Here is a 72,089-nt window from a genome sequence, read left to right as displayed (position 1 = left end):
TTAAATTATAAAGTTTATACATGGTTCCTCTATTCAAACATGCATTAGCAGGAAGGAATAGAGTCAAGAAAATCTCCAGTCTTTCCGAAGGACTTATCTCCATTAAAGATATGTAAATTAATATAGGGGCATTCTTCTTTTTACAAAATTTATGAAATTATAAGGATTATTGCTCAATTTACAAAATTTGAGCTTTTCTTTTGTATGTTTCTCTTTGTGGTTTCCTTTTTAGTAGTTGCGCTTTTGTTTCTTTGACTCTGTATTTGATTGTTTCTCTTTTTGCTTGCATACACTTTCCTCTTGACTAAGATCATTGTTAGAAGTAATCAATAAAAATATTATAATATTTATCTAAATTTAAGTTATACATCTTAACATGACAAGTGAATCTTCCAATTGGTAAATGAAATTTAGTCTAAATGCATCGAGGGGTTAAATTTTTTTATTTACTTCAAAGAGAACATTTCCTGTATGTTACCATTGTGATGACTAAGTATTTTATCTTGACCTTACCCTCATAATCACATTGTAATATCTACATTATATTTAATAAACCCATTCTAATAATGTATAGATCATAAAATATCATCACCAATTAGTTCTCTTAATTGAAGATTCTCGTGATTAATTTTATAGATAATTTCTATACTTAAGAAATGCATTCAGTCTAATAGATACAATTTTAGATTTAATTTTGGAAGGTAATATACTTAGTGTTGTTCACCCTATTAATAGCTTACTCCATCATACATGACAACCTCCCTTTTTATCAATTACATTATATCCTGCCTAAAACTATGGTATCATTTATAATAACACCCTTCGTTGATAGCAACTATTCAGTTGTATATTATCATTGATGTTAGACAAATGGTATACTCTAACCGAGCACTTCCAATTGTAACCAAGCTCAATAGACTCTAGTATCAACTAAGCAAAAGTTCAGAAGAAGCCAAGTTTAGTGATCAAGTGCAAACTAAGCTAGGTCGGTTACCAAAAGGGATTCATGTGTAAACCAATTTGGGTCAGTTATCAAAGGGGTTTAGTCTAAAATAAGTCAAGTCAATTAACAAGGAACTCAATGGTAACTAAGTGACCCAATTTCAATATTAGCTAACCTACAACAAAATAATTTTGTTTATTATTTGGTTTATGCAAGCCTACTTAGTGGATGTTATTTATTTATTTGTAAGGGTATTCAAGTTGAATTGATATTGGATTTCATATATATGAAAGGTCAAGTTGTGGATTGAATATGGAAGTTGTGGAAGTGATTAAGATGTGAATAAAGAAGGATATCTGATTAAGGGCAGAACATCCAAGGAGCTGCAAAGAATATTCTGATTAGGAAGGATCCAGAGGATAAAACCATAACAATGATATGAATTTGCAAGTTAGTTGCTTCATCAAATTAGGTCAATCATTGTTACTCTCTAACAATTATAGTAGTGAAGAAAACTCTTAATAGAGTTGACTTAACAATCATTTTGTACTAAATCCTCTAACAAGGTAACATTTCTAGATTGAAGTGTCTTAGGACCTCTAACAAGGCCACTCCTAACAAGGTGATTCAAATCCTTTAATAGGGTCACACCTAAAAATGTGTTTTGTAACCTTTAATAGGGTTGGCTCCTAATAAGGCTCACTTTAGAAGAGTGAAAAGTTATAACTAGTTGCATTGGTGGTTTTCCCAAATTGGGTTTCCACATTAAATCATGGTGTCTTTTGTGTTCATGTTATTTGCTTATTGCTTTATCTTTCTACAACTAAGTTACTAAAGGTTAATACACATTAATATCTCAATATTGCTTTGTTAACCAAGTTACAGTGAATGTATAGTTCTAAATGAGTTGTGCAAAGATTTGAGTTAATAAGAATTTTTTTTGACATCTAAGGGATTTGAAATTGTTTTAGTGGTAACTGATTCACCCCTCCCCTCTTAGTTACTCCTCTTATATTTCCAACATATCATTATAATGAATTGAATGGATTTAATGTTTTACAATATTTTAGCCATTGATAGATTATCCAAGCATTGAACTGATCCTTCAAGTTCGTATCCCTCTTTAAAGTGGTGATTTGAATAGTACTATTGAGTTTTAATACATGTGTTTATAAGACCCATTGATTTGTATGACAATATTATAATTATAATTTTGATCTTTTGGTTGAGGTTTTAAGTTTATATGATCTTGTTTAGTCTTAAATAAAAGAGACTAAAATCATATTAAAATTTCCAATTGATTGCTCACCTCCATTGTTATTAGATAGATATTTAATCTCCTCTTAGTTTATATCAGTTGAGACCCTAAGTTAGGATTCAAACTAAAGTGGACCAGAATAATGTTATTAATGTTAAAAGAGAAATGAAGAAGATGGATTAAAAGGCACGGAGTCTAAGATGCAAAACAAAAGCTAAAGGACCAAAAACTAGAAAGGGGGCACCCATACTTTGAGTAAAACTAAAGAGAAGAGAAAATATGTTAGAGAAGCAGGAAATCTACAAAAAGGAAAGAAACTAGGAGATAGGATGATTAAGGGAGAAAGACACCAAAAATCAAGACAAAAAAAAAAAAGCTAACCACTTGTCTCTGAGAACCTTAATAAGGGGTCAATACAAGACAAATAAATAACTAAACACATAAAAAAATACCATGCTAAGGAAATCCAAATGTGGAATTTGGACTATTTTTATTTTTAATTTAGTTAACATATATTATCATACCAAGAGCTCTAAAACTAAGTATTATTCTATGATTATGAGTTTAGGATTGGATGACCTAATTATTCTCTAGGAGAGAATCCTCACCATGTGTTCCTTTGTTGTCTAATGAATCCACTTCTTTTTTTCCTTCTTGATATATACATTTAACACTAATTTCTTCAAATTTATCAACTAACTTTAACACGTTTTCAAGTTTGGAATTTCATAACCAATTAGGAGTGTTTCTTTTCCTTATGGAATTTAGAATAATTTGTGAATCCCCTTCAATGACTAACTTTCTAATGTCCAATTCCAAGCTAAGGTTTAGACCTTCGATTAAGGCCTCTAAATCCACTAGATTATTAGATAGCGCTCCTATGGGCTTGGCTTGTTTAATAATCTAAGAACCTTTGTCAGAATGTATAATACATCCTAATCCAATAAGACCTATATTTCCTCTTGAAGCCCCATCAAAATTAAGTTTGTCCATCCTACTAGAGGGGGTTTGATGGGGAGTTTCCCAAGATATCCCTAATCACTAAGGTTTCTCTTAAGCCCTTCCACTAGGATTTCTTCAAGACCACTTCTTTGTTCCCTAAGGGTCCTCTAGACTTCCTTATCCTTTAGGAAATCTTTACTATCTCCTCTCCATGGGAAAGCTCTCTCCCAATTCAAAGGTCTCAACTCTAGATAATCAGGACACAATGCATTCCAAACCTCCAAAGTACAACTTGGCTTATCCCATGGATAGATGGGTGTTAGAATGTATCAATCCTTCATTCTTGCAAATTTCTAGCTATTATAGCCCTTGGCTTCAATATGAACTCTTAAATCCCTACAAAATAGGCCTAGTAGACCTAATAGCAATTAGGCCTCCAAAACTATTATTTTTCCTTTAGTTTGAAAACTCCCTTAATTAAACCCAAAAAATCATCATTCTTGATAGCTTTTTGGTCATTCTTACACATTTTCTTACACAACAACTTAGAGGATTTGGATATGGATTTCATGAGTTTGACAAAACACCATCAATACAATGCTTCAAATTCCTTCTAATAGCCCTCTAGAGCACATCCCAACTCCTTTTTCATGCTCTCCAATCCATCCATACTCACAATCACTTAAAGCTATGATGCTTCTTGCACCTTGTCAAGACTCTATTGTCTCGCTTAGGGCAAGAAGTCAAAAATAGCCAACCAACTCTTCTGGCCCTCAAATTACATATTTACAATGTACATTGATCACCATCCCATATCCCAATAGGTTGTGATGGCCCCAAAATGAGGTTTTATGGGAGGATCAAGTTTTCCATGTTCAGTCAGAACTTGACCAGTGAACTGGTTCTTTCTAAAAGATTTACAAAACTAATAAAAAATAAAAACTTCAACTCCTAAGATAATTTATAGAATGAGTAGACACTCAAATATAACTAAAAAACATGCATATATACCAAGATCAATCCATTAAACACAATTTTCTTATGCTACAAATGGACTATGACAAAAAAAATTGTAAACAAAACCAAACACTTGGTATTAAAAATTATCCAAAACACCAACCAAACCCTAAAATAGGTCATGGATTATCTTATATACACCTCCTCCTCATGATCCAATAGTTGTGGCAGTTCCATAATCACTCGAGCTCATGAATGCAAATAGTGCAAGAAAATGTCATTGACAATTTCAACAACTTTTTGCAATTATCAATTTCACTTGTCCAGTTGTCTTTCTAACTTTTCCTCATCCCTATACTAGGGATATGGAATAAATTACACCTTCTTCCAAACATTCCTTCTTCAATTTGGGTTTCAAGACCAAGTTCATCCCTTAATTGCACTTAGAGCAACTTTTTGGCAATTTTGAACAATTGCGCATTCTAGGCTAACAAAGTACAAGTTATCACCTTGTTGGATATTCCTATCACCTACTCATGCTCTAAGGATCTTAAGTGTCCCATTATTCACTAGTGGCTTGGTTGGGGCCACTACAAGCCAAAATTGACTAGGCTAGGGTTTTTCAATGCCTTACCTAGGTGCTCCTGCACCAGGGTTCCTATTAGTAGTTTGCCCTGACTTGTTTATTAGCTTTTGAGTAGACCATAGGTGGATTAATAAGATTAAACCATTTTTTTTGTATTTATGCATCCCATTAGAGAAATGACCTTCTTCCTTATGATATTTTTTGAGGTTATTATATTCCACCTCTATAATGCATGCTTCCACTTTACTGAGAAATGAGGATTAATGCAAACTTTTGTTAGTGAAAATTCTTCTATTTCTCTCCTTCCATATTTCTCATAGAAGTATGGATTTAGATATTTTCCATTAATTACTATAAAATCTAGAATACCCATGTTTGGGCCAACTATTTAGAAAATTCCTTAAGTTGTCAGGAAATGTTGTTAGCTAGTTAAGCTTCTAACATAACCATTGCCAACATTTTCTATCAAAGGAGTATTGTTGGAATGAAAAATTCTCAGCCATATATGATTTATTTTCACATAAATAATTTTTTTAAGGCCCCTCAAAACCCATCTTGGTCAACCTATCAGTTGTTAGGATTCTCTTTTGCAAAGCTTCCCAAAGAAAGATACCAGCCTTGGGAAGACACGTCTCATCCCAACAGAGATTGATGGGAATGTCTAAGTTTTCCCATTGATTAGAGTTAATTATCATTGCATATCCTCTTTTTAAATTTTATTTACCACTCTTTGAGGCACCCTAAATTAATTTATCCCTCCTATCTTTGTGATTAACTTTTTTAGAATTTGTCCAAAAAATTGCTTTTCCTTAGTTGATAGATTTATCTCTTCAATAGATTTCCACTTCCAACTTCCATGTTGATCATCATTAGTTATATTTTTTTAATAACTTACATGTTGTCCCCATAGATTTGTTAAAGTGCTTTTAATATTAGCTGGTAGGTTAAGGCTATTGGGTGGTGGAATCCCATGCCACGAATCTTCCCAGAATAGAGAATCCTTATCTTGACCAAAGTCCCAAGAAAGATTATTGGATATAAGGTGATAATAGTGCATCATGAAATTCTATGTTCTTGATCCTTTAAGAGAATTTCTAGTTGTAAAAATAAATAAATGATCTAAGCTATTCAAATGTTTGTGAAATAAAAAATTTGCCCAATTGCTTTCATGTTCTTGATACATTCTCCAAATTAGTCTTACTCTCGTCTTCAAATTTTATGTTAAATGAATATAATTATTAAACTATAATTAAAAATAATAATAATTAAGTATATTATACTCAAATATAAATTATTTTTGGGATTAAACAACATCACTATAAAGTTAATTTTACTATTTAAACTCTAAGTTTTACACTACTAATACTTTATTTAAATATAATAATAATAAAAATTGATGGAGGTTTCAAACTTTTTGGGGACTAGATACAAGCCCACTCGTGCCTAAAACCTCTTCGGCTTAGAGCCAAGGACTGAGGGGCATCCACGTCATTAAAATCACCTAGGGCACAATCCCAACCTCATCCCTTATGATGTCAAAGCCTTGCACTCAATAAGACTTGATCCTTGGTGGGCTCTTTCTGATCCATTCAAATTCACTAGTAGATGAAGGGCCCATTGACTTATAATAATAACTTAAAATCATATACCAGTATATAATTTTAAAACGTGTATATTTATAGTTTTCTTTTATATTTTAGATGTGCGATGACTACATAGTTCTTAAATACATGCATAAGTACATTGAATGGTTTATTTTTAATGCGATTTAAAATATAATAATATTATATTTTAGTCTCAAAATTTTTTATTTATAGATACTAATTGTTATATTTTATGTTGTTCTAGTTTAAGTCCAGACATGTAGATTTGATTCATTGTTCACACATCTAAAATTTCAAAAAAATTATAATCAAAATTTTATGTTTTTTTTTATTAGATGAAAATAGGTTTTAAATGGGCCTTGAAACCCTTTACATTTTAATGCAAGAGATATTAAACATTAGAGTTCATAGATAAAAACATCGACAAACATGGCAAGGACAAAAGCCGACCATACACTAGGACAACACAGAGACAACCAACAAGACCAAAAAACTAATAGAACAAAATAAAAGACACAATAGAACACCAGATTAGACACTTCAGCGGCTTCACTACCTCAAGTTTCAACTTCTTTGTTTCCCCTACAACCTTCTTTAGCTCTTTAACTTCATTTGATTGGGAGGGATTCCTTTTTCCTAATATGTGCTTTGGTCCTCTTACTAGGCCTAACCTACAAGGTTGTGGGGGAATCCTTCTCATCAACAACATACATGATAGGCTTATCCAAGGAGGATTTATCCATCTTATTCAGAAGAATCTTGATGTGTTCATTTGAAGCTTTTAGAAACTTGAAGCTTTGGTCAGCAATGCTCTTTAGGATAGCTTCAAGTTTTGTCAATCCTTCCTTCTAAGGCCAACATTCTATCCTCCAAAGCTTTAATATCCACATTGACCAACTCCACCTTAGTATCTCCACTCGTGTTCCCATTAGTAACCTCATCAGCAAAATGCTTAACAATACTAGTCACATTCTACATCTCAACTTTACTCTTCAAGGCCTTGATTTTTAGATGGACCTCCTTAAGTTCATGGAAAAACCATTTAATGACCTTGTACTGATCTAGGATCCCATGCCTTATGGAAAAAAGGACATAAGGTCTTCTCTCCCCACTAGCATCACTGAGAATTAACATAGAGGGGTTAATCACTTGATCCAAATTCACATCCCCCATCTCCTTACCCTTGACCACTCTATTAATTTTCTGAATTAGGACCCTAATCCTCAATTCCTCCAAACTCACTGTCCTCCTATGCTCTGTCTCCTAAACATAACTCTCTTTAAAATCTTCCTCTTTGAGAAAAGTGTTATTAGTAGTAGGGTGATTATGGCCAAGAGGGGATGAAGCTTGCTCAAATTTATTGTTGCCTTTCAAAATTTCCTAAGCGGGATGCATCTTTTTCTTCTTGCCCTATGTCTTAGGTTCCTCCCTATCTGTATCCATCTCATCACCATCCTAATTATACTCTTCATCTGTTGACACATACCCCTTAGTAATTCTTCATTTCTTCCTCATAATCCTAGTAGGGTTTTTTTTAGGTGTTTTAGTTTTTCCTTTATGCTTAACACTTTTCTCCTCTTCATCTCCCATCTCTGAAACCTCACTCAACTCCATGTTAGAATAATCCTCACCATCAAAGGAAACAAAGTCTTCCATTTCGTCATGAGAATCAAGGGAACCATTGATATGCAAACCAAAAAAGTTAGTCTTAATGTGTTCATAAATCAAAACCATTAGGTCATCTTGTAAAGGGGCATTAGTAACTGCTTGAAAATGGATACCCCGAATGCTAGCATTAAGAGAGGTGAACAAATAGAATGGGATATTTCACCCTATTGTCTCAAAAAGGATTCAAAAGAAAAAAATGATAGGACCAGACTCCTGAAAATTGTCCATCCAACATAATGTACTACATTATCGCCCTCAACACTACTCTCCAAATTTTCTTAATAAAAGTTGGAGAGTAGCAGGCTTTACCCATTTTCACTAGAGGATTTTTCTCCACATCATTTTTGGGGAAGAGGTTAATAGTCACCTCAACAACTTTCCTATCTCTATAAAAAAATTCCCCACCATCGAAATCCATGTGACCTGCAAAATGAGTTCCTTATCGATGATAATTTCTTGCCCTAAAAAACCAATGACCCCTTATTCCACTATTTTAGGAAAAGTTTAGTGACCATAGGATTGCCACCATGAAGTATTTCTATGAATGCAATAACATCACCCTTCTTCAAGATCTCCCATACCCTCTTGCGCTCTTTCCATTTCTCATAGGAAATAAGCTCTTTGTGATGTCTTTTCCCTCCCATTATGCAACTCCAAGCCTTCAAAGTCTTCTTCAACTTAATGATTGAGCAACCCCAAATCTCAAAGAAAGAAACACTATAGAAAAGAGGGTTAATATCTTTGATAAATATATCTATCTCTTTCCTAAACACCCACAAAATGTGTAGATGAGAAGGGAAATAATTGTTCCAACTGGCCTCAAGCATCCAATCTTGTCTTGTAATCATCAACTTAGCACCCCTAAGTATTGAGGTATTCATTTCACAAAACTCTTTCTTTTTCATTAATCTTGTCATAATAAATATGTAACATCACTTTTACTGGAAAAATGGCCTCCCCTTGCCACCTCATTTGTTGATTAGATCTAGTTTCCACATTAGCTAACAAGTCAAGCACCGTGTTAGCTTCTCTAAAAGTATGGGACACATAATTTTTCGGTAGTATTAAGGATGTCCTTATCTTTACATGTAATATTAGTAATAGTACATAATGGGCTAGGTAATCCATTTAGACATCTCATTATATCATTTGAATTGCCCTCAGTCCAGATTTTCTAGTACCCATCTACTTAGCTAATTAGATAGCTTTAAGGGGGGTCATAACTTATGCATGGTGGTTGCTTATGCATGGTGGTTGATATGATTTCCCAAGAGGAGATTTTTTTAAAATTGTTCCTTCCCTCCATTTTCATTTGTAGTTGTGAGCCAATTGAAGTGTGAATAATTCTAAATTATAGTTTATCATAGAGAGTAGCTTTTTCAAAATGGTTTTTCTAATACTTCAAAAAGAATCTATTAGACACCTTTAGAATTAAATTCTAAAAGGAAAAAAAATTATCAAGATAACATCACCATCATCTCAAGAGGATATTGTACATGTGCCTCCTAGTTTAGTTTAGTTTAGTTCAACACTATCAAAACAATCTACTAAGAAGAAAATGATGCAAGAACATTACTCTTTTTTCAAGTTTTGGTTTACTTTTGTTCAATTTTGGTGTGGTGTGGTTGTCTATTTGTGTTGAAAAAATAGTTTTAAGTTGACTGTGGATTTCTTTCCAACTTTATGTTTCAAGTTTTTGTTGGATATAAAGTTCATGTCAGTTATAGAACAAAAAGATTCAAAAAATTGTACACAGTACACACTTCATGTCACCACAGTGGTGAGAAGACATATAGATTGTTGGAAGATTATCAATTTCTACTATTTTTTCTTCATTGGTAGAAGTTAAATGATTTTCCTAGTGATCTCCTTAGTGGGTACAAGGGAAGCTTTTTAGATTTATGAAGGGGAAGTTTGGTTTTTTGATTGAGTAGAAACTAAACATTGTTCGAAGGAAATAGTTGTCAAGAATAAAAGGACATGCAATATGACAAGAAATATAAAAATTAATGTGTTAAGTAGTTTTGTTTTTGTAAGTCTATGATTTGGAGTCAATGAAAATCTGATTCCTAAGCAATAATCAAAACATTGTGCAATTTCAATAAATGTATCTTTGAAGATTCATCTACAATTAAAATTCTATTAAACTTTTGAGCTATCATAAACATATCTCTAGTGTTCTTTTCTTTTCTCTATGTATTTTTGTTACATTGTTGTCAAGAAGGTTTCCTTATAGTGGTATTGTGTCATCATATTTGTATCAAAGCATGTCTTTAAAAAGTGTTACTCTTGCATTTTGAGTGTTTTTACTTAATATTTATTTGTTTTTTTTTGTGATTATAATAAATATCACCATATAGTGACATTGGTAAACAAATTTGTCACTATAAGTACTTATGCACAAATGACCCTGTTCACCTTGTGGGTAGTGACAAATATTCCAACACTTGGAAAGACTACAATCAATCGCTAACAAAATACAATATTCCTTTGTATTTGAGAGGGGTAACTCCCTCGTATGATGGGTGCATTTATATTTTTAGTGTACTTCTCACTTGAAAGTATGAAAGGATAAAACATAAAAGTAAATAATATGAACAACATAGACCCAAATGATAGACATATAATATCAAATGGGATCTTGCAAAGGGTAACTAATCACAAAGGGGATATATGTATGAGATGAAATGATTAGAAAAGAAGAATCACATACCCTGACATACAAAAGGATATAATTTTCTAAAATATTTAGATTAAAATACTAGGAAATGAGTGCACTTTTTAACATTCATTACATAGATAAGAGAAACTATCATATTTCATCAATACAAAAAGAGATCATTGATTTGACATATGGAAAACCAACAATAAAAACTCATGAACACATTTCAAACATATGACTAAATGCATTCTTGATTATTTCTTTGAAGATATACAAATTTAAACACATTGTATACATATACCATCTTAAAATGGAAGCACCCATCATCAAAGACCTTTTAGCTCCAATCCTTTAGTGACCTTACAAACCATGGAAGGATTCATGCTCAATCAAGTCTTTCTCCTATGCAGTCCCACTTCTTGCATTTTCATCTAGGCAATTTTTAAGACCTCAAGATTAGCTCCCTATGGGACAACTTTGAACAGAGTGACCTAGGTCAACCTATTCCTAGGGGACTTTAGGTCTCGGGACCCATTTAGTTTTGGGGTTGCAAATCAAAAATCAGGTGACCCAGTCAGTTTGCTTTATTTTCACACTTGAAACCTTAGATAAAAGGAAGCCTAGGCACCTCATTTTCACATCACCAGACATCACAAGTCATCCATTAGAAATCAAGAGACATCCAAGCAATTCCAGACATTCAAGCAAACAAATTTTTATCAAGCATTCAAGGCATTCAAGATTCAAGGATCCTTTGTGAGCATTTCCTCTTTAAGATCTAACATTTTACTGGCCATCAAGGAAGTAGATCTACATTGAAGAATTCATCATATTCTTCATTAATGCATATTTATATCCATGGCTCTATGACTTTGTTTTGGTATATCTATTACATTTGTGAGATTTCTTACATTCTTTTATTTCAAATTCAACATTGACAATACATAAGCATTAAAGGATTCTTATTGACAAGGGTTTTCTTCAAGGTAAAAATTCACACTTGTCTTGCTTTCCTTTCACGTTTTAGATTTTAATGTCAAGGTTGATTCCTCAATCTAGGGCTAGGCCAAGGCAAGCCCTCATCCAACCAAACCAATAACAACTGTGTGTAGGAACAAGATATCCAAATCGTGGTTGCAAATATGAAAACTACTCACTAAAACATTTCCAAAGAAGTTAGATCAAATTTTATATTATGTCTTGGGAAAATGTTCATCTTCTAGTAAAGTGTCCAAATACTTTACCACCAAGTTGATCCGTTCCTAGAGGTCTAAGAAACACATCATTTTCTGGGTTTTCTATTGTGATAAAAAAAAATTATACTTGAAAGTTCAACTGTAAGTTCAAATCTCCAATTTATAGAGTGAAAAGGTATATTCCCTTACACATTTTAAGGTAAGCACTTTATCAGTTATTTTACCTTTTACTCTAGATCTCTATTCATATCTCAATTGGGTTGATTGCATATATTTAGCACCTAGATCTATCTTACACTTCTCATAAAATTAATTAGTTTGATTCACATTTACATTATATATCTTTAATAAATTTACATTTCTTGAAAGAGGACTTTATTGCATACTTCCTTACTATAATTTGGGTTAAGTATTGGTAAGCCTTCACCCATTTGGATTTTTTAAAATCTAAATTGAGTTATATTGAGAATTATTCTCGGAAGCCTCTCTTTTCTCTTACATTTAATGTTAGTGAAAAGTGGGAGCACTATATTTACACATCTCACATGTAGTTCCATTTTTCACCACTAAACCATACATAACGTAAATCTAAAATCTTTTAGAAATTTCTCTAACATTTTCCCTTCATAAGAGTTTATCAATTTTCACCACTAAAAAATACATAATGTAAATCCAAAATCCTTTAGAAATTTCTCCAACATTTTCCATTTTAAGATACCAGGAAATGAGTGCACTTTTTGACACCCATTACATAGATGAGAGAAACTATTAGATTCCATCAATACACAAAGAGATCACCAATTTTACATACAAAAAACCAACAATAAAAACTCATGAACACATTTTAGACATACGACTAAATTCCTTCTTGATTATTTCTTTGAAGATATACAAATTCAAAGACATTGTGTACACATACCATCTTAAAATGGAAGCACCCATCATTTAAGACCTTTTAGCTCTAGTCCCTTAGTGACCTTAAGGATCATGGATGGATTTATGCTCAATCAACTCTTTACCATATTATGTCCCACTTCTTCCATTTTTATCTACATAATTTTTGAGACTTTAAGGTTAGCTTCCTATGGGCCAACCTTGAATAGAGCAACTTAGGTCAACCTATTCCTTGGGGATTTTAGGTCCTTGAACTAGTTTAGTCTCAAGGTTGCAAATTGGAAATTGGGTGAACTAATTGACTTGATTTTTTTTTATGTCCAAAAACTAATATAAAAAGAAGCCTAAGCACCTCATTTTTACATGACAAGACATCTATTAGCAATTAAGAGACATCCAAAAAATTTCAAGCATTCAAGAAAGTAGATTTATATCAATCATTAAAGGCATTCAAGATTAAAAGATCCATGGTGAGCATTTCCTCTTTGAGATCTAACATTTTATTAGCCATCAAGGGAGGAGATTTACATTGAAGCATTCATCATCTTCTTTATTAATGCACATTTACATCCATGACTCCATGATATAGTTTTAATATGATGTAGTGCAAGGCATGAGAATCCCCAAAGAAGATTTCGTAGCCCCCAGCAAATAACCACACAATGAAATATAAATAATAACATATAGATTTAGATCCAAAAAAACATCAGTTCTCATAATAGAATCATAAGATTTTCATCCAACATGCCCAAATGTAAGGCCTTTCGAGTTATGGCCAAATACAAAGCAATTACAATAATAGTTCTGCAAGACCTCGCAAGATCCAACTCCTAGCTAGTCCAAATCCACATTATCGTGGAAAACCCCAAGAGGAATCTAAACTTGTGCTCGCAAGACACCAAGCAACCTTCTTGTTTCCCAAGCCCATACTTAGCTAATAACTTTGCTAAACTTTCCCCCTCTAAGCTACTCCATCTTCTCTATGTTGAATTGAATCATGAATACTGACTCAAGACATCACAAGACCCTCTACTTATACTAAACTAAGACACAAGTCAACCTAGTAAATTACATTAAATAAACACTCACATTAAATGCACATTCAAGCCACAAGTCGACCTGAAAGATTAAATTTATAATACTTAGGACAAGCCCCATGTTTACAATGCATAACTAACTCATAAGAACAAATAAGAGTATGCACTCTTAGACATAGATTCATGTACCATCCAACTATCCAAATCCAAGAGTGCATAAGCCATCTCCGTCATATCGAAGCTTGTGAATACAATCTCCAAAGCCTATCTAGGAAATCAAGAACACACTACCAACAACCACCAAAATGACTCTAACTTCAACACGATCACTCCAATCATTATGCATACTTAGGACAAGGTTCCCCAATATGCCTTGAACACATCCCCAACTGTATGAACCTTACATCCACAAATTTGAGCTCAATTCTCCTGCATACAAGATCACTAACTACCCTAGGATGCTCCTACATCATGGTAGATCTATTTCATTTGTGGAGATTTCTTATATTCCTTCATTTCAAATTCAACATTGACAACACACAAGCATTACAAGATCCTTATTGACAAGTGTTTTCTTCAAGTAAGGTAAAAATTTACATTTTTCTTACTTTTCTTTTATGTTTTAGATTTCAATTTCAAGGTTGATGCCTCAATCTAGGGCTCGACCAAGGCAAGCCCTCATTCAATCAAAACAAGAACGACTATGTTTAGGAGCAAGATATGCAAATTGTGGTTGCAAATATGAAAACTACTTGTTAAGACATTTCCAAAGAAGTTAGGTCAACTTTTCTATTATGCCTCAAGAAAAAGTCCATCTTCTCATAAAGTGTCCAAATACTTTACCACTAAGTTGACCCGCTCTTGGCAGTTAGAGGAAAACATCATTTTCTAGGTTTTCTATCGTGATCGTGAATTTGTAGTTGGAAGTTTACTTACATGTTCAAAATTATAGAGTTGAAGGTATATTCCCTTACACATTTCATGGTAAGCACTTTATCAATTATTCCACCTTTTAGTCTAGATCTATTTCCATATCTCAATTGGGATGATTGCATATATTTAGCACCTATATCTATCTTACACTTCTCATAAAATCAATTAGTCTAATTCCCATTTACATTGCATGAAATATGGCTTTCTTGCATACTTCCTTGCTATAATTTGGATTAAGTATTGGTAACCATTCATGCATTTGGTTTCTACTAATCTAACTTGGGTTATATTGAGAGTTGTGTTCAGAAGCCTCTCTTTTCTTTTTTTTATAATGTTAGTGAAAGGTGAAGCCCTATATTTACACACCTCATAGGTAGTTCCATTTTCACCACTAAAAAATATATAATTTAAATCTAAAATCCTTTAGAAATTTCTCCAACATTTTCCCTTCATAGGAGTCTCCCCAACCCCCTTCTTATATTACATTGACCTTGTATATAGGCTTCATAATATAACTACCTTCAACCCAAGATTAATAACTAACTCACTTTCATACATTTTGGAGAGGTTAATTAACCTCAAGATTTTGTTGAAATTATAGGTGGGAAAATTTACTTCTAAGAGGGGCGAGGGGCGTAAATTAGAAGTAACTAACTTTAACCTTTTTAGCTGAGATTATTCACATGCATCTACCATATCTAATTAACATAAAAGTAAAGACATCCATGAAAATAGATAACACAAGATTTGGTCACCCAGATTGTTTCTGCTCCCCCTTTCACACATCTCCTTCTTGTTTTTGTATCCTTTTGGCTTTATTTCCTTATCTCTCCTCAAAATTGTATTATCTCCCCCTTTGGGTATATCTCCCCTTTGGGTATTGTTTATTATCTCCATCAAAAATGTATTTCTCCCCCATATCTACATAATTTATTATCTTCCCAATTTATTACATCTTATTATCTCCCCCTTTTTGACACTTATGTCAAAGGGTCTTATAAATGAATGGAATATTTAGCCAAAAAGGTTTTATTTACCTCCATGATAATCTTCAGAGAAGCATCTGAATTGTCTAAGGAAATTTCTAGTGCTTTAAGCTAGATGGTTGTCTCTACTGCAAGATGTATCAGGCCTTCTAATGTAGAAAGATCTGGATCTTTCTTCAAAACATTTTTTGCATAGGCCATTTCTTTATGCAATACTTCCATGTGTGGGGTGATTACAGACTATATCTGTATCAATTTGGCCTTGATGTTAGCCTCTTCTATTGTGAGTACAACTAATTCCTTCTAAGTGTGAAGCATTGTGGCAAAATGCTTCTCACTTTGAGTTGGATTCTTTGGTAATTATGTGCTTGATATCTTAAGGTTCCTCTCCAAGCTCAATATTCTTTGCTAGTCTCTTGTGTGAAATATGAAGAGTCACACAGTTTGGAGTATAATAAGAATATGTTCTCAAGTACTGCTTTCACCTTGTCAACTTACTTTGCCAGTTCTACTTGTGGCAGTGCTATTTCACCAAATATTTTCTCATTGACCTTCATTTGAAATTTCTTCTCAGACCATTCTAGTAATTTGACATTGGTATCAAGGTCTTCATTTTGTACCTAGTCCACTATGTTGGATAGTTGCTCCATGATGAGCTTTGTTTCATCAGGTACTGGCAAGCTGAATGCATCAAGAAAGATGTCTTTGATTTCTATAAATGCTTGCTTTTGTCTATGCTCATTTATGAGTATCTCATACTTCTTCTTCTTCTCTAATGCCTCTTGCACTTCATTAATCTGTGCTAAGTTCATTGTTTTGTAGTCATAAATTGGTACGAATGTCTCTTCATCAAGTGCAGGATCTCCATAATAAAGTACCCTTGCTACCTTGGTAGAGCTCGAGCCTGGTGTTGATATTTGCAGTGGTACTACATCAGTACTCGGCTGCTTAGTAGGAGTCCCTGTAGTAGGAAATTTGACTAATGTTTGTATTGCCTCTTGTTCTCTCTCCTTAGGGGTCTTCTCTTCTTCCTTGTCCTCTTTAGTTCTGCCTTGATCAATTATAGTGATAAGAGGAGGTGCAACTTGACTTTGTGCTGTAGGATCAGTGGTATCTTTCTATCTTGTTTTCTCCTTTGTTTGCTCCTCGACAGTTACTGTGACTGTAGTGTCAACCTAAACAAATGCATCTTGTGCTTGTTGCTCTTGTAGTTGATCACTTGTAGATGTTGGAGTTTGTGAAGGTGGTTCTTGTGTATTCACCTTCTCCTTGGTAATCTCAGCTACTACTTTCTGAAGTTCCTCTACACTTACCAGAACTGGATTAGTGCACAATTGTGCTTGCAGAGTATTTTGGTGAAGGATCTTTTTGAGATCCTCTACAACCAATGGGTTAATGTTTTGACCTAAGGTGTTAGGAACATCCTTCACAATTATAGTTTATGCAGGTGTAGGTGTTGCATGTGGAGGACTAGATGGTGGCAATTGTGTGTCTTGGACACTCTGTTCTTGTTGCTACTCCTCAGTTGTTGCCATGTCACCACTCTGTGTTTCCTTCTCCACTGCTACTTCTTCCTTTTCTTTCTCTCCTTCTTCCTCTTTTTCATTTTCCTCTTCCTTTTCATCATTATTTCTTCCCTCAAAGGGATCTTCTTATCCTTCCTTTATTGTAGTTAGCCCATAAATCAATTTCCACATTTGTGTGGACTTCTTTACAACATCCTCAATCTTATTTCGTAGAATGCTAAAGGCTCTGTATTTGGGTGCAAATTTGCTCCCATGTTTCTTGCTAGCCTTGCTTATTTGACTTTTAGTTAGGTCAGGCATTACATGAGCCAATGTTGACTCTCTTATTTCTTTCTCCATGTTTAGGCAATAATGCCATTTATTTTCAACAATGGAGTATAGCTCCTTAGGCATAGTATTGTCTAGTTCAAGTGGAGTAGTCTTGAACTTGGCCATCATAGTGTAGATTGACTCTTCCACTATGTCCTACTCCTCTCTACTTAGCTGATTAAAATTAATATCTTTTAGCCTTGACAGATCTGCATTATCCCTAATATTCTCACAAATATTTTCTAAGTTTAATTTGGTGGAGTGTCTTACCACTCTGAATTGCTCATTATCATATTATGTCCTCTCCTCATCTGATTCTGGAGGTGCAACATATTTTCTTCTCTTTTTCTCTATTGGCCCTCCCTACTCAATAGCTTTCTACTTCTCTTGTTCCTTTACCATTTTTGTTGTTGTCCTTGTATATGCCCTTGTGGTAGGTTTGGCCGGGCTTGGCTTGGTCATTTTCTTCTTGCCTTTTGGCTATGTAGCAGGTTGACTTTGTGCTTTCCTCTTCTTCAGCTTTACCTTTGGTGCTTCCTGCTCAACACCTTCTTCTTCCTTAGCATCCTCACCCATGCCTTGGGTTAATGCTAGTGGCCCCTATCCTTGTTCTTTTTCATCATCATCTGCCTCTTCATCTTCTTCTACCTCCTTTACCTCTATTGTGCCGTCTCCAAATTTGACCTTTAGCTTATTCACTAGTTTGTCCTTTTTCTTCAATGTAGAAGCTGTCTTTAACTCCATGTCTACTTTTGATCTCACCACATCATAAGTGCCAAAATGTGGTGCACTCTTATCTACTTCTTTTGCTAGCAATGCTATTATGGCTACAGATGCCTCATCAATGTTTATCTCATATCCAAGAGGTCTAAGCCATTTGACTCTTGCTATGACTGCTTGAATGTAAGTATAATCAATGTCAACAAGAAAACAAACGTCATTTACATGTTGTTCAACTAATGAAACTGGAATCCTCAGTCTCTATCTCATGGATTTCATGAAATCTTCAAAATAACTAGTCATGAGTGTCTCAAAATTGGCTCCCATTTGTTCAATATACTCATTTACCTGGGATACAATGGACCTATTTGTTTTCCAACTAACTTTTCCAAAAGATGGAAACTCATTCTGTACATAGAAAAATATACAAATCAAAATTGCACCAAATTTACATTGTGCTCCCTTAGTTCTCCTTATAGCTCCTAAGTTCTCATTGATTTTCTACAGTTGCAATTCTGCTAGGTCATATGTATGATCCTTTTTGACTAATTTGTAGCCAACATCTACTACAATGCATGGTACATTGTTGGATCTGCTAGATTGGTAAAACTTGTGGGAAATGACTCTAACAACAAAGTCAACAAGAGGATCCTGGATGGTATCTATGATCATGCCTCACTCATTCTATTTTGATCTTGTATTTTTCTCAATGGCTTCTTTGGAGTCACTTCTTAGGGTTTTGGGCCGATCTAGGGTTAGATACCCTTTTACCCTATGTACAATCCTCTTTGATATCTTTATTGGGCCATTTTCTAACCATAAACTTCCATCATGAATCCTGCTCAACACTATTCTGATCCATTCAGTCTTAAAGACAGTGGGGAATTCTAGGGCACGAGTTAAACCCTTCCTTTCAACGATTTGGAACTCTTCCTTCAAAACTCCATTTACACACAACCTATCATAAGCTTCTCTAATCTCCATATCTCCAATGGCTCATGTCTTGCAGTTATAACATCTCCTAACATCTTGCACCATTACTACCATAGGAGGAATTACAGATAGGGCTCTAGCTAGGTCATTTTTGTATGCAACTTCAGGGATAGGCTGAAAATCTAGTTGCTTAACTTCATTTGATACTAATTGGACTTCAAACAACTCTTTCTCTTGAAGTTTCCTAGAACTGGAGGCCATTTCTTCTATCTAGGGTTTAAACACGAAGAAAATTTGAAATTGTGTAACTTGACACTATTATAAATACCTTGGAATCAATGAAACTATGCTGAATTTGCATAGAAATTTGCTCAAATGTTGGATTCTTTGCTTGGAAATCATTCTGCACTCTTCTTTGTCTTTGCTCTTTTGTTCGCGATGAGGAAAAATGATTCAAAATGCGATCATATACCCTTATTTCATAGCATTTAATGCTTAGTGCATTTATAATTGTCTACTCAGCTTCTTAAGCATTTCTGCATTACTTGGCTTCCATTGTCTTTCAACACTCAGCATACATTGGAGTTTCCCTACTCGAATTCAATTGAAATTTCCCTTCACTCGGCTTCTACTACCAAATCCGCTACAATTAACCATTCGACTTCTACTAACTTTGGCAATCAACTCAGCATGTATTGGTATTTTGAAGGCAACTCGGCAACACTTATGAAATCTTGAAATTTTAACTTTGCACCTCTATTCATGTTGATCTCTCCTTTTCAGTACTTACTTGTCTTGGAAGTGATGTATGATAAAGCTTTGTATATCAGTCCCACATACCTTCTTTTGCTTAGTTAGATGAAGTGTGACCACTTGACCTTTTGGGTGAAGTGATCCCTTCATTAGATGTGTTGCTTCCATCTTTCTTTTTCCATGTCTTATTAATTTCTCCTGTAATGTGTTCAACATCTACCTTTCCTTTTCCTTTGTTGAACTCTGAGTTGGGTGCCTTTGACCTTGTTGGGCAATTTTTGCTGATATGACCAATCTTCAAACAACTGAAACACGTGGTTTGGCTAAGCCATTTACTGTAGTTTCCACTGAAATGTGTTCTTATACAATTTTCAGGGATGTGTCCATATTCCTGACAATAGTGACAACTATACTTGGTGTTGTAGTCCCAATTATAGTGATGTCCATGATTATTTCCCCTTGCTAGTTGATTAGGTGTCCACATAGGCTTTGATCTGCATTCAAAAACTCTATGTCCATACTTCTTGCAATTGTAGCAGTGACCTTCAAATCGTGCTATTCTGATGGTTCTAGTCCTACAGTCATGTGCTTGATGCCCTTGTTTGTTGCACTCGTGATAGTGACCCATATTTTTAGGTTTGTCATTTTGATGGATGTTCTTGCTCCTACACACATTTGAGGTATGTCCTGTTTTACCACAAAAATGACAAGTGGGTTTAGTGTTACATTTGTTACTTCTTTCTTTTGCAGTCTTGGATGACTCTCCTTTTTCAGTGCTGTTGTATCCTAGTCCTGAAGTATCATTGCTAGCTCTTGGTGATTTCAATAACTGTTCAAAGTACTTGATGGCCTCATTAGGTTTGTTGAAGCTCTCTACAATTTCCTTCTCTCTTTTCAGGTCATTTTGCAGTTGTTCATTTTGCATCTTCAGTGTGGAGATCTCAATATTCTTGACATTTAGTTCATGATGTGCATTCATCATCTGACTTAGGGTGTCTAGCTGCATGTTGGAAATTATTGCAAGCTCAATTGACTTTTCTTCCAACCTTTTAGCAAAGTTTCTCTTGTCATCTTCTAGCATAGCCTTATCTTCAATGGCTCTTTTCTTCTGTTCAGTCACTTCACAAAGCATCATGGCTTGAGATTCTTGTTCAATCTTCAGAGTTCTGATCTCTTCTGCTTGGGCTCTATTCTTCTCCATCAAGTCTGCTATTGTTGCATCAAACTCCTTGGAATCTCCATTTGCAAACAATTTTGAGGTGTCAATCTCTTTGTATTGTGCATCATTCTTAGCTATGACAATCTCTCTTCTTCTCTTTAAGGATTTTCTCAATTCTTCCTTGGCTTCTTCTAGAGTATGTAGAGCGAGTTGTATATCAATCACCTGGTTTTCTATGACCTTCCCAAGTTTGTAGGCTTCCATTTCTAGATCTTTTCTCCAAGCTGTAAGGCTCCTCCTTGTGAGAACTTGGCTCTAATACCAATTGTTGAAATTACAGGTGGGAAGATTTACGTCTGAGAGTGGGGGGTGGGGGGGTGAATAAGAAGTAACTAACTTTAACCTTTTTAGCCGAGATTATGCACATGCATCTACCATATCTAATTAACATAAAAGTAAAGACATGCATGAAAATAGACAACACAAGATTTGGTCACCTAGAAACCCTCCAAAATGAGAAGGTAAAACTGGGGTGGAGATGACACCCACAAATTATCATTGCAACAATATGTAATTATTTAAGGTTACAAAGTTTGACCACTTCCAATGGTCTACCCTGTAAAAGGCTTGCCTTGTTAAAGGCTTTATACCCTGTTAAAAGTGACCTGGTTAAAGGATTTACAAACACTCACTTGGAATGTTACCCTATTAAAGGATTTATCACCTTGTTAAGGGTTTACAACATGGCTATTAAACCAACCTATCTCCATAGGATTTTCATTCCTAATACAATGGCTATAAAGTATTAGAATGTGTTGACCTAATGACTTACAATCTTTAATTGCTAATTCCATATCCTTGTTCTGCTCAATCTGATTTGATCCTTCCTGATCTGATAACTCTCTGCTCATATTGCTGATACTTTGTTCTGAACAACTTGATTCTGCATTGCAACTCTTCCTCTAAGTCTTTAGACCCCTCTGAACTTCGCTAGCATTCTCCCATAAACTCTCTCACACACATGAATTATGGGGTATTGGTCTCCTTTTAAAGGCTTCAAAGACTTAGGGTTAGGTATGAATCTATGAATGATATTCATCCTTCTTTTCCTGCTCACATCTTTACACTTTTCCTATTGGTTGCATGCTTTCTCCATTTTTCTGGTTGGCTGCATGCTGATTACATAGGGAATGTAAAAGATTCGATCTTATCTTTTAGATCCTTCAAGATTTATCTTGAGTCGGCTCAAAAATGGTTTACATCTAAGTTTCTAAAGGCACAAACTCATATGCTGATTCTATGTTACTCGACACTTACTGATTGCTAATGCTCAGCACATATAGGATTTCTGTCTTGCTCGGCTCCTATAGTAAATCTGTCTCGCTCGACATCTATACTTTGCTTGGCACCTATAGTGACTTGGCATCTACAGTGACTTGGCACTTGAAACTTGCTCAGCACTTGAAGTTTACTCGGCACCTGTTGAATCTCTGGCTCGACACATACTGTAGCTCGACATCTATATCATACTCAACATCATCTTAGAAATTGGTTAAGTGTGTTGACACTCAATTGTCAAAACCAATCTGAGACCAACAGATTTTGCTCCAAAAGAGTTGGTTAATTAACCTTCATAAAATTAACCTATAGTGACCAAAGTCATTATTTACAAAATATAACTTAAAACATATACATTTTGAGATGAAAGACCAATAGCTGACTTCATTGAGATAACTTTCTATCATATTTTCTACTTCATTTCTGGTGCTTGTACCCATGCCACTATCTACCTTGATTCTTCACATAAAGAAATATTCATTCACCAATAACTTGACATCATGTCCACATTCTCTCATCTTGCATCTGCGTTTGCTAAGTGGATCAAGTTCTTCTATGATTATAATCATCCCTTGAATAATGGAAAGGCTTGTACGATGGTATGGTAAGGATCAAGTTCTTCTATGATTATAATCATCCCTTGAATAATGGAAAGGCTTGTATGATGGTATGGTAAAATCTTACATTCATGTCTTTGATATCATTGATTAGATTGAATTATTTGTCACCCATCAAGTACTAAATGTTGAAATAAGCATACCCATCTGCCCTCTTTAGCGCCTCTCACTTTCCTCATTACACTTACCATTTTTCCATTTAGTACATTGTAATTGTATTTCTTTATAATAATATGCTATGAAATGTTGCGAAGAACTACTAGTGAACTTGATCATTGCAAAGAGCTAGAAAACTTGATGTATGCAAAACAATTTTAAGATGATCAAATCCTCGATATATATTTTCCCATTGTGACATGTTACATTTGATGCAAATGACCAAGATATCACCCATTTTTCAATAGAATTCTCATTGCATTTGTAGTCTTCAATCATCTATCCCGTGACCATGATAAATAATATCACCTTAGATTAGTAACCAAGCATGATGAATGAGAAGTTTATTCTATTACCCATACAGTCATCTATTAAGTACATACTCTTTGTTCAAGCCAAAGAGAAATTACGAGGATTATCTTGATCATTTCTTAGCTTCTTCATGTGAAACCATTTTATTTGTAGATTCATCAAGGTATTCATTCTCTTGCATATCATTTTTGATGGAAACTTCTTACCAAGAACTCCAAGTAATTCATATTTATATATGATTTAGAGACATTGAGAAAACATACTTATATACCCATATATATATATATATATATATATATATATATATATATTGCTTGATATTTAAATAGAAAACTAGAAGATTAACCATGGATCCTTAATGATTAAATACATAAGAAAAATTTACTTTAAAGTAATAATTGATTTGTTTTTCCTTTCAAAATATTATAAAAAATATATCTCGCCAAGAGATGCTTTTAGAACCACCGAAGAACGCTAAATCTAAAATTTAAGGATTCTGGTGTACTTTACTTGACATTCTTATCTTACATGAACGTGACGATCACATATAATATTAAATGTTATAATTTGTAATTGAGTAATTCAATTTGATATATGCTTAAAAAAATTAATGAAAAAATTCAATTTTATATAGGTACCCATTATACTAAGATAATCCACAAAATTGTGATTAGTCACTTTTTCAAATTTAATTAATTTTAGACCTTTTTCAAATTTAATGGCATAGTCAGGTTGAGAGCCGCGGATTCGTTTCTAGTTGCAGATCTTTAACGTCCATGAAATTTGAAACCTGTTTTGTGACGGAAATCAGATTATTAATTTTCGTGTTTAGAGAATTGATCTCCATTTGCTTGTTTGTGACGGGATTTATTTTGCATTTTCTCCATCTTGAGCCATAGCAGATCTCGGATGCCCATGAGAGTAGGATTTCTAGGGTTAGGACACAATGGAAAAGGTAGGAAGGCAGTTTTCGGGGCAGGACTGGGAGCTGATGATCGATGATTTCCAATCCGGATCTCAGCATAAATGGTTGTCTCAATACCCAGGCCTTGCAATTCTTGAACTTGCACTCTACACAGTGGTGAAGAAAGATTATAATTTTCCCTTAAAATCCGAACTTATTACATTTGTCGAAGAGAATGCCGATGTTCTTATTGCGGATGCTGATGCAGATGAGGGTTTGGGCAGCGTAGTTGAGGCTCTCAAGGCTATTGTTCAGGCTCCCGCTGATGGCGTTATGGTCACTTATGCTCTGAAAGAGCAAATGATGGTAGCAGCTACCTCAGTAATGATTGTTGCAGATAGCCTTCATAGAGCTATGCATCATCTTGAGGCACTGGTTGAGCTTTTGGTTGGTGTAATAAACAGGTAAATATGGTTAAAAATAAGTTTCTCTATTGATAATTATAAGGTAAATTATGTAATTTAAACGATGTAGAAAATGAAACACATTTCTTAAAACTTGACTAGTATAAGAAGTTATCAGGTGCAATTAAACTGTTGATCACAGTTATACTTATATCACAAAGCATTAAGTAAATACAACCATACAACAATAGGAGAATTAGTAAAACGACCGGCTCATGGAAGCAATATCTTTCCTTTAAAGGCAGCCAAGTTATACCAAGCACAATTACGAAGATATGCAGCCATAACATGCCATGCGAAATCTTGAGTCAAAACAATCAATAAAAACCTAGGAGCAGTAAATTTAAAATTAAAATTACGCGGAAGCAATCTTCTAGGCATGCAAACATAAGATAGATTCTAGCAACTATTTTGACCTCCAGGACATTAAACCTTATCTCTGTCCGATTTTGTATTCCTTTGTGCTTGGCACGATTCGTGTGAGGGTGAGAACTGCATTTGACATGGAATGGGACCTGTAAACTTACTTGGATGGGTTCTATGGACAGTTGTCGTCTTTACATTGTTAGAAGTCATTTCACTGCAATTGTCAATTTTGCTCGGTACAGTTTGGGTGAGCCAACGAGCTACAATTAACATGGTGTAGGGAAGTGGGGATTACATTTTGAAGGCCTGTTAGGCAACACATGAACTAATCCTATGTTGTAACTTACATGTTGTATAGGAAGGAACCCCTCAAATATAGTAAGGGGCTAATATGATTGATAGATTCTAGGCATGCCAACATAAGATAGATTCTAGCAACTATTTTGACCTCAGGGACATTAAAACTTATCTCTGTTCGATTTTGTATTCCTTTGTGCTTGGCACAATTTCTGTGAGAGTGAGAACTGCTTTTGACATGGAATGGGACCTTTAAACTTACTTTGATGGGTTCTATGGACAATTTTAGTCTTTACATCATTAGAAGTCATTTCACTGCAATTGTTGTTTTTGCTTGGTACAGTTTGGGTGAACCAACGAGCTACAATTAATTTGGTGTAGGGAAGTGGGGATTACATTTGAAGGCCTGTTAGGCAACACATGAACTAATCCTATGTTGCAACTTACATGTTGTATAGGAAGGAGCCCCTCAAATATAGTAAGGGGCTAATATGTTGATATTATAGATTGATGATATACATAATATGAATAAATTGTCACTCCATGGTAAAAAATAATAATGCCTTCCTTGCCCTCCCACTCATCATATAGATAAATCTGCTACATGCCCAGAGGTGTTATGGGCCACCTTATTCCTGTCAAGATTTGAGGCTGGTTCATGTTCTTATGAGTTTACTACAACATCATTACACCAAAAACCACAAGATGCATTTTAAAGATAAAACATAGCATTTTCATTTTTTGCTTGTATGTGTTTGAACATAGTTCAATAATTTACCTGTCCATTCATAACAGAAAAGTAAAGTCTCTGATCCTTATCATGGAGAGTTGAAACATGTTACATGGACCATCATACTTCAGACTTTTATGCTATACAATTCCTTATACAAGTTGCAATGCTCTAACAGTTTTCTTGTTGCTTAGAGTTGAGCAATAAGACTAAGTTGCCTCAGTGAATTGTGGGGGTGAAATTGCTTGCCTTCTTAGTATGGTGTGGGGTTGAACATGGCTCATATATCTTTTTAATATATACCATTTCTTGTACTCCATAGCCTCGTGGCATGTTCTCTATGAAGACCCCAACTCAAGCCATGAGGCTGAATAGTGCGTTATTGTCTTTTCCTTGGATTACCAAAGAGGAGGGTGTAGAGGATTATTGGATAAGTGTGGAGTGTTTGGCTTGTATTGTATTCAATTCTTAAGTTCTGGGCATGCCATTTTAGCCAACTCAAGCAACTCCAAGCCAGAATGAAAAGACTTAAGTTGCCCCCCTTTTATGTACTCTAAGTGGCTTTGAAAAGCATGTGAAAGAAGGCAAAGGGGCATTGTTTCCTAGGAGCCTATTGTCTCATTTTTAGGGTTTTATTGTGGGGCTTTAGAATAAGAGGTGGTGGATCAAGGGCTGAGGTTTATTCATCTCTTTAGGAGTTAGTTTGTAACTCTTTTAGGGTTCTTTTAGAGTGCATTATATTATATTATGTTATGTTATTGGTCTTTCATCTACTGCTGGTGCAATCCTGGCTTTAGTTCTGAAACCCTTGATTACCCTTGGTTTCAGAGAGACACATGGACCCCCCTAGTCAAAAGGGTTTGCTTAGGTGGAAGGGATTCAGTCTGTAATTTCCTAAGTTCTAACACATTGTTTTTCAGGGCTGCCATTGTTTTTCAGGTTTGGAGGCTGATGTGGAGGTGAAATTCAAAGCTACTGGTTCAGAATCTGATTAACTACAACAGGATATCTTCATAATACTGAGTTTCATTGAGGATAGTAATAGAAGGGACAAATGTGTCAGACCTAGTGCTGGTTTTCTGGGAGTTTGGCAAGGATAGCTAGGATTTAAAATCATTCGTAAGGTCAGACAGGGTTTGATTACAAATTCTAATGTGTTCCATTTTTCATGGCTGAAATTGGTTTTCAGGCTTGGAGGCCGATTTGGACTAGTGTATCAGATCTAACAATGGTTTTCTGAAATTTTGGCAAGGATAGCTAGGGTTAAACTTTATAGTCATTCTTGAGGTCACATAGGGTTTGACTAAAATTTTTGAGGCATTTGTATCTAAATCTGCATACTTATATCATCATCTTCTCAGAAAAATAAGAGAATCGATGTAATCCATTTCTGAAATCTATGGGCAGAATTAAAGATTTTTCTGTACGTTTTCCAAGTCCAGTAATACTCAAATTTATTTTTATTAGCAAAAATCATCTGGTCATAAATTGTAGGATTTATTATATGCAAATAGAATTTCAGGATTGTCTGTGCCTTAGTTTTGGAAATATTGTTATTTTTCTATTATCCCTATTTCGGGATGTTACAACCACATTTTGTGGGCCGACTTTTAAAAAATAGGGATCGGTGGGAGCTGGGTCTATAAAATGTAGCATGAGGAACAAAAGAAGGCGCTTTTTAGAAAAAAATAGACATTCAAGGTTTCAATTCTTGCTTCAGTCTTTTGTGGCATTACTGCAGCAACTAAGTGCCATGGAGATGAAACCTTTTGGGTGTGAACCTATAATTTTGGAATAGAAATCCTCAAGAGTAGTAAATATCAGTGAGTAATAACTAATAAGTATAGAGTTTCAAGTGCGAAGTACCCAGTAAGATGAATTAGATAGGTAGATTTCCCTTTGGATACATAACTTAAGCAGAATATTATGAAAAGTATAACTGTTTCTCGAGTGTTATGTGCATTATCTCTGCGTTAAGTAGGGGACTACATAGCTTTGTTATATGAGTGGAAAGCTGGTTAGTACGGGTTACTACATAGCTTTGTTATATGAATAGAAGGCTTGTTATGGGATTAATGACAATTGCAAATTCTAACGCCCTAGTTTCCCCAATATTTCATTCTTTGGAGGAGAGGCGATCAATCTCCGTTGCCTCTGTTTCCTCCTGCAGTGGCTTCTTCAACAACCCACCTATTAATGTGTGTTTTATTTCCTTACAATGTACAAGATAGAACATACAATGTCTCTAGACAAAATACTGAACATCAAATCCTCCCTTGAACAAAAACACCAATGAAAGAACACAAGGTGACTCCAAGGTTTGTTCTTAAAGTGGATACTTAGTGATATTAATGTGATATGCTAGGATCACGAGAGAATTTACGCCAGTGTACCCTGGGTGCATGTACCCGGATCAAGACCGTAGCACACCCGGTGCGCGTAAGCACTTGGTGCATGTGCATCATGCACCCGAGTACCCCCGCTGGGAGTTTTTTCCGCTGCCGCACCCCTGCCGCACCGGTCGAGCACCCGGGGGGACACGGTGCTTGGGTGCTTTCCGGGTGCTCGTGGGGTGCTTGTGGGGTGCTTCTTGGGTGCTCGCGGGGTGCTTCTTGGGTACTCACTTTGATATGGCTATGATACATTATTATTATTTCACTGTTTCATGCTATTCGGCTCATTGTCATCATGAGCATCTTTATGATATATGATATTCATAGAATCATATTTGAACAATGAATTTTGAATCTTGCATCTTGAACTAAGTTAATTTGTTAAATGGTCATTAGTAATGGTTATGAAGTTTCAAGTTTCAAGTTTGAACTTATGGTTTATGAATCACATTTCAATTTTCTCTATTCATTGTATTCAACTATATTTGGTACGTTAATGTTATATAATATATTGAAGTATCATTTCATAATTAGCATTTTCAGTCATATATATTATATATATACTATGCAACCCCCTCCCCCCACTCCCCCTCCTCCCCTGCTCCCCCACCCCCTCTCCGCTCCCCCATTGCCGCACCCCCACCGTCCCCCCGCCGTCCCCAAATTGTGGCTATTTTTTTCCCCCACCTGAAACTCGTCCCGACATCCCCCCGCACCGCTGCACCCCCACGCCGGGGTAACACTGATTTATGCTATTCACTTAGATTTGTCAAGTTAATTTGTTTGATACTACGTCATAATGTGCAATGAAAGTATACTTTTGTTGCTCAAGTTTCAGTTCATATCTTTTTCCTTTTTAGAGTCATATCAGAGTGTCAATGTCTTGAGTCTGAGTCTAGATTGTCCATAGGATGGCCTTTCTTCTCATCATTCCTTTGAGCTAACCTGATGCGGGAAATCATATGAGTAATGTACTAGTCCAAGGCTAGGTGATTAGGTTTTGGAGGGTTTGTTATGCGTTCCTCTAATGAGAAGAAGGTTTGGATATCTTAATGATTCATTTTTCTTTATTCTTAATCATGTTGGAGACAAGGATTCATGCTATGTTGCAGTTTTCATGAAAGACATTGCAGATGATCAATATCGAATGCAAGGGAAGCAGATAAATTATCATAAATGGTGAAAGAACCCGGTCAAAGGTGGTATGACTCTTTTTGAAATGAAATCAATGGTTAATATTTAATCCGCGTGTATACGTTGCAAAGTTGACAAGTCAAATGGCTCAGAGACTAAATCTAGATCATCAGATGAAGACCAGATCGACAGATGATGGAAATATAAGTATTCAACAATACAACTCCTCAACCGTTAGATCTTAAAGGATCTACGCTTGTTGTTATGTCACTTTCCAAAGTTGCATGATTGATAATCATAGCGACATAACGACAAGTTGACACTTGTTCGCGAGACCCAATTGAGGGTAAGATCTTGAGGAGAATCATCATTGTAGATCAAGCATTAATTGACGGTTGTCGTTATGTTGCTATAAAGAGTTGCGCGAAGAATAACCAAAGTGACATAACAACAAAACAACACGTGTCCCTGTGGGCCATTTCCTCTTGTGGCTGGTATGGTTGTAAGACGAGGCGACAAGTGTCATTTGATTGGTTTTATACAAAACAGAGTCAGGTTCTTAAGAATTTCTTTTCAACCATTGATCAAAATCAGATCGACATCCCTTGCTTTCTTGCTTTTTAAAGATGCGTTTGAAATAACCAAAGTGAGAAAGTGACGATTGGACATGTGGAATAGGTGGGCCTGCATTGCAAAATGAACGAGAGTTAAAGTTTCTTGAATCTTGGCCGTCCGATCCTTAAGATCAATGATAGTCGCACAATCGAACATGGTCAAAGGCAGTTAAGTATAATGTTGTGAAGTTGCGAGGAACAGTAACGGTTAATCTAGACAGTCATCGCATCGTCGCAAGTGGTTAGAGGTAACCTATGGTTAAGGCAGCAACTAAGCAAAAACAAAGGAATCACATCGTCGTAGGAGGTTAAAGTTAACCCTAGGTCAAGGTCATGAAGATGCATGAAGCATGTGAATCGCATTATCGTAGGGTCAAAGATGAGTTAAGACTTCTAAGTTGCGAGCTTGTAAAAGCAGTCAAGGTTAACTTGGAATCAATCATTGCATCATCGTGTCGAACGAAGGCATTGAATGAGTAAAGATATAACATGAAAAGGGAAGATGCATTCAACTATCTATTTTTTGGAGATCGACGATGCTCGTTATGTCGCTATAAATAGTTGCGCGAAGAATAACCAAAGCAACATAACGACAGTGTGACATGTATACACAGAGGGACCTACGAAGGAAATTGCAAAGGGAAAAACAAAGAAGGTTTATTATGATTTAATCTTGACCGTTGATTTGAGATCAACGATGGAAATTCAAAGCTATAGTGACTGTTAAATATGAATTATATGGACTTGGCACCAAACAACAAAATATGAAGAAATGAAGATTTTACAGGATTTCTTGAAGTTGCATGAAGATAAATAGTCATCGTGTGTTTTCAGAAGTACCATGGATTCAAAGTCATCGATAGAAAAGATGTCACGTGTTCATATCATTGGATAATCTCATATTTTATTATCATTTTCTTTTCTATTTTGTGATTGTTGCTCTGCTGAACTGAGGGATGACAAAAAACTATAAATGTAATTTCTTTTGATAATACAAAGGTCGGCAAACTTGATGGTGAATTGGCTGTGTAATTCCATTTACCCTATTTGCTTGTCATGTTTTGTTGCCGATGTTTAGATTAGCTGTGCTTTAAGAGTTGAAGGACAATTATGTGTGATTTTGTGATAATCAGGTGGATTCCATTTCATTATGGTAATTACAGTACATGTGATTCCATTTGCTTCTTCATATATGAATTTGCTTCTCCTCTCGCTTGTTTCATAGCATGTTAAATAGTTTCATTGGGAATTGAAGGATAAATGTGGATGAATCTATTAGTAACTTGTTGGATTCCATTTCATACAAGACTGATAGTTAAAGCAATTCCATTTGCCCTCATGTGCATCTCTTCTTTTCCTCTTTTGCATTTAGATAATTAATCTGCATTTAGAAAAGGAGTAAAAGTTAGAAAATTTCAAGATAACCTGCTATAGCCATTCCATTGGCTGTGATAGGTTGTCCAAATCCATTTTGCCAAAATTGTTTGTGCCTACAAATAATTTGGCTATCCTTTACTGCTCTCAGATTTAGAGCTTATTTTGTCAAAACTTCTGATCTAATAAAGACATATTCATTGCATATCATTGCAAGTCATAAGGGAGCTGTATCTTGTAATTCCTTGTAATTCAGAGGGCAATGATAGAACACATACACTGACTCATTTGTTGGTAACATCCTTTTGTCTCTCCAAAACATTGGGTATCAAAGAGTCAGGTTATAAAATCTAATAGGAGAATAAAATGTTGACCAACAGTTTTTGGTGACTCTATTGGGGAGAATTCAAATGAAAGCTCTGAAGAGTTTTCCTTTATATTAATTTGCACTCTAATTCCATATATATTTGAGTTGTAAGAAAGGTCTTGTGGAAGTAAGGTGTTTGCCATAAGAACTTGATACCAGTTTTATAGCCTCAACCTGCTTGAGAGAAGAAGCTAATTTAAAGTTGAAGACTGGTAAAGTTTCCTTGATCACCAGGGGTTAAGGTAAATTCAAAACACCATTTTATAAAACATTTGATACATCCTGGATCCCAAGTATACTAGGGGTGCCAAGGAAAGAGGAAGGATCGACCCAATATACGAGGAACTCAAGAAGGCCAACTTACCTATTCTAGAAGATATTTGCAGAAGAGGAAGAGCACGTGCAAGGGACTCTGTGACTAAGCAACTCCAAGACACTCATTTGTCTGCAGTTGTTCCTACTAGAACAAAGAGTAGTCAATCTTCTTTTCCTTTTGTTGCTAGGACTTCTATTCCTCCTATTTTTGATGCTTTGTTGTTGACTGGTGCAACACTTCTAGTTTCTGTTACTTTCCAAACAAACCAGATCATTGTACCAGCAGCTATGGCACTTCCTTGGGGAAATGTTATTGGTCCTCTCGCCCTTGGAGCTAATAATGATTTGCCAAGAGCATCAAGGAAGAACTTCCCAAGATTTAATGGTGATGGTACCATTTCTAGAGAACAACACCTAAGTGCTTTTCATAAAGCCTGTCGTGTGGTGAATCCTCAACATGAAGATCTGGCTATTAGAATGTTTGTAGATACCCTTGTAGATAATGCTAGTGATTGGTTCCATGACTTACTTGTAGGATGCATCACAGATTGGAATACTATGAAACAAAGGTTTGAAGAACGTTACAAAAGTACAGAGGATGCACAAGTATTGGTGTTACAATTTGCACAGATAAAGAAAGAACCATTGGTTTCTATGAGAGATTTTAATGCAAAGTTTAATAAACCCATCAAAAGAATACCTACTGCAAGTGCACCAACAGATGATAATAAGAAGACTTTCTACATTAGCTCTATGCCTCCTGCTCTGGGATATCAAATTACAAGAGCAAATGTAGCAAACTTACAAGTTGCCTAGACACTAGCTGTGGAGATGGAGGATGATATGATAGCCTCTGGTAAGTGGGAAAGAGAACTTCAATTTGGAACCATATGTAATACAACTAACACTTCAAATAACACAGAGGCCATGCTTCAAAAGTTGTCTAATGAGGTTATTTCATTAAAGAAACAGATCAATAGGCTTGCTCATTCTTTTCATCAACCTCACCAAGAAAGTTCCAGACATTTAAATGGAGGTAAAACATTGCAAATACCACCTATTCAACAGAGATTAGCAATTGAGGCTGCTCCAAAAAGATAAAATATGTGTGCTTTTCACTTAAGGGCAGATCATAATGGAGATACATGTGCTAACATGATCAAATATAAGTAGATGGTGGATAATAAAGAACAAACAATAGAATATCCTGAAAGTGAGGATGATCATACTCCTTGTGGTGACTCAAAAAACTTTTTCTTGGAGTATGAATCAGATTCAGAGATAGTTTGTGATTGCTTTGCAACTCTAGAAGGACCTTAGTTAACAGTAATGACCAAAGGTCAAAAGAATAGAAATCAGACCAACAATACAGTTCCTATAAAAAATAATGCACCATCAAACAAAGTTGATAAAGATAGTGGCATGGTAACTTCAATTTCACAAAAAGAGCACAAACGTAAGTCATCTAATTCCTTTGACATAATACAATATTGTGAAGAGGTGAGAATTCAAATATCTCCACTGGACTATTTGAAGTCTAATCCTAATCAATTGCAAAGATTAGTTGAACATTGTAATAATAAGGATGGAAGACATGTTAGTATTAATGCTAATGTTGATCATCAGAGTAAAGCTAGCACTAGTGGAACTTCTTTGACTGATGAAGATCTGGTACTTCCTAAGTTGTTTCAAGAAGAAGAGTCTATTGTCTTGACTGCCTCTCCAAATCAAAAGTCGGATCCTTTTTACATTTCTTTGTTTATCAATGGAAATAGGTTGAGTAATTGTATCATAGATTTAGGAGCTTTTAATAATGTAATGCATGTCTCTGTAGCTAAAGCTCTAGGTCTTCCATTGATTAAAACCTTTGGCCTTCGTTACTCAATGGATGCAAAAAAAGTACCCTTGCTTGGATAGATAAAAGATGCTCAAGTTACCCTTGTTGCCTACCCTTCCAAAAGACTTAAACTCACTATTCTAGTGGCAGACATCCCTGCAAGTTATGCAATGCTCCTAAGCAGAAGTTTCTGCAAAGACATGGGTGGAGAGATAAAGCTAGACTGGTCCTATGATGTTATTCCTATTAGGAACAAGAAAGAAAAATTAAAACTAAAAGTTTACTGTCCTAAAATCAGATGATCCTAGGTCTCAAATCTTGTATCATGAAATGCAGTTTGGTAATTATATGCTATTCTCTGACACCCTTGATATTCCAGAAGAATCAGAGCAAACTAAAGGTGATCAGTTGTGGACTTTGGAATTTGATGGCAGTTGTGCTAAAGTTGGTTCAGGTGTAGGAGTAATGCTGACATTACCTGGTGGAGAAATGACTTGTTTGGCATATAAGTTAGATTTCAAGAATACAATAAATACTGTAGAGTACGAAGCCCTTATCCTTGGTATAATTGCAGCAAAACGGAAAAGGAGTCAAGATACTCAAAGCTCAAGGAGATGCAGAATTGGTGGTGAGACAAGTCAAAAACCAAAATGTAGTAAAGAACTCAAGATTGAAAAACTATCGTAATAAGGTGTGGGATGAAATTGAGAGTTTGGATGCTTTCTCAATTATATTAGTACCAAGGGAATTCAATTCAAGAGCTAATTCTTTGGCAGTCTTTGAATCATTGCTCTTAGCACATCCTGAATTTAAAGATCAAATCTATAAATTAGAAGTTCTATTCAGACCCAATGTCGCTGATAATGAAGATTCTTGGCAGGTGTTTGAAGGTGATAGAACACATACATTGACCCATTTGTTGGTAACATCCTTTTGTCTCTCCAAAACATTGGGTATCAAAGAGTTAGGTCATAAAATCTTATTGGAGAACAAACTGTTAACCAACAACTTTGACTACCAACTTATGAATATAGTGAATTTAAACTTGTGGATTTAAACTTTTCCTACTTCTACTTCTACCTAAGGATGCAAGAAAGAGCTAATGCACTTGCACTCTACTTCATGCAATCTTGTCGTTGACTCCACACCTAGTACAAGCTTCTAAGGTGTGTTCAAATGTTTTTCAAATCAATACCATATCCTTAATCCCATCTATGGATGTAAATCAAAGATCAAGTATGGATTGAAGTTAAGTGCCTTTGGATGCCATTGGACCACACAATGCAAACTTACAATCAATAAGCAGCTAGTGGTTTGTCCTGTGATTGAGTCAAGTAAGGGTGCATTCACAATTACTCTTATCCACTAAATTACTCAAAGAAAATTCTACTTAACAACTTGAAATCAAATCTAATTTAAGTGAGGAATGTCGATCACCATGTAATACTCCAAGCAAGATCACAATCATTCACCATGCAAAACACAACAATGAATAATAGAACAAATTTGGCAGTATATTAGCATCAATTCTCTCTTACAAATGAGAGGAGTGAGGCTTATATAGGAGCTCCAATTACAAAAAATAACCAAGATTAAAAAGAATCAATGGCCTAGATGAATCCATAGAAAACCCTAAAATAGGGCTGCCACAAATAGCCATTGGGAATGAAGCACTATAAAATGAGCCATTGAGAAAATTCAATGGCTTTAGGACCAATAAGAGAAAGGGAAACCGCCTAGTTGTTGCACAACTCATCATCCAAAATTGCACTAAGTTCCTCCATGTGAATACTGGGAAGGTTGCTATGTTGTAACCTCATGATCTCTAACTTATCGATGCAAGCATAGTTGAAACTATCATTATCAACAATTTATTGTGAAGAGCCAAAAAAAAACCAGCAAAAAATGGAGATTAATTGACAACTTATTCGTAAAAAATGATAACTTAAAGATATGCTAAAATTTAATTGGAAATGCATATTTTTGTGCGAAATTCATTGATGAGACGTATCTAATTAGTTAGTAAATATAATTGAAACAAACAAGTGGAGTCTAGATGTATAATTGTCATGCCCAAACTACAAGGGCAAAAACACACAATTTTTTTTTTTTTTTCTTTATTAAATTAAATTAATAATTAAAATGCTCTAAGTTTTAAACTGATCTCTTGCAAGGGAAGTGAAGGTTCACTACGATTCATCTTAAGTTAAAAATTATAGTGGATGAATACATCGTTAAGATTTTGACACTTTCGTTCAAAGGTTGATATCAATGTTTATTTGATTCGTTTATTACATTGCTTAACAAACATGTGGAAATAAACTAGTCATAAATTTAATTTACTAACAACTAACTATCTAGATCTAAAATTGGAAGAATTCAAAAAAACAAACTTACATTTATATTTTTAAAATAAATCTAATTGATTTCTGATAATAACCCATAACTTAATGAACACTATAAATACTATTAATCTTAAATTATAAAAGAAACTAACTAAATTTAATACTTTATACAAGCAACCCATCTAAATTAATTTCAAACTAAACACTTTAAAATAAAGGTGAAAATCCAAAACAACTTAAATCAACATTTACTAACAATTACTAATTTAAAAAAAACATCAACTAAAACTATAAAACTTAAACTACATTAATTAACAACTAACCAAGAAATTAAAACTTAATATAAATTACTAACTAAAACAATTAAAAAAAATAGACTATCACAAACTACTACCCTACTAACTTGCTAAACCTAGAACAATATACAATTAAAATTAATAAAACTAACTATAAAACAAACAACTTACAACTAAAACTATTTATACATAAATCTATATAAAAAAAAAGACTAACTATCATTTAAACTAACCTAACCCACCCCTACAACACCTACCCCCCACCCTACACCAAGGTCACATCGACCCCCCCCCGACCAAGGTATGAGCGCTTCCCAAGCGCTGCACTTGGGACAGCGCTCTGCCAAGGTCGTACGATGGCATACCTCCCAAACGCAAGCGACCACTTTTTGAAGGAAAACAAAACATATCATAACAAAGTTAATCCTCAGCAAAGTAGGTGAGCGCTCAAACATGAAGGGATGGGACATGGGGGTAAAAGTAGATTTTAGACATAAGCTCATCCCTTCATTCCCAAGCCCACTTTTTTCAAGGAGATTGAGACAAGCACAAAGTCAAGTGGGGTAGTGTAGGGATGACGTCATCGATATGATGACACAAGGATTTGCAAGAAAATTTAAACTTTTTAAATTCCTCCCACCATACTGACGTCCATGGAAGAGGGTAAGACATTAATGGGAAAAAGTTTTATAGGTAAGTTTTAGGATATTAGATATATGATATTATAAATATATTTTATTTTGAATTTCTTTTGAATTTTTATCATGTATATTATGATTTAACTTGATTTTGTTTTATCACAAAATTTAAATGAAAAGGATATTTAAAAGAATATTCTCTGTTGCTCAAACTCATTTAATTTCTACTCCCATACAAAAGGCAGAGAGTTTTACTCTCTTGCAACACACATTATTTTTTTTTGATGAAAAATCTTCTAAGTATAGAAATTACAAGAGAAGCAATATATATATATTTTTTTCAAGGTGTATTTTTTTCTTTGGAATAGATTTAAAACATTTACACCAAAATCATTAGATCTCTTATGAATCTTAAATTGGAATAATTCGACCTATGTCAATAATTTCTTTTAAATGAAAATCCATAGAGCCTAATTACAACCTTAACATACCAAGAATATAAATTATCCATTTTAATCAATAATGCAATACTTGTTGATTCAAATAATCATGCAACCTGAATCTACATCCATGATTATAATTTTTATTTTCAACATAAAAGAAAACTTGAAATTTTACCAAATTGAACATCATCAATTCCATCCTATTTTTGAGATTCATCCATCTAAATTTAATTTACGATTAAGTCACATGATGTCCAATTATACTCAAAACACCAATTTTATTGGCAAACCTGATTCAAAGGCTCAGCTGGGAAAGAATCAGGAAGAAAATCCGGCTTCGTTGCCATTTACAACAAAGTTTAAAATACAATTTACAATAGGATATCAATCCCAAATTTCAACAATTTAATTGAATTTTCTTCATGACCCTCATCAAGGGATTTATAATGTTTTCTGCAACACATTTCTAGAACCATGGAGGGAACAGAATCTGATCAGGTGACCAAAAAACATGACCAAGAACAATTTAAACATGCATATTCCTACAAAGTTTTCACAATAAGATCCACAATGAATCAACACTAGGGAAAGGTGGATTCTTCCAACTAGGAGAAGTCAAGCACAACACCTAATCAAATGCCCAATCGGGGCTATTAACCAAGAACTTCCGTTCTTCCATTTAAAAATGCCATACCCATACGAGGTTTGTGCTGATGGGTAGGGGCCCATAACACCCTACCCTTTCTCCCTCTTCTCGTCCTGAGAAGAGACTCTAAACTGGTTGGAGTCCAACTAAACAGACCTTTCCCAAAATTGGTCACTTCTGCCCTCTCCCAGGGTGAGTAATACCAAAACACCCATACAAGAAAAGTCTCAAAATTGCAAACATAAACATGAAAGGAAAACATCCAAAATAACATGGTTTTCAAATCTTCCCAACATACCCACAAACATACAAACATTGAAACAACATCAAGGTAGCATAAGCATGAAACAAACATGGAAATTGAATAAGGGAAATGAAAATTCCTACCTTCACAAAGAGGTAATGGCAATGAACAAGTTTGAGTAGAGTTTCCACTTCCTTCCTTCAATCTTCAAAAACTCCTTTCTAAATGTAGAGATTGGGTAACAACCTCCTCAAGTCCAAGAAGGGCCTCTAAATAAGCCTCCAACTCAACCACCCAAAAGGAGCAATAACTACTTTCACCCACTAGCAATTCTAGAAACTCCTAACTCAACCTACACTATGGTTAAACCCTAAGTGGAGATGAGGTGAGGTAACTCAAGATAACCATGGTCAATTTTCGCACAAAGGCAAAAAGAGACTTTTTGAGGGACCTCAAAAGTCAAAAAAAGGGGCTAAGGGGTTGGAAAAGACCCCTAACCCATATCCATACCCTTTGGGTATAATTATTTCAAGTTTTAAGCCTTAGGAAAAAGGTTTAGAGCCAAACAAAATCTAGGAATAAAATAGGACCTTCTAACTACTCTATCATTGCAGATTAAACACTAATCCGGATTAAGGGAAGACTAACCTCGATTAAGAACCCAAAAGCAAACTGACACCAACTAAACCAACTTGGGTCCAAAGGTTAAACAACTAACCCTAAATAGCACACTGAAGCACATAAACAATTTACAAGTGTCAAGCAACATTAAAAGAACATAATTACGAACATTAACATTCACTGAACAAAGAAGATACATACATATATCTCACAATACAATACGTGAATTACGAACAACAAGGTTTCCAAAATTAGCACAAGGAGATCAGTTCTGTTCCTCCATAGGGTTATTAAGATAATATCTTATACTTTCTATAATAGTCAACTACTTGTCTGTAGTCCGTCTTTCAGTCTAGATAGGAATGTTTCCTATCCTGTCTCTTTTTTCTTCAGTCCAGATAGGAATGTTTCCTATCCTGTCTCTAGTTTTGTTTCTAATTCCGTCTTCAGTATACGTTGTTTCTTTAGAAACAACGTTCTTGTAATTCTTTATAAGGAACACATTTGTTCCTCTGTTAATCAATGAATCATCTGGAAATCCGTTAATCTGCCAAATCTTCTTGAATCTTGTAACATGGTATTAGAGCTATTACTTAAATTTTTTCGAAAAAATTTATAATTTCTTCATGAAATTATTTGTTTAAATTTTTTCAAAATTTTTTCTGTTGAATTTCTCTAAAACCCGCTTAGGGTTTTTGGCCTAGAGAAATTCCCGAACTCGGGTCTGCCTGTGTTTGTTCAGCACACTCTAGCCCCATTCGTCCATGCACATCAATCCTTGAAGAAAAATTTGCCATTTTTTATCAAGAAATCTGAAGTTTTTTCAAGCTTTTTTCAGCTAGGGCCTTTTTTTTTTCGAAACCCTAATTTTTGGGGTCGAAAAAATATTTTGTATGTAGATTCTTGATGGGTTTTTCGAGAGCTCAACTGGGTTGTCGTTCGTTTTTCTGGGTGCCTTGATTTTCGAGCCAGCGGATCCAAAAAATGACAGTAGATTCCTTTTGGGTTTTTCGAGCTCTCTTTTGGGTCATTCTTTGATTCTTCCGGGTCTTTCGCATTTTGCCTCGAAGAACGTGCCTTCACAAATTTTCACAGTTTTTCATTGAAAATCGTGCCATGGCATCTCTGACAAATATTCTGCCCGAACATAATTCCAAATTCAATGGTCGCAATTATGGAACTTGGAAGCAGCGCATCATCGCAATCTTCAAATATCGAAACACTGCTCAACTTGTTCTGGGTGTTGCGCAGCGTCCGACTTCTCGGGGTCCTGATCAAGATACATGGGATCTGAACAATCGAGAGGCACTAATGCTTCTCAAACTATCCGTAGCTGATGACCAGCTTTCTTAGATTCCATCCGGCAAGACAACTGCCAAAATCTGGACACATCTAAGAGGTCTTCATGAGACTTCCGACAAGAGCAGAGCCTTCTTTCTGAAAAACACTCTTTTTTCTATTGTCATGGATGAGCGCACCTCGCTCCAGGCACACTTGAATCGGATTCAGGAAATCCGTGATCAGTTACTTGCCATCGATCGCAAGATGGAGGAAGAGGATATTGTGGTAATCACTCTTCGGAGTTTACCAAAATCCTATGAGCATTTTATCGCGACTCTCAACATCACATCTACTGGTGTTGATCTAAAGTTCACTGATCTCTGCACCTTGCTGCTTCAGCAAGATCGGTGGAAACAACAGTTTGGTAGCAGCTCCAGTTCCACCTCCATTGAGCAAGCCTTTGCTGCAAAATCCTTTCAACAGAACATTGGCAACCATCGGTTTTCTCAGCCTTCCCAGCATCAACCTTCTGCTCAATCCTTAGATGGCTCTACGAAGCAAAATGTATAGTGTAATTACTATCACAAGTTCGGCCATATGAAATTCGAGTGCCGGAAACGTTTGGCTGCCCAAGCAACGCAAAATGCTTTCAAGCCAACAACACAAGTTGTTGAGCTTCTTGATCAAGGCGAAGTTGCATTTTTCGCCTTCTGAATCTGTTTCTGTTTTTTTTTGCATTTGTTGATTTTCTCCTTAAAAATCATTTCAAGTTGTTTGTAATACGCAAGGTTGTGTGAGATTCTGGGTTTGTTGATTTTCTCCTCAAAAATCATTTCAAGTTGTCTGTAATACGCAAGGTTGTGTGAGATTCTGGGTTTGTTGATTTTCTCCTCAAAAATCATTTCAAGTTGTCTGTAATACGCAAGGTTGTGTGAGATTATGGGTTTGTTGATTTTCTCCTCAAAAATCATTTCAAGTTGTCTGTAATACGCAAGGTTGTGTGAGATTTTGGGTTTTATTGTTTTTTCCACAAAAACGAAGTTATGTAAATGCAACTTATTTTGAGTCATAGCACTCTTCTGGCAAAGCTTCTTAGTTTCAGCATTCTGTAGATCCAGGGAGGGTCTCAATTATCACAGAATGTTTCGACATTCGTACGTTGACCACTAAGGGAGGGTATTAAGATAATATCTTATACTTTCTATAATAGTCAATTGCTTGTCTGTAGTCCGTCTTTTAGTCTAGATAGGAATGTTTCCTATCCCGTCTCCTTTTTCTTCAGTCCAGATAGGAATGTTTCCTATCTTGTCTCTAGTTTTGTTTCTAATTCTGTCTTCAGTCTACGTTGTTTCTTGTACTTGTAATTCTTTATAAGGAACACATTTGTTCCTCTGTTAATCAATGAATCATCCGGAAATCCGTTAATCTGCCAACTCTTCTTGAATCTTGTAACAAGGGTTTCTCGGCTAAATATCTGCACACTCATTGCACACATCAGTAGTCTCGTAAAATCACATGTACATAAATGTATACGTATCAGAAATTCACATAAATTAAAACATACATCAATAAGGGTTTCTTCATCCTGCTTAATTCTTAATCATTTAAAATCTCTTAAATCAAAGTCTCAATCCTACATTTACTGATTTCATCAACATACATATACATGAAACATTAAATGACAATCATCAAATATATCTGAAAGTAACATCACACAACATGAAATAATAAAGTATGTTCTAAGCATCAGATAATGTCTCGACATCTCGAGTTGTGAATATCAAAATAATAGTAATGTATCACTATGCTACGATGGGTCGGGGCGAGGCCTCACAATAATGCAAATAGGGTACAAAATGACAGCCTCATGTGGTATGTTGATGGCTAGTAGCCTTAGTCTGAAATCTAAAGCAAACTAAAAATAGCAAATTGTCTTTGTAAAACTATAAGTAAATACAAGTGCAACATCAATATAGTCTACATCTTCCTCTTGCCCTTCCCAACAATTTCAGCAAAAAACCCCTTGAGGGGTAGGAGGTGTAAACCTAGAAGTTTGTTGTGCTTGTGCCTCCTCCCTCTACACAACTGGCTGTGACTTGACCTTTATTATCAAACACAACAATGTGCATTTCATATCAACTACATCATCACCCTTCGCCAAAAGAAAAAGTTATCTTCTAGACCACAAGTACACATCAATATCCAAGAGGACAAATGAAAAGAGTGTAGATAATGACTTGTACTGCACAAATTCAAATTTGCAGTGTACTTCAAAAATAAAATGGCGTCTGGTGGCAACACCCCAACAAGGTCAAGGGGCAATGCCCCTCATGGAGTCTAGGGGCATCACTAAGATCAAATTAGCACCTTTAAAACCACATAGAACAACATGGTGCACACCATTTTCTTGATATTTTAAGATGCTCTAGATCCTTGCAAATCACCTTTCTTTTCCTTGGAAACCTTTTTTTCTCTCCAAAGAGAAGTTTAGAGCTCACAAAATGTTAAATGCATTTGTGTTTGGCTAGTAGTACCTATTAGATGACTGCAACCTATAAATAATGCAATTATCAACGTTTTATCACCAATATGAAATATCCGATAAAACTGCAGCTTATTGGCAATAAAAATGACAATAAAGTGTGGTACATTATTGCCGTGAAACTTTTATTGCAATAAGTGCACTTATTGCTGATAAATTGGCAATAAGTGCAAATATGCATGCTAGAATCCAATGTACTATCCCAATCTAAAGTATGTCTCTGCAAATCATTAATGAAAACCATAAGTGAGAGAAATCCATTCAATTGGCTCTTCTCAAGAGAGTCCGTGTCTCCGAAGTAGATTGGTTCCATCTTTTCTTTCAACTCATCTAAATCGAACTCATTGGGAGCATCGATATCAAGACCAAACTATCCCTTGATTGCAAGAGCGACCTTTGAACATATCTCTAGGATAGGATGTTCAACCTTTACACAATCTGCCTGCACATGCTCATGTGAGTCCTCATGGATAATGAAATATAGCAATGACCAAAGTCGTATGCACTTCCTCTATCAGTTACTCCTCGTTGAGCTAGGACTGATGTAGGGACACTCAATGCTTTGAGATGAGAAATCATCTTGTCTTCAATGGATTGAAATTCCTTCCATGCCTCCTCTAATCCTTGCACTTCATTTATCAACATTGTGGTCCTCTCATATGCTCGAATTATCCTAGTAAGGAAAATCTTTGCGTGTGTCTTGATATCACTTGCCCATTCCTTCCCATGTCACAAGTACTTTGCAAATCTTGAGAAGTAGGGACATATGGAATAAGTGCCGGACTTTCATATTCTGATGGATTCATACGCCCTTCTATAAACTCCATCATCATATTCTTCAATTCTAGCTCATCTTTCTCCCTTATTAGCTTATCCATCCTTTCTTCAATGACATTTGCAGTGCCACTCAACTCCTGAAACTTCTTGCTCCTTAGTTTTTGGGCCGATTTTGAATGAGGATATGTGGTAGTCATTTGGAATAATCTTATCTCTAGTCTTGTCACGAATTAGGACAACCATATGCAAAGTGCAGAACCCTGATTCATCTCTAATGATCGTATGATTTTTTTGTTGCTGGTCTAGGTCCTTTCACTTTGCCAATCTTGTTCAAGAATGTGTCAATGTCATCCATAGGGAGTACCTCCTCCACTCTTCTTTTCTTCACACACTCCTTCAACCACTCAGGAATGGTGGACAAATCTATACCATCTTCCATTTGTTCATCCTCATTAAGTCCATTTAATGCTGAAATGACCTCATCATCTATCTCTTGAGCGTTGAGACTAGGCTGTTTCATGTCATGTCCCAAATGAACTACCAACTACACAATAGGAGATGCTGACAATATCTCAGTATCCTGCTGCACTGATTGTGTGGATGAAGCTGTCCCCTGATTGTGTGGTAGAATCTTTTGTTTTCACCTTGAATGGAATCATGCTTCATAATTTGTGCCTCTATTTTCTTAACTGTCAAAGAATTGGCAATTGGAGTAGGTGTGGCAGACTTATGCCTTTTGCTTCCAGATTCCTTTCTAATAGTTCTATCACTTGCTGAGTGTGCTGTTTCTACCATATTACCTCCTCTCTTTGAAGCTTGTCCTTCATCCTCAATGTGTAATCTTGAATTGCTGATGGTCCTGTCATCTCGTTTCAAAGGAGAGTCCTCACTCTGCGTCGTAACACCTTGTTTCCTTAACTTTTTAGCCTGTTTATCAATCCATGCTCTTGATCTATCCATTACCTCTTTCAACAAGATGCCCAATACTATAAGCTCTTCTTTTTGTGACCAATTGGGTGGCTCAATTGACTTTTCCTTTTCATGTTCATAATGAGGATTAATAATACTTCTGTTGTCCTTGACCTGATCAGAAACAGGGAAAACACTACATCTCCTTATAGCATATTTGTGCATTACATTTGCCCAATAGTCCTCAATGTCAATCCTATGTTTATATTTCCTTCGTCATGAGTGATGATTTTGTGAAATGGATTAAACTTCTTTTTTGCCTTGTACACTCCAAGCTAATAGAATTGTAACTCTGCTGCCTGAAATGAACATATTTTAAATTTTTTTAGCATCTTTCCCAATGTAATGAAGGAATGCATTCCCTGCTTGTGCTTCTCCTTCTGGATAAAATCACTCTGGTAGTTGCTTCACCACCTCCACTAAAACCATTGTATCCATAGGATGCTTAGGAAGTTTGTAAGGTTTTGAAGAAAATCCCTAGATCTCGATGTAAGTAAAAGTGGGGAATTGGATGTACCAATATCCATTTTGTCGAATTCGATAGCACAGTCAATTGCCATTGACCGTCTCGCAGACCTACATTTGAATTTAGTCTTTGAAGCTTTGGTAATATGTATCCTTGTTTCTTTTCTTTGAGTTTTCTGTTTTGAATTGTTTTAGAGAAGTAGACGGAGATGCATAAATGCTTTCACAATAAAATTATTTGCAGCAATGAAATAACACAAAATTACTATCAAATACAATGTTTCAGAAAACATCCATAACCAGCAATGATTTCAGAATTATATCGAGAAATGTAAATACAATATATCATCAAAACCTAAGATACCCAGATAGTGATCTCGTTACAATGAGATATCCAACATAGACATTTTCTGTTTACATTTAATAATGTTGAATTGCAGAGGAACTGGCAATACAAATCCTAGATGCCAAACCCAAGAATGTATCAGATCTACTCACAACCAAAAGCTCAGTAATGTGCAGGCCTAGGTGACCCCAATGAGACACAAAGCCAGTCCAAAACCTAGGTGTTCCCTTCACAGAGCACCCACGTCTCCAACAGGGGTGTCAAGCAGCAAGGAAAAAGAACAGCCAGCAAGAAGGATGCAAATCTTCCCCAAAACCTGTAACAAACTCATCCATTCTTTTCCAGTCCCAATTATCTTGCTTTGGAATTGATAATAACTAAGCTAGCAGGCTCAATGGCTCATAATAGTTAGAATTGGTTTTCCAGTTATGGTTTACATGGCTTGGGATTTCTGATAGATAAGTCCAATTGGAGTTTCATGGAAATAAGTTGATAATTTGGACCTGGAAAGTACACGGGAGGAGAAAACAAGCATGATATTTTGTGCAGTAGTGATGAGAAGCAGAAATTTGTTTGATACTGATTGAATGCCTATGTTATGTGTGTTATACAGCTTCCATTTTATACAGTGTTATACTGACTCCCTGCATTGACAGGCCCAATCACGGAGTTGATCGACAATCCAGGGCAATAGCCTGTGAATGCCTGAGACAGTTAGAGAAGGCTTACCCTTGCTTGCTGTATGCATATGCAGGGCATTTGTTGCTCTTGTGCCAGAGTGAGAGGACTCATGCTGCCCAGGGCTATATTCTTCTCCTCACAATGGTTATTCACAATCTTGCTTGTCATATGTATAATTCATCAGGAAGGGTTTCCACGCTGGCAACATCGATATTGTCGACATCAGTACCGTGGGTTCCTTTCAATGTTCCTCCCTTTCTGACCGCCTCTGCACCTGGGGAAGAGAGGGCATCAATTCCTTGTAGAGAGCTGGCCCCTATTAATCGGAAAGAATTTCACAGGTAAAGTTTAGAACTCTTGTAAAATTATACCGAAATCCAACTCTACTTTTTAAAAATCTACACAAAAGTCGAACTTTTTCCATGTTTCTCAATGTTATGTACATTTTGAAGAAACTGTTGGTAAATTTTAATTACTAGAGATCTTTCATTAACAGGGTAGTGGCATTTTTGCTAGAGCGTCCCCAGATTTTGACAGCTTGTGGGATGCTGGAATTTGTCTCAGATCTTATACATGTTGCAGCTGCTTTAGAGCTCCAACCTTCACTCTTGAAGGTGCAATTCTCAGGTCTGATATATTCATATGATCCTGTACTCTGTCACATTGTTTTGATGATATATGCCCACTTTGTGGATGCATTTGATGGAGAAGACAAAAACATCTGCAGACGTCTAGTGCTGATATCTAAAGAAGCATCTCAACCTCTCGTTGTTCGTCTTCTTGTTATTCACTGGATGTTAGGACTAGAAAGCCTTTTATTACAGAAGAACAGAAGATCTACATTGGTCTCTATAGCCTCTGACTTATACCCACCAGTTTTTGATCCACTTTCACTGAAAGCGATTAAATTAGATGCTCTTGCATATTGTGCAATCAATTTTGATCCCACTCTGAAAGAGCGATTGCGTCTTCCTACAAACAGGCCACTTGACTTTTCAGTCTCAGAAAGAGGCCATACATCTGTTGCAGTGGGAGATGCAACTGCCGGAAAACTTTTCAATGATGGTCTCGCTTGTGTTTCATCCTTCCGATGGTTGCCTGCATGGAGCACGGAGACAAGATTAGCCTTCCGCATGCTGCACAGGTTCTTGACAGTTGCGATTCCTCATCCTTCAATTGATGAAGAATTCATTAGCTTATACACAAAGTCTCCCCTCTTTGACACATTGCAGGCATGTTCTATTTTTTCACTAGCTCATTTAGTGAGTTTTAATGCAAAGCATGATTTATTCTGGCCTTTTTCATTTCCAGTTTTCTCTTTGTACGCAATGATTTATTCCAAATGAAGTGAAACTAGTTATACAGATGCGTTAAAGGGCAATTTTGAGTTCACATCAAATTTAACTGATTTTATTTGCGGACATGCAGAGTCTACTGGTGAATACAGCATTAGAGCTTCAGAAGTTAGTCCCCAATATTCTCTCTCTTATAGACCGGCTTCTGCATTGTGAGTCTCATCAGGTCTTGGGGGAGTGTCTTCTCCAAATATTTAATGGGTATTTGTTGTCAAAGCTGGTTCCAGATCGTCGCTTGTCTGCATACTTTCCAATATTTGATAGAATTGCGGAGAGTAGTTGTATTCCTCCTCGCCGTTTGTTGGAATTATTAACATTATATGCTGGGACTCTTGTAAATAAATATGACCCCGAAACTCTATCAATGTCATGGTCTCGAGGAAGTAAAGTGCTCGGAATTTGCAGGACTGTACTCATGCATCATCACAGTTCCAGGGTTTTTCTTGTCCTATCTCGTCTACTGGCTTTTCTTTGTCGCTTTTTTCCAGATTTAGAGATTCGTGACAGTGCAAGGTACGTAAGTTTTTGAATGTGTACAAGTTTAAAAGTGATTGTGCTAGTGAACTTTAGACTAAGACTGTTCGAGGATGATTATATTTGGAGTGATAGTGCATTATTTTGAACACAGAAATTTTTTTGATGCTACCTTTGCCAAAGTTATGGTGCAGTTTGCATCTTAGAGGATGTTGATATCTATCATCTTACTTACACCTTCATTTTATTCAGGATTTATCTACGAATGCTTATTTGCATTCCTGGCAACAAACTCCGACATATATTAAGCCTTGGAGATCGGCTGCCTGATGATTCTTCTGCTCCACAACTCTCTTCTTTTTTTCGCAGTCCATCTCCGAGGGCACCACAGAGTGTAATGCAAAATTTGTCTACATACATTCATCTTTCTAGAGTCACTCCTCTTATTGTTAAACAGTCATGGTCTCTGGTTATTGTCAATTCAGATGTAAATCAAGACAGAGATTCTGTAAATGTACAGAATGTGAATCTGGAAGAACCATCAATGGCTATTCCAGAGTCAATGGAAGGGACTGATAGAGAACATGTTTCCAGGGATGGAGTTTTTAGAGGGCTGGAACCTTTGCGGGTTATGGATTCAAAGGTATCCGAGATGTTGGGAGTTTTACGAAGGCATTTTGCCACTATTCCAGATGTTCGCCATGGGCCGGGTCTGAAGGTCAGCGTACGCAGTAAACTTAGTTTTGACTCAGAAGGAAGGTTTCCAGCAGGGCAGGATGATCCTTTTTACAATCTACAGTTGAATAATGATGATTCATGGCCTGCACTTTATGCTATTGTTATTAAATTTTCTTCTGGTAGCCAATATGGACCAATCCCATCTGTTCACATTCCTTTTCTTATGGGTGAGCCTCCAAGAAAGAATGAGCCGCATTTTTCTAGTAAATCTGAAGAGGAAAAACTAATATTGGTGCAAGTGCAAGATGGATCAATCATAGAACCAGGTAAAGAAGCATATAATCAACAACCTGCAGACAATATTGAAAGATCCACACGGAGGAGCTCTATGGATGAAGACAAAGAAGGCTTCCAAGAGTTGGTGTTGATTGAATTAGAACCTAAAGAGCCAGTGCCTGCACTTATTGATGTTTTTATCGAGGCGAGTGGGGAGGCTGGGCAGAGTATTCGTGGTCAACTTCAAAGTATTCCAGTTGGTATAGAAGACCTCTTTATGAAGTCTCCTGTTCCAAACGATGTGCAAGAGGAAGAAGTTGCAGACTATCACTTCACCCTGTTTAATGTACTGTGGGAAGCCTGTGAGAGTCCAGGGAAGATTGGCCGAGAGACATTCCTACTTGGAGGTGGCCAAGGGGTTGCTGCAATTCACGGAACTGGATCTGTCAAGCTTTTAGAAGCTCAATCAGACCGTATAATAGACTCTGTGGGACATTTTTTAGGTCCTTCTGTTGTGGCTGTAAGTGGTGGCCAGCTTATCAATATTGTAAAGGACAACAACATTGTTAAAGATGTTGTCTGGAAGGATGATAAGTCACATTCTTCTGATGAAGAAATATCTAATTCACCAGGACATGGCCTCAGTCAAGAAGGTCCTCTTCAGCTAAAGTACTTAACAGATGCTACTGATATTGACGACCCTGTTGAAATTTCTAAGACACATATTGGTTGTTTCTTCATTCTTATTTTTCTGCCCCCTCGCTTCCATTTACTATTAAAGATGGAGGTATCTGATTTTTCAACCCTGGTACGGATCAGGACAGATCATTGGCCATGTCTTGCATATGTGGATGAGTTTCTGGAAGCTTTATCTGTTAGATGATTTGCATTTCACTTTTCTTCTCTATTTTCTGTAATTATTTGTAACTTTTTCCTTGGTTTTTCAAATCCTTTTCAACATGTCTACGACAGTGATATTCACAAAGTAATTTGAGATATGAATTGCATCATTTGATGCCTCCTTTTCAGGGAGTCCTAGGCAAGTGCCATAGATGAGACTTCAAGCTCTGAGGCTGTCATCATGCAGAGAAAATCGGCATCTGAAGTACAAGTTTTGTTTGGTATAAAAGGTTTGGTGTTTTACAATTGCTGAGAAATTCCCAAAGTCTAATTTTGTTGCCTTTTTATTTACAATGATAACCATGTCTGTATTGCTGGAAGGAATGCAATTGGATTAATCATAATGAACCTCCTTGTTCTAGGTTCATTTGAAATCTCCATTGAAATTTCAAATTGTGTAAAGAAGATAGAAAGTATCGATAATTATGCTGGAGATGGAGAAACTACTACGTGTTTCTTCATCATTGTATCAATGATTTAAGGAATATATTTTTTAATTGATTATTGCTGATAAATATGTTATATTTTGTAGTTTCATTGTCAGTCCTTTACAGAAGGTTGCTTCGTCTCATTTTGGTTTGCATTCCTAAACCAGTTGCCCTCTACTGCAGAGCATCAGATGTTTAATTGCATATATTTGGCTTTTATTTTGTTATTATCTTCTATGATATCCTTTGTCTTTGTTAAAAATTGTAAAATTCTAATGCATCTGAACACATCTATTTTGGTTATTCAATTAAAATATTTGGATTGGCTTCAAAATGTCCTGTCAAAACAGGGGTAGATTTGGTGAATCGTTTCTTGCAGAATTTAGCATCTCCGACTAAATATTAATCCAAACTTTATAAAAAACTCTCCACTAATATTGTTTAGATTTAAATACTTTAATCCAATTTGACATAAACCCAAATTTCTTGAGCAAATGTAGTAATGATTTATTAATATTCTATCCAAAGCTAACAACCTTAATTTTTACTTCATGATCATTAACGTACAAAACCAAATTATAAATGAAGCCAAAGAAATGAAAGGACAACTCTGGAACTTTTTCTTATAATTGATTGAATTTGATCCTGCATCAAGATGTGATACAACAGCAACAAATACAACAGTTTCCAACAAAAACAGCTACAATCTGGAAAATAGAATGTCTATATCAGGAGGTGTTGCAAATCATTCAAAATGATGAAGTTGAAGTCTGATCAATTACAAATAATGCAAATTGGATGAAGCAATGATTTGCCATTATGAAGTACATTTGTGATCATCTTGTAGGGCCAAAGAGGTTTTGTTCATTGACTTAAGAAGTCAAAGGGTGTTCATCCCTTAATCTCCAACAACTCAAGGGTTATGATCCTCCAAATACAAGTTCTCAAGGTAGAGTCGACAAGGGTTTTTGGTTTGGGGTATGCATAATCCTTTGAATGAATGCATTCACTTATAAATCATCAACATCAATAATTGATATATGATCCTATCAACATAATGGCCTATATAAACACAAGGGCTCAAGGTAGAGTTGACAAGGGTTTTTGGTTTGGAGTATGCATAATCCTTTGAATGAATGCATTCACTTATAAATCATCAACATCAATAATTGATATAAGATCCTATAAACATAATGGCCTATATAAACACAAGGGCTAAAGGAAGCGAAAGTTAAAATCTTCTCATTAGTGAAGTGTGGTTGTTATTCCCCTCCAACACAACAAATCAATGTGAAAACACACCCCTAGCATTTGAATCACACTTTTTAGGGAAATAAATACTTCTAGATTAATTGTAGTATCAAATTGGGTGCTATCTACATTGGGCAAGGAGGTGTGTGAGAGTGAATAATGCAAATGTGTAAGTTCCAAAATCAGAAAGTTAACGATACTTCATGAGTCTTGCCATTGTCTTGAATCACTTCAAAAACACCAAGGAGAGCATCCCTTAACAAATGCAAATTGAGGGGAGCTAGACGTTGCAAATCATAAGATAAGGTAGTGTCAAGTGTTGGGAATTAGGATTCAAGGACAATCCATATATTGTACCAAATAAGGGCCATGCTTGGACCTTTGGCTTTGAGGGGATGTATGAAGAGAGTTTATTGGGCATCAATGTTTGGGGTTACTTATGAAGAAGCACTTGGTTGTGGTAATGGGCAAGGATTTGACTTAAAAAGTTGTATACAAGAAATGGAATTCAGTGCTTGAAAATGATAAGGAATTTGGATTGACTTAGAAGCAAGGTCACAAATTTACATTCAATATTTTATGTGAAAATATTGAGTCAAGAGTTGGGAGTTAGGGATGATCAATCTAAGGTATCCAAGGAGGACTCAAAATTCCAGCATTGGAAGAAAACCTAAGGCAAGTGGTTGGGTTTCAAGGAAAGAGGACACTTCAGTTAGGTGAACTTCGAGAATTTGACAAAGCACATTCCTTAGTAATTAGAAAGATAACGCCTCTACTCTTAGAATTTTTGAAGCCTATAGCGTTGGGCTTTTTTAGGCCTAGCCTAGGAAAGATCGAAAATGGACTATTTGTCCACAAACATAAATTTATTGGAAATCATATATGTCAATATCACACTTCCCAAATTTGCTTATCCTTAAGTAATTCAACTTCAAAATGGTTCAGGTCATCTATGTTTTCCTCAGTAATAGCCTTGAAGGTTGAAGGTAACTTCCTCCAATGAACTAGACATTGCATGATGGCTCCACTTTTTGATTTTTTCAACCTTGTGATGATATTTTTTATCCATACGAGTAGTACTCTTAATTTGTGATCACTAATGAATGTGAGTTAGTGCATTATAGAAACTGAATGTCATGAACATGCCAAGGTGTGGATGTTGGATGATGTGATCATGCTTATCTAGATGAGACTATATAACCCTTTTTATATCGTTCTAAAACATATTTTGAGGAAACTCTTGCTATCCACTTTTTCACCATTTTTGTTTGCCACATTGTTGCAACAAATAACTTAAGCTAGTAATGAGTTTTGCAAACATGAAATGAAATGATTCATGCCTTATCTTCACTGCTAACAATATTATGTAAACCAAGTAGCACAATCACCTATGTGAAACTTTTTTTGCCGCATGAGGTGTATTGAACTCAAAATAAATGGTAAAAGTACCCTTCTTGTACCTTGGGAATACTCATGATGGAATCTATGAATACATTTCCCTGACCTTGATGTGGAATAAGAAATGGTTGCAATGTTCTTTGTAAAAAGTCTAGCTTAGCTTTATTCTATTGATCAATGATGTAACCCTAATGTGTTTGAGACCATCATTCCTAAGGTAATCTACAAATATCACAAAAGTTACAATATCTCATCTTGAGTCTATCATGTAAGGATTTCAAAATATTTCCTTTAATCTTAGAATCATGCATTGAAAATATTATATTTATTATGTTGTAGGTGTTTCCCATATGAAGTGAAGGACCTATTTTTCAAGATCAATGGTTGAGAGGGTTGGACGACCATTGAATAATCTGAACCATTAAACATGCTTGAACCATTATCCTTAGAAAACGGCTTAATGAGGACACCAAAAATTGTTCAACCATGAATATAAAACTATACCTCCAAAGAAAAACAAAACATTGTTTTGTTTTCCTCTACCCAAAAACCACATCCTACTTTTTTAAATTTTAATTGCTATCCAATCTTTGCTCAATTCAAATAATTGTTTTCTTTATTAAACTTACTCACATACTTGTTCTCTATGTCTTTTTGGTATAAGACATTTTCATTGAAAAAGTATCACTTATTTTATAAAAGTAGGAAGTTAAAGTTATTTAATTGTTTTCTTTATTAAACTTACTCACATACTTGTTCTCTATGTCTTTTTGGTATAAGACATTTTCATTGAAAAAGTATCACTTATTTATAAAAGTAAGAAGTTAAAGTTATTTTATTTTGTCAAAATAGAAGTGTTTTGTAAGATATTCCAACCTACTAAGAATAACCAAGATTTTATATATCATCAATTTTTAAAAAGGTGAATAATTTTTTAATGTAAGTTTATGTTAATACATGAATGGAGGTGTTTGACAAGTTATTTTATATTCATTATTGTTGAGGTTTTAGACTTCACTTGTATTTTTTATTTATTTAATTTTTTGGATGGAGGGTTCAGATCTGCGAGGCAACCTAGCAAGGCACGAAGCCTACGAGTTACCAACCAACAAAAGCCACCACAGACAATTTAGGGACTCGATATAGGTCCACTCATGCTTGAAACCTCTTCAGCTTAGAGCCAAGGACATAGGGGCATCCACACTGTTGAAATCACCTAGGGCACGATCTCAACCTCATCCCTTATGATGTCAGAGCCTTGCACTCGACAAGACTTGATTCCTGGGGGGCCTCTTTGTGAGCCATTCAACTTCACCAGTAGACCAAGGGTCCATTCAACTTGTATTTAAAAGGTAGACATATGCTTGGTATTTTTTTTAATTGTTTCTTTCAGTGATTAGATAATATTCTTGTTTTTTCTATTGATAAACAAATTGTATTTTAGGGGGCCACCTTCATAATTAAAACCTTACATATCATCCAAAATGTATGTCTAGAGAAAAAATGCCATAATTTTGTTGTTGTTTTAAACCCCTTTCAATATTGATTTTAAAGCATCAAAACCTAAGTTTGATATTGTTGACTAATTATGTTGTTAAATTGATAGTTTGTAGCTTTCTAATCTAGAAGTCAATTAATTAAAACTATTAATGTTTATTATTCTTATTCTTATTATTACATTTACAAATCTATTAGATGTTTTCATATATATATATATATATATATATATATATATATATATATATATATATATATATATATATATATATCATTTTATTGGAAAAATTGATTTATTTAAAATATTTTATGATAAATTTTTTATTGTATTTTTTTTTATCAGTAGTCGAAGTTTTTACATTATATTAAATATTAAAAAAAATAGTTACATTGTTCTCTGTTCAAACATGCATTGGTATGAAAGAATTGAGCAAGAAAACCTGCACCCGAGGTCAAATTTTTTATTGTATTATTGTAGAATTAAATAAATTTATATAATTCATAATTTTGTAGATATCACAAGTTTATTAAAAATAATCATAATTTTAATTGGCTAAATAAAGTTGATATAAATACTTAGTTTCTATTTAAAATTGAACTTTGATAGTCAATTTGATTAATAATTTTGAAATAATTATTTATAACATTAAATAATTTGACATTATTATGAATTTTGTACCCTAATATATAGTTGGTTGATTATTATTTTATGGATTTAAAAGTCATCTTAAGAGAATTAGATGTAAGTTTTAACATTTAAGGAAATTGGTCTAGCAATATTTTAAATTATAAATGATAATAATAATATTGTAGGAAAAACATTCTATTTTATTGGTCTATATACAAGAGAGCTATAGTTATCAAATAGGATCCTTAATGCTTATATAAAATATTATCCTAGACACATAAACCTAATATGCACAACAGTGAGAATCAAATCCAATTTCTATCCAACTCCCATTCCCTTTTATGGGAAGTATATTTACCTTTCAAGTACATGCTGATTTAATTTAATTTATTCTTAATTTTAAAGGGTATGTTCATTATTATATTTTTAATATATTCAAGTCAAATATATAAAATAATAGTTTTAACAGGATATATATTTACCTTTCCATTAGAGGAAATTGTACATTGCAAGTCATTTGCACCAAACCTACCCACTTCATGGAGAGAAATGGAAGAAGTCAAATCTTTATTACAACTGGGGGATGAACAACCAACTCCGATCATATAATAGACAAACATCTATGCATCTCCCATCACTACTGGGTGAGGATGGAAATGAAAGTGAAACCCTTATTAGAAGGGGGCCACCACATGGATATTTTTAATTGCTGACACTACTGCATAAAGTGTTTTTGATTGAAAGGCGTCTTTCCCTACCTCTACTATGTGTAAGTGTTGGACAACTCGACTTTTGACTAAAAAAGAAATTTCTTATTCCAAATATGTTATCAATTCTAACATAAGGATTATTTGCAATGTCCTTCCCAACTTTGTTGCTACAAGGCAAAACTGCATTCAAACAAAAATCACATAAAATATGTCAAGCTACATGAATATGCTCACATCCTTTTTCGATATAATGATAATAGGTTTGTCCAACACCCCCAGTTTAGGTACTTGATACTTAATATCCTTATGCGCCATCAAAGCTAAGTCACAACATCAATAACTTGTTTGCAAACAACTTGATGTTTCTATGTCTTCATTGAATTTGCTGACCTTAGAATTCAACCAACATTTACATTTGAAAGATATGTGTTAATGCAATAAAACACATTTTTTGCTTGTCAAAAAGAATAGTAGACCCGCCTGCTAACATTATCAAATATTGTTCCTCTAATAATACCAGATTAATGACAACAACTCCAGGTGTCTCTCAAAATTAAAATTTTCATAAAATACAATAGAAACATTTTTCCACAACAAGTCACTACTACATTTGGACCTGAATTGTGACGACATGGCATCACAATTGCGACAGTCGACCATTGTGCAAGTGATAGTACCAAGAATTGTCTCTCGTTGAATGGGTGTCCAACTTTTGACATCGCAAATTGTGACGACAAGCTTGTCTGCCACAATTAAAACACAAAAAGCCATCACAATTTGGTAGAGAGCAAGGCCAAGAGGTTACTGTCACACTGTTGTAATTGCAACAATCCACTGTCGCAATTACGACATCTAACAATTTCATTATGTCATTGCAATAGTGACGCCCACGCTCTATGGCCGATAGTCATGCATCAAAATATTCGTCGCAAGTGCGATGATATGTGATAGCAATTTCGTGGGTGCGATGACTGTCTTTCTTGTTTATCCGTCGCAAGTGCAACGATAATTCTATTGGTCTGACGACATTCCATCGGACTAGGCCATCGCAATTGTGACAACCTACTGATATATTAAAAAAATAAATTTGTTCTTCTTTGTTATAAATACATTTTACTATGTTGATCACACACGTACATTGTTTAGTGCAGGTCATGCAATTTTCTCTTTGGCCGCTCTCATAGAGATTGTGTTTGACATACTTCTAATTTGTCTAATTGATACTGCTTCTGCTCAAGCATTGCACATATAGTGTTGCATTTCCATTTCCTTTTTATATTACTGTAGATAAGAAGCCCAATGTCATGATTATTTCTCCATGCAAGTAGCCGTGGATTCAACATACATTTTGTGTGCAACATTAATTTATTAAGGACTTGACATGAAAATAGGTGGACCATTGCCAAATGTTTCCAAGTGGCCTTTTGGTGTTGGTCTGCCTGTTTTCTTGTCAAGTCCTTAATAAACTAATGCTGCACACAAAATATATGTTGAATCCATGACTTCCTGCATGGAGAAATAATCATGATGTTGGGCTTCTTATCTACAGTAATATAAAAAAGGATTGGAAATGCAACACTATCTGTGTTACACTTGAGCAAAAGTAGTATCAATCAAACAACTTAGAAGAATTTCAAACACAATCTCCATTAGAGGGGCCAAAGAGGAAAATGCATGACCTGCACTAAACAACGTACATGTGTGATCAACATAGTAAAATGTATTGCTAACAAAGAACAATTTTTTATAACATGTTCTTTAGATGTTCTCCTTGTGGTATCATTCAATGTTTATTATATCTCATGTCTTAACACATGATGAGATATTGTGTTGTATTTACTTATCTACACATCTCCCAAGGGATTTACCATGCCTTTTTATTGCTTAACATTGCTTTTATAAGGTCCTTTCAATGTGGTGCAACTTCATTCATGTAGCACAAATTTCCTCCTTCTGAAGCACACTCCATTTGCTCTCCTGTAGGTCTACCTAATAACTCACAACATTATGTAGAAGATCACGTGATTCACAAACCCGTTCTGATGGTTCTAGTTGCTTCTGTCGTGGTTTGAGTTCCTCTTGTTGTTGTTAATGGTGTCTCTAGAGTTCCTTTCCTTGGTCCTTGTGATGTCGTGTCCACTCTGCCTTTTGGTGTTTCAATGAGGGATGTGTGTCTTCCTTTCTCATCTCTTGCTTGTAGGTTCCTCTTTCTCATATGGTTTTGGTTGCAACTTTTTTTGGTGTGGCCGTCCCTTTGGTTGCTAAGATTTGAACTCTACAAGCATTTATATTCCATCTCTAAAATAGTTATTAATTTTAATAGAAAAATATCCATGGAAGACAATATGATACCAAACATTTATAGTTTCTTAAGTAAAATGATTTTACTTCCATGCTTACCATAATTTATATGACAATTTAGTCCAAATCCCTTATAAAGCCTGCAAAAAAAAAAGAATTTAATCCATAGAGAGAAGACATAAAGACAAGCACCTACGTACAAGGTATTTATCAAATGCAGGCCTTCCAATGGCCATGTTCATTCGTGCCTCTATATACAAGAATGGATGTCTACATGATAGTTGTTTTTATATATATTTAAATATGTTCATATATATCGAAAAGAATTTTAACATGATAGTTGTTTTCATATGATAGCTATTTTTATATGCCCCATTGGGAGTGCATGAAAACTTACGTTCAAGAAATGAGGATTATGTTGTGCAAAAGAAAGAGTCTTATAAGGGTGGATGGAGAATTATGCCCTTTATTGTGCGTAAGAAACTAGATTCTAACTTTTCCTAATGCATTGTTCTTTTGATTGTATTCAAATTGAAAAAATGTAAAATGAATTTCAAAACCCAAATTAGATCTATATTTTTTTCTCAACACATAACTTGGGCATTTATAATTGAAGAGTGGTCATTGTCGTGTTGTTATTTGATAGGAAATGAGAGTTGTGCAAACCTTGCAACGAACTGCAAATTGACAAGTAGAAAAGCATGAAATATCATAAAATATTAAAATGAAAAGGTGAACTTGGCATTTGGAAATAGTAACTGAAATATAAATGTTACTTGCTTTCTCCATTAAGCGTTGCATGTCATAGAACACATAATGCAAGTTCATTATGAAGGGACTAGTGTTTCCCACTATCAAAAAAATAAAATATAGGTTCAAGTAGACAACGTATTGTGGTGACCTCCTTTGCTAATTTGGCCATGTTTTGAAGATAAATATTTGACCAGACTTTAGGATCCTTTGCTTCCTCCCTATAATATTATTCAACATATCACCACACTCAAAATAAATAATGAGAATAGTTCATCATGAATCAATGTATTCTTTAGAATGATCTAATATCAAATGCAATCAAACATGATTGCAGGTAAATAGAAACAATATAATACCTTAGAGAGGAATAATTTGAGGCAATCCCATAGAAAGCCATTCTTTCAAATACTTCATACATTGTAACTAAATTTCATAAATATATGAGTTTCACTATGGTGTCCTTCTGCATTACCTGAAACCAAGAGATTCACACAGTTAATTATCATGCAATCATAGGTTAATGTTGAGCTTCACTTGGTTTTGATAATAGGTTAATATTCTCTACTAATTAGGGCCAACCACATGAAGGTGGAAGCTCATTTGGCCCCACCCCCCCTAACATCTACATTCACCATTTGTTAATCTCAAATTGGTTTTGACATATGAGTGACAATACACTTAAGTCATTTACAAGACATAACTTAGTTCATGCCAAACAAGTAATGTATGCCGAGCATAAGTTGTTAGATAATGTATACCAAGCAAGATATACAACATGTCTCGAGCACATGTATGTGCCAAGTAAGTAGTTAATGCCAAGTCACTCAAGTGCTGAGTAGACAATTGATGTCGAGTGATCAATGGATGCCGAGTCATCCAAAGGCTGAGTTGCAAAATTGAAGATATAGTGGATGCCAAGCATTGGAGAATTCAAGTGCCAAGTAATACATTTTGGGACATAGTTGTTAGTAATGACACAAACTTCTATGTAAACCATTTTTGAGCCGACTTAAGGATTGTTTTACAATTCTAGATGATAAGATTAAATCTACATTAAGGATCCCTATGCAGTACATGCAATCAATCAATTAAAGCAATGAATTAAGCGGCTAGATGGATGAATCAAAATCGTTGATTCATACCTAACCCTAAGTCAGCTAGGTCTTCTTAAGGAAGGAAAACCCTAAAACAATGTATGTGCAAAGAGAGAAGTTTGCATGCATAAACATAACATTCATGGTGACTAAGGAGTTGTGGTCATAAGTTATGAATTACAAAATCAATTAGAGGAGAACATAGGAAATGAATTAGAGGACAAAAGTGATACGTCTGATCAGAGAGGATCAAGGATTCATGCAAAGAGGTGATCTGTTATCTAGCAACAGAGTGCTAACTGTAGGATTATTGCTGAAACATTCTAATAGGTGAATCAGTTAAATCTCTTAACGGAGTAGTCCTAACATGTTTTAAATCCTTCAACAAGGTGCTTACTTCATTGTAAGTTTAAGTCCTTTAATCAAGCACACTTCTAACAAGGTGTTGAAATCCTTCAACAGGGTAAGATCTAACAATCTTGTAAGCCTTTAATAGGGTAAACCTTGTGCAAGGTAGATCATAGTTCATGATCAAACATTGTAACCTTCATTGGATACACTTTACAACTACAATAGTGAATTTTTTTGGGTGTCATCTCCACCCTAGTTTTACCTTTTTATTGGAGGGTTTATAGGTAATCATATCTTGTGTCATATGTGTGAATGTTTACTTGATTTCATGCTATGGATGAATATGTTTAGTTTGGTATTTCAGTTTACATGCAAATTGTGAGATATATCTAAGGTGAATGATTTTATGGTTAAAGTTTTGAAGTGCTGATTCACTCCCCTCTCTCAAAGTTTACATTTCTTATTGTATTTCCAACGATTGGTATCAGAGCTTGGTTCTTTCAAAAGGAAAGCTTTGCAACTTGTTAGATTGTGGTGACTGATCAGGAAAGTACTGTACATACTTCATAAATAGTGGGGTTCGGGGCATCGCCCCGAATTTTTTTTTTTTGGGCAGTGGCCGACATGGTAGCCGACATATTATGGCCGACATATGGCCGACATGTTATAACCCTAAAGCGGTTTAATACTTGTATAAAAGGGCTTAGGGTTGGGTATTTTTCATAATGTTGTGATGCAAAATTGGTTCTTGCGGCAGTATTGAGCTGTAAGGGATTACAAATTGTAATTAGGTTGTAATCACTGGATTATAATAAGATCAGACTTGCTGTTTGGTGGACATAGCCCAGGGATTGGGTGAACCACGTTAAATCTTGGTGCCTTGTGTTCATTTTTGTGTGTTCTATTATTTTCTATTATTGGTTATATTTGCATGTAGTTTTTATTTCTGTCCGTGGTTTATCCTAACAAGTGGTATCAGAGCAAGGTTGTCTTTCAATTAGCCTCTGCAGGAAAGTCTCACGGTTAAGTGGGAGTCTCACAGTTGAGTGGGAGCGATGGCAGATGAGGGTAAGTTGAGGGTTGACAGGTTTAATGGGCAGAACTTCCAGTTATGGAAGATGCAAATGGAAGACTATTTATATCAGAAGGATTTATGGAAGCCGTTGGAAGGAAAAGCGAAGAATCAGGGAACTATGTCAGAGGCTGAATGGGATCTTTTGGACAGAAAGGCACTCGAAAGCATTCGGTTATGCTTGGCACCATTGGTGGCATTTAATATTACAAAAGCAAAGACGACAGAAGATTTGATGAAAAACCTAGCGACACTGTATGAAAAGCCCTCCGCTTCAAATAAGGTATTTCTCATGAAGCGTTTATTTAATATGAAAATGGCAGAAGGTGGATCTGTTGCAGATCATTTAAACGAGTTTAATACTATTACTAGTCAATTATCTTCTGTGGTTATCAATTTTGATGAAGAAATTAGGGCTCTCTTGATTTTTTGTTCTTTTCCTGAAAGATGGAATGGCTTGGTAATGGCGGTGAGTAATTCTGTTCCTGGATCTAGTACCCTAAAATATGATGATGTGATCAGTGTTATTTTAAGTGAGGAAACTCGTAGAAAATCTTCAGGTGGATCTACATCAGGAAGTGCTTTAAGTGCACAATGTAGGGGCAGAACGACTGAAAGAGGAAGTAACTCTGGAAATTGTGGGAAATCAAGAGGAAAGTCAAAGGGGAGGAGATCTCAATCGAGAGGACCAAATGATTGCTAGTACTGTGGGAAACCAGGGCACAAAAAGAAAGATTTCTGGAATCGAAAGAAAAATGAAGGAGATAAATCAGATGGAGACAAGGAGGCAAATGTGGTAAGTAATAAATCTGAAGAGGATGCTTTGCTTCTGTCTTTAGAGAGTGTTGATGATTCATGGGTTTTAGATTCTGGTGCTTCATTTCATGCTACACCTCATAGAGGTTATTTCATTGATTATGTCCAAGGGGATTTTGGGCTTGTTTATTTGGGGGATAATGAACCCTGTCAGATTGTTGGAAAGGGAAAAATTAAGATTAAGTTGCAGAATGAGAATCATTGGCTACTACATGAGGTAAGACATGTTCCAAAACTAAGTAGAAATTTAATTTCAGCAGGGCAACTCGGTGATGAGGGTTGTGTAGTTACTTTTAATGATAAAAATTGGAAGGTTTCAAAAGGTTCCCTTGTAGTAGCAAAAGGTGTGAAAGTAGGCACCTTATATATTTGTACAGGTCATATTGTTCCTTCTACTTTGATTCTTTTAGAGAAAAATGAATATTCAGGAACAATTACTGTAGTTGAGCAGGGAGAACAAATAGCTGCTGTAGATTCTGATATAGCGCTGTGGCACAATAGACTTGGGCACATGAGTGAGAAAGGTATGAAAGTACTTCATTCAAGGAAAGTTTTACCAGGTCTAAAATGTGTGAATATGGATTTCTGTGAAAGTTGTGTGTATGGAAAACAAAAGAGAGTGAGTTTTGTAAAGACAGGGAAGGAAAACAAAAAGGAGAAATTAGAGCTTGTGCATACAGATGTATGGGGACTGGCTCAGGTATCTTCCCTTGGTGGCTCTCATTATTATGTTACATTTATTGATGATGCAACTAGAAAAGTATGGGTTTATTTCCTTAGACAGAAATCTGATGTATTTCAAACTTTTAAGAAATGGAAATGCTTGGTTGAAAATGAGACTGGTAAGAAATTAAAATGTCTCAGATCTGATAATGGTGGTGAGTATTGCAGTCATGAATTTGAAGATTATTGCTCCACTAATGGTATTCATAGACAAAAAACTGTTCCAAGGACTCCATAGGAAAATGGAGTGGCTGAACGCATGAACAGGACTATAATGGAGCGCGCAAGGAGCATGAGGTTGCATGTTGGGTTGCCCTTACACATGTGGGTGGAGGCTGTCAATACTGTAGTATATTTGATTAATTGAGGTCCCTCTACTCCTTTGGGCTGTGGTATTCCAGAGGAAGCATGGACTGGTAAGAAGGTGAGTTATTCTTTTCTCAAGACCTTCGATTGTGAAACTTTTGCTCATATAGACTCTGAAAATAGAACCAAGCTAGAAGCTAAATCAAAATAATGTGTCTTTGTTGGATATGACATTAATGAATTTGGTTATAGGCTTTGGAATTTTGAAAATCTTAAAGTCGGGATGTCATATTCAATGAGAAAGTGTTGTACAAAGATCTATTGCAGCAACATGAGAAGAAAGAAGATGATTATGTAGTGCTGGATGATACTCCAAAAGCTGATGTTCCAGCCATTCCTCATGATGTGCAACAACTGCAACAACAAATACCACACACACCAGTAAATGTTAGACGGTCAACAAGGAAAATTAGACCTCCACAAAGGTTTTCTCCCTCTTTGTATTCTATTTTACTTACTGATGCTGGTGAACCTGAAAGTTATGATGAAGCTGTGCAGGTGGATACTAAGATTCAGTGGGAGTCTACAATGAAAGATGAAATGGACTCTTTGCTGAAAAATAAGACATGAGATTTGTGCAAGTTGCCTGCAGGTAAAAAGGCTTTACAGAATAAGTGGGTTTACAAGTTGAAAGAAGAGGAAGGAGGTAAGAAAAGATTTAAGGCCAGGTTAGTTGTAAAAATATTTGCACAGAAAAAGGAAATTGATTTTGATGAGATATTTTCTCCTGTTGTTAAAATGACTTCTATTCGTACTGTTTTAAGTCTTGTGGCTACTAAAGATTTGCATTTAGAGCAGATGGATGTTAAAACAACCTTTCTTCATGGTGATTTGGATGAAGAAATATATATGGCTCAGCCACAGGGTTTTGAGGTCAAAGGTAAGGAGAACTTAGTGTGCAAATTGAAGAAAAGTTTATATGGCTTGAAACAAGCACCTCGGCAATGGTATCTGAAATTTGACAGTTTTATGCATGAGCATGGATATAACAGGTGTCATTCAGATTATTGTGTTTATTTTAAGAGGTTGGATGATGATAGCTACATTATTTTATGTCTATATGTTGATGATATGCTTATAGCTGGGTCTAACATGCATCATATTAAGGGGCTAAAATGCCAGTTAGCACATGCATTTGCTATGAAGGATTTGGGGACAACAAAACAAATCCTTGGTATGAAGATTTGCAGAGATAGGAAGAAAAAAACCTTGATGCTATCTCAGGTTGATTATGTTGAGAAGGTGTTGCAACGTTTCTGTATGGAGAATGCTAAATCTGTCAGCACACCTTTACCTGGTCATTTGAAATTGACTAAGGAGATGTGTCCCAAGACATAGGAAGAGGAGGATAAGATGTCCAAGGTACCCTATGCTTCTGCTGTAGGAAGTTTGATGTATGCTATGGTATGCACTAGGTCAGATATTGCACATGCAGTGGGAGTCGTTAGCAGGTATATGAGTCATCCAGGATTTGAGCATTGGAATGCTGTCAAGTGGATTCTCAGATATTTGAGAGGAACATCCAATAAGTGTTTACACTTTGGGGGCTCTACTACTGATTTACAGGGATATGTTGACTCAGATTTGGCTGGGGATATTGATACCAGGCGGAGTACTACAGGTTATGTCTTTACTGTTGGTGGGGTAGCCGTGAGCTGGGTTTCTAGGTTACAGAAGATTAATGCTCTCTCCACTACAGAGGCAAAGTATGTTGCTACTACAGAGGCAGCCAAAGAGATGATATGGCTTTAGTTCTTCTTGGAAGAATCGGGACATCCTCAGAAGGATAATTATTTGTTCACAGATAGTCAGAGTGCCATTCATCTTGCTAAGAATTCAGCTCTGCATTCTAAGACCAAACACATAAAGTTGCGGTACCATTTCATTCGGTCAGTTTTGGAGGATGGACAGTTAAAGCTGGAGAAGATACATACCAATGACAATCCAACAGATAAGTTGACAAAGGTTGTAACAAGGGAGAAGCTGAACTCCTCTTCAGCTTCAGTTGGTCTTTTAGACTGAACATGAATAAAAGAACAGTAGAGTCCCGGATGGTTTGATCCAGTGGGAGCCCCATGTGGTAGTGGTATTGCTACAAGATTAGTCTCCAAGTGGGAGATTATTGTTTAGTGTGGAGCCTGATCAGTCCCCAAGTGGGAGATTGTTAGATTGTGGTGACTGATCAGGAAAGTACTGTACATACTTGAAATTTTTTTTTTTGGGCAGTGGCCAACATGGTAGCCGACACATGGCCAACATGTTATAACCCTAAAGTGGTTTAATACTTGTATAAAAGGGCTTAGGGTTGGGTATTTTTCTTAATGTTGTGATGCGAAATTGGTTCTTGCGGCGGTATTGAGCTGTAAGGGATTACAGATTGTAATCAGGTTGTAATCATTGGATTGTAATAAGATCAGACTTGCTGTTTGGTGGATGTAGCCCAGGGATTGGGTGAACCACGTTAAATATTGTTGCCTTGTGTTCATTTTTGTGTGTTCTATTATTTTCTGTTATTGGTTATATTTGCATGTAGTTTTTATTTCTGTCCGTGGTTTATCCTAACACAACTTTGAGGACAGATCTTGAAGATGAAAGTCTACAAGTTGGGAAAGGTTATTGAAATACAACTTGCCCTACATCAACTAAATGATGCAAGAGATGATCTAAAACACTCACTAAAGAGAAGGAAAGAGATAGCTATTGAAGAGAATGACACACATTACAAAGTGATTGACACTACTAGACTATTTACAGAATGAAATTATAGAGAATTTGATGCATCTAATGGAAAAGAATGGTATCCTAATTCAAGAGGCCAGTTATCTTAAAAGAGAACAAGAAGCACAATCTATACTATTGTGTGAGACAACTGAAGTGAGAAAGAAAGCTGAAGAAGACAAAGTCATGATTGAAGATGACAAAAGGATATTGACCAACAGATTGGAAGAGAATACATCAGAAGTACATAGGATTGCCAACATGCAACTAGAGACAATGAATCAAGTGATGGTTGCTAAACATGAATTGAATGGTAAATACATTGAGATCATAACCCTAAAATTACAGAATAAACAATTGAGTAACGATCTAAGAAGAGAAAAAGAATTTGCTGAAAGTTTTAGCAACCAAGTGAAATCATAAAATACTTTGAGAAGATGATGAGATTTCCTAGATCTAATGATGATATTACTAGATTAGTGTACACCAACACTAAGGAAGGAGAATCATCTAAAAGTAGTGAACAAAGAAGTAACAAAGGTAAGAACTCCAAACCTACTTGTCATAATTGTGGAATGCTAGGACATACAACTAATGTTTGCAGGAGAAAGACTGCAAATTAAAAGTACATGGGTTATTTCCATAAGTGTAGCAAGCAAGGACATAAAGCACATGATTGCAAAACCAAGACCATGAACACATAAAGATTTGAAGGATACTGCTATAATTGTCAAAATTATAGACATAGAGCATATGAGTGCAAATCCAAGCCTAAATGGTCATCAAACAAATAGATAAAGGTAAACCGTAATGGAAATTCTTATAATTGGGATTATAATACTAGGTATAGTTGTCACTATTGTCAAGAACATGGACATGCTCCTGAGCATTGCATAAGTACACATTTCAAAAGTGATTATAGTAGATGGTTAAGTCAAACTACATGTTTTAGTTGCTTAAAGACTGGTCAATTAGAAGACATTGTCCAACAAGGTCAAAGGCACCAAGCAATGAATTCAATAAAGGCAAAGGAAAGGTTGATGTTGAAGAAGTCAAAGTGTAGATGAACAAGACATGTAAGAGAAAGGAAGATTGCAACACATAAAGTTTAGATGGGATCACTTCATCCAGTGGATTAGGTGATCGCACCACCCCCAACAAAGCAATCCAAAGCTATGTGTGTGACAAATATTTCAAAGTTCAATTATACATCAGTTCCAAGGATTCACTTCTAAAAAGATCATATATGCATGAAGAAAGATGCAAAGTATTGGTTAGAATCTGGAAGAAATCTATAAGTTTTGTTAGTTTTCATGTTGCTATCGAGTATGAAAAGTTTCACTATTGCTATCAAGTGAAAATTTAGTTGATGTTGAGCTATCAAAGGTGATAGTGTTGGCCAAGTTCACTATGTTTTTCAAGTGTGGTAGAAATTACATGGAAGCCAAGTGAGTTGAAGTTACTATTATAGCCAAGCTTATAGCTGTGTAAGAATTGAGCATTTATTGTAAAGTTTCAAGGGCTATATGGCTGATTTTTGGCTCATTTGCAACCATATGAGCTTGAAGAGAGCACAAAGAGCATAAGGAAAATTGAAGAAATAGATTCAAGCGTTCACAAACTGGATTCAATTGCTACTTGCCACCAATTGTCAAATTTCTCAAGGTATTTGTCGTGTGCCGAGCTACGTTGTTTGAATTTACACAAACCCTATATAGTTCTTATGGCATCTAGCTCTTCTACTGCTATGGTTAAGGAAGGAATATAAGTTTTAAATGTACAGTTGATTAGTAATGAGATTACACAACCACATTTTTGGGCAATTCCTAATATTGCATACAAAGGAGACCTATTTGGTGCATTATGTATGATACCACCACAAGTTTTAATGATACAAGATGTAAGATGCTACTACACTTGTAAGGTAGGGAGTATAGAGGACATGGAAATCAAAGACTTGTATGGAAAATTGTGTGAAAATGGAGTGCTGAAAGAGGAAAATAAAGCTATTGAGAGAAAAGGGTTAACCCATACCCTAGATTTTCCAAATGTATTTAAAACATAATGGATTAAGATAGTTTTAAGAAGAATACATGACAAATTTGTATGGTTAGAAGACAACCCTATCAAAATCACAAAGAGAATCATTCAAAGAGTAACAAGGTATCCTACCCTAGACAAACCAAAGACTATGAGGAGTAATGCAAAAGAGGCAATTGAGAAGAATACAGGGGCAATATGGAACAAGAGAGGGATGATCATAGATACAATCACTGATCCCTTAATTGCATTTGTAGTTAGAGTTAGTGCACATAAGTTCTTTAAATCTAATAAATTGAACAATGTACAATGTATAGCTATGGATTTAGGCTATAAGATAGTGAAGAACGATCATTCTTATGACCTTGCCGAGTTACAACTTTAGCAATTATCAAAAAACATGGGAGCCATAAGAAAGACAAAGAGTATACAATGCAATTCAGTTCAATATTTGTTTTCATATTTTTCTATGTGTAGAACCCTTTCCCCTCGTTTTGAAAAGTTTCTTGGAAGACCAACAAGTCTGTTGCTATGTAGATGGGAGAATACATAGAGCAACTTGGAGAAAATTTTGAGTCTGTAATGACCAACTATTTTGAAGACTTTAAGAAGTCAATGAAGTAGAGACTAAGAATACTAGTGTCACTAGTAGAGAAATATTACAATGATGTTTGTTTTCTAGTTGATGTTGATTTCACTTATGTTCAAGCTGTTGTTGTAAGGGTTCAATGGCTTAGGCCATTTCCTTATGAAATAAATGTGGATGAGGCATTTGCAACCATCATTACCTTACTTGCAGAGGAAGTAGATAAGAAGGCTATTACATTTGGAAACTATGATGTAACCAAGTCAAAAATCACAATGGACTTGAAGACAAATTTTGTAATGAGGAAGAAGAACAAAATTGTGAAATTGCTTAAGGAACGATTTGGTGAAGAGGCAGAAGAAGATGAACAGGATGAAGATAATGAGGATGATGAAGAAGATACACCTACCCAAGCACCACTTGCTATTACCCAAGGTCAAGGTGAGGACTAAGGTAAAGAAGAAGCATAATTTGATGAAGTTGCAAAGGGAGAAGAAGCCAATGAAGCACCTATTGCTACAGAAAAGAAAAAGAGAAAAGAAAAGAAGAAAACAAAAAAAGCCTACAGTTTTGGTCACCAGGGCTAGCACACGAGCTACTACTAATAAGACTCAAGAAGTTGAGAAGCCTAAAGGCAAGAGAGCTAGTACAACTACCAAGGAAGATGAATCTAAGTAGAGAAAAAGAAGGAAATATATAGACCCAGCTGAATCAGATGAGGAGAGGACCGAGTCAGATGGCAACAATTTCATGTCCCCTTTTCAAATAATTAAAAAATAATAATCTTTGCTAAGGCAGGCAGGCCCAAGAAAGTGAAGTTTCGGAAAAAGGGGGTTAATCTTTGGAAACCGTTGGACTAATAAATGAAAATTATTATTAAAATATGTTTCATTAAACTCTCTTGGATGTGAGTTACAATGATGCCCTCTTTTAAGGGGTTTGGAGGCATTTTGGGCTGAGGGGAGAACTTGATTTTTGCTCATTCTTTGTTATTCTTAAGAGGCTGCCAAACCTGTGGAGAAGGAGACCCAAGAACGGGAGTTTGCAGGTTTCCAGGGAGACCCAAGAATGGGATTTTGTAGGTTTCTAGGAAGGCTAAGGATGAGAGTTTGAAGCCATTCCATGTGCATGCTCATACAGAGTTTGCCTTTGTGCTGAACAGTGTAGATTTGTGGGTTTTTGGGTGTGTTTTTTGCATGAGTTTGGTGTTTTCAGTTGAGCATTTCATATCAGTTTTGGTTGCTGCTATATTTCAAATTTTAAGCTGTTAAAATAGAGCTGAATATATGTATTGGGATGTGATTAAACTTCTGAGATAGTTTATTAGTGTTGTGTGGTGTTTCCGGGCATTTTTGTGTTAATTTCGGGAGCCCGATGAGCATAGTTTTTGTCCTACATTTGAGAACTGTTGTGTAAAGGTTATATGGATCTGAAAATGTCATTTTTTAGGCTGTTATGCTTCTGTAATTTATGTAAAAATGTCCACTTTCAGATTTATTAATAATTGGTGAAGCTGTGAAGCTTTTGGCACAATTTCTGGCATACCCAATTTGGGGTTTCTTGAGAAATTTGGAGGATCTTTGTGATATTAGTTGTTTGATCTTAAAGATCTGATTAAAGGTTGGAAATATCATATAAAATCAGAGAAGGGGACATTTCAAACAACCAATTCAAAGTGGTAAGTCACAATCCCTCTTTAGATTTGGACAACTTGCATGATAATATAAAAAATAATGCTGATTTATCAGGGTTCACACATGTTGAGCTTGATAAACTTGGGAAGGTAGAAATGAATAAAGTATAAGAATTTGTATATGCCATGATGGAAACATTTAAGACCACCCCAATTGAGATTGCCAACTCTTTACCCAAAAGTCTTTATGATAGAGTTGAGAAAAGGTGGAAATAAAGTCTCACAACTGAAAGGAATATAAGAGAGACTACTTTAGCAAAAGTGATGCTAGACTTGAATAAGTCTACAATGAAAAAGTCTATAAATAAGTATAAGGGAAGATTTTCTCCAAAATACAGAGCTTTTAACATTCTATAGAAAAATATTGAAGAGGTTGTCAACTAGAGCACCAAGCTATGGAGAGTAATATATGGTGTTACAATAGATGAGTCAAGCAAAAAGACACCTATGGAAGTGGGTGAAAACAAAGAACAAGAGGTAGTTGAAATCAAAAGGATGAATCTATAAGGGAGGGACATGAGGAAGGAACTATGAAAGAAGCGGATATAAAGGCTACAACTGAGGAAGAGGAACAACAAGACCAAAATGTACCACAGGTACATATGATGAGTGCTAGTCCCCTCATGTGGAAAAAACATATCAACAAGCAGAAACAATAAAGATCAAGGATGTCTCTGAAAAAACCACTTCGAACATCATCCCTTAATAGAGGATGATATGAAGAAGATATTGATTGATACCACCACCAAGGAAAAACTATGCAACCATCATGTATTGGTGAGTGTGGAAGAGATTGTGAAGGTGAAATTGGCATCTTTAAGGGAGAACACCCAAGAAATATCCAAAGGCCCCCCTCAATCTACAGAAGTGCAACCTACAGTGCCTATTGTAGTATACCATCAAATGTCAGCACATTAGTGCAAAATTCTTCAGTACAAGCAGTTTCAATAGATGAGAAAGATGGGACACTAGTCCAAATAGGTTAGGAAGCCAATCCTACACCTACAACACAAGCACAAGGTGAAACAAAGATAATAGAAAAGATAAGGATAAGGCTAAAGATTTAGTCTTGACTATAAAAATAGAGGAATAGATAGCAATTCAGACACTGGTTACCCTACTAGCTATTGCTACTCCTATTCCTAATCAAGCACTTCATAGGCTGAGTGTAGAAGCTACACCATTGGAGTCATCCAGGCCTAGTCCAAGTACATCTAAGGTTGATGAGGTTACATCTTATGATGATTTCAACCTAGATGAGGTGATTGAACTCCCAATGTTTGATCTTACATCAATCACCATAGAGAAAATGAGCATATTGTAGGATGCTCTAGATAGAAAGAAACACCAAGAACTACTTAGAAGGGAGCATAGGCAGAAACAAGAACTACATGACATCAAGG

The 72,089-nt window shown here is 35.5% G+C and overlaps 1 protein-coding gene across 2 annotated transcripts; it reads left to right on the top strand.

The window, feature by feature from the left end:
• Positions 1–24,212: 24,212 nt before the first annotated feature.
• On the top strand, positions 24,213–50,776 carry LOC149578864 (AP-5 complex subunit beta-like protein). 2 transcript variants are annotated; one of them, XM_089832284.1, is made up of 6 exons: positions 24,213–24,857; positions 46,554–46,919; positions 47,075–47,810; positions 48,007–48,446; positions 48,660–50,169; positions 50,391–50,776. In XM_089832284.1, the coding sequence occupies exons 1-6, from the start codon at positions 24,436–24,438 to the stop codon at positions 50,415–50,417; spliced, it is 3,501 nt and encodes a 1,166-aa protein (XP_089688410.1). In that variant the 5' UTR covers positions 24,213–24,435; the 3' UTR covers positions 50,418–50,776. The 2 variants fall into 2 exon arrangements, with proteins under 2 accessions (XP_089688410.1, XP_089688404.1); XM_089832278.1 differs by having other exon boundaries at positions 48,660–50,776.
• The last annotated feature ends 21,313 nt before the right edge of the window (positions 50,777–72,089 follow it).

The sequence above is a fragment of the Cupressus sempervirens genome, chromosome 1, assembly GCF_028749045.1.
Source record: "Cupressus sempervirens isolate cs-2001-9-10 chromosome 1, ASM2874904v1, whole genome shotgun sequence".
In the NCBI taxonomy this organism is placed as follows: Eukaryota; Viridiplantae; Streptophyta; class Pinopsida; order Cupressales; family Cupressaceae; genus Cupressus; species Cupressus sempervirens.
Note: the sequence above shows the minus strand (reverse complement) of the source record. Positions and strands in the feature narration are given on the sequence as shown.

Bases quoted from the DNA above. Each gene is read 5' to 3' on its own strand.
- LOC149578864 (XM_089832278.1), top strand. From the start codon at position 24,436: ATGGAAAAGGTAGGAAGGCAGTTTTCGGGGCAGGACTGGGAGCTGATG. The intron at 24,858-46,553 runs GTAAATATGGTT...CTGCATTGACAG, and splicing joins TTGGTTGGTGTAATAAACAG to GCCCAATCACGGAGTTGATC. The intron at 46,920-47,074 runs GTAAAGTTTAGA...TTTCATTAACAG, and splicing joins AATCGGAAAGAATTTCACAG to GGTAGTGGCATTTTTGCTAG.